The sequence below is a fragment of the Marmota marmota genome, unplaced genomic scaffold (assembly GCF_001458135.2).
Source record: "Marmota marmota marmota unplaced genomic scaffold, marMar, whole genome shotgun sequence".
Taxonomy (NCBI): Eukaryota; Metazoa; Chordata; class Mammalia; order Rodentia; family Sciuridae; genus Marmota; species Marmota marmota.
This window is the reverse complement of record NW_026000081.1, coordinates 2,488,851-2,559,665: the sequence shown is the minus strand read 5'-3', so window position 1 is coordinate 2,559,665 and position 70,815 is coordinate 2,488,851. Positions and strand designations below refer to the sequence as shown.

The window sequence follows — 70,815 nt, the reverse complement described above, 5'->3', positions numbered from 1 at the left end:
GAGTGAGGCCCAGACCACATTCCCTAGCACCCAGCTAGCACCAGGGGCATCTCCTAGTCTGGTGCTTGACATTCCCTGCATGACTTGGTCCCAGCATGGGGTCATCTTTACAGTCCTACTCTCCAGATATAGCATTAGATACAAAGGAGAATGCCCAGAGAATAAGAGTTAAAGTGAGAGTGTGGCACCATTTAAAATAGAACATGCGAGATAATGAAGAGGAAGAAATGATGAAAAGGAGGGCATAGAATACCCACATGGAACAACTGAGGAAAAAACCCCCAAAGTCCCCCACATGTACTCACCCAGCACTGGTGCTTCCCCGGGTGGCATCTGATGGAGCCAAGCCCATTGCAGAGCAGCTCTCAACACTGTCTGGGCCTTGCTCTGCCAGTCCCCCAGCCTCACCTCAGCCTCCCACCTCCAGCTGCACACACCCTGCCTCGCTCTCCCCCTGCACAGTATCCTGGGCTGTGAAACCCAGGCTGCATGAGGGCCTGAGGTTGCTCCTTCTGACAGAAGGCAGGACAGACACCCACCAGGGCCTTAGGAGCCAAGGCTGACAGAGAGCCCAGCACAGCCTCCACTGGAACTGGGACCTTGAGCAAAAGACTTCCCCTCTACAGTCCCAGTTTCCATCTCTGTCCAATGTGCCTGGTAATTCTATCTAAAGCCTTGCAGGTTGCTGTGTCAATAAATTAGTCAAGGTAGACGTAACTTTTGAGCACAGGTCCTGGAAAAAATCCAGGCCTCAAAACGTGCTAGTTGTTCCTTTTGTAACCTCTGAGATATGGAAAGTCTCGTGGAAAACAGGAAGGAAAAGAGGCATTGAAGGGTGAGGAAGAACAGGGCATCACCTCAAAGCGGGACATGAAGTCCTTCAGGTTTGGGAATGCCTCCAGGCACTTGGGTTCAAATAGAAGGTGCTGGTCCAGGACATCATAAGTGATGAAATCCACGTAGGTGATCTGCAGAAAGCTGAGGATGAGTGGGCATGAAAATCTCTACCCTGGAAAGAGTGACACCTCCAGACTCCTCCCCTTTTACCTTGTCCCCTGCAAACCAGGGCCGCTTCCCCAGGAACTGTGAGTAGAGCTTCATCTTCTCAGGCAGGGTCTCCAAGAACTCAGGCTTCTTTTTCTCCTGAGGCAGAAATCAGCTGTCACCACCCTCAGACAGGAGCTCCCTGCCTGAGGGGCTGGCATCAGCAGTGGTGTGCATGGCCCACCTGCCAGGGCTGAGCACCTGCCATGCACCTGAGCCTGTGTCAGGGTGAGGTTTTCATTCCTGCAACACCACTGCTTAGACTCCTATCTGGTAGCATTCCGATCTCTCAGAGTGATATAAAGTCAGACAGGAACACAACATGGTCCCTGAAACTGTCACTACTCGTGGGTCTAGTACATATCCCGTGAGTCAGACTCAGGAGTATATGGCAGGCTATGGACTTGAAGAAGCAAAGTACTAAAAGAGCTCTGAAGATATAACAAAGTTCTACCCAATAGGAGGTTAAAGGATGAAATGCATATCTGAGTAACATGCATAACGTTAAGGAGTGTTTGATGTTGCAAGAAAGAAGGAAAGTTCGATGGATGACTCTGAGCTGCTTATTGGGAAAGGTTCTGACACCTGCTGGTGTCAAGGACAAAACATGGGGGAAACATGTCTGAAGAGAAGAGTGCATTACATTCCCTCGTCTATTACTTCTTGAGTTTTCAATCTCTGTATTCCAGGAGCAGGGAGGTAGTATGAAGCTGTGGAAGACAGTGGCCATGGCAGAGGTCAAGGTGGAGAGAATCTGAATGCCTGACTCTACTGTATAGAAACTGGATGTCATATTGGAGTCTGGACTGTACCCCAAGAGTGGTAAGAACTGATCCACCAGTGTTTCTATGACAAGATTTCATAGGTTATGAGAGTCAGTCTGTTGGCAAGATAAGAAAGCTTGGAGAAGGAGTACCACTAAGGAATCCAAATGTTGAACTGGACCAATAGAGATGTGAAAGCACGGGTTTAAATCCCCTAAATCCTGTCTGCTCCAGAACTGTGACTCACAAAGTCAGGGCTGTAGCAGATCACAGCAAGTTGTACACGAGTGTCCATAGCCTGGTTCTCCAAAATGTCCACACGAATCATCTCCTCTTCTGTCTCCCCACCTATGGCCCACACAAGAGGGACACACCTTCAGCCTCCCACCCAGCCAAGCCAGGGACATGGCCACCATCCCCCACACCCTGCAGCCAGCCCCACTCACACAGGTTGTGCTTGCGGGCAAGGTAGCGCAGGATGGCGTTGCTCTGGGTGATCCTGTGAGACCCGTCAATCAAGTAGGGCAGCTGGATGGACAACCAGGGAAGGTCAGGTGAGCCACCTAATCCCAGTCCCCCTTCCCTGATTTAGGGCACATGTGAGACCTGGCATTAGTGTGTCTGGCTCATGGTAATCACTACACAAACACACTGTGGAATAAGTGTATGATCTGGGACACAGACCATCACTCAAAGACAGTGTAGACACCCATCCATCAGAGGTGATGTTGGGGCAAAGAGTAACACACACAGCAATGAGGTCAGTTGAGGAGAAGCTCTGGCCCTAGAAACTCTACCCTGGACCAAGGAGATGAGACAAAGATGGCTTCACTTTCCCCAACCACCCCATCCTCCCCACCTACATTGGGAAAGTCCAGGCCCAGCTTGAATTTCTCATCCAGCCACTGGCTTCTGTCGTAATTGGGAGCTGTGGGGGAGAAGATGATGTGAAAGCAAACCTCCCCTGAGTCCAACCCCCCTTCCCCAGCATCCTCCCAAGGGATCAGGGATAAGACCCCTGAGAAGGTGAATGTGAAATCTGAGTCACTCAGCCTCACATTCCTAGATTTGGGTGGGTATAGAGAGGACAATGCTCATAATTACTGTTGGATCCTAAACTACTAAGGCTTACGAAAGGTTCAGGCAAGCCTTAAGGGGAATCCAACCCAGTTGCTCTTGGAGAGGGATCTGGGACTCTGCTGCCAACATCATGCCTTTTCAGACCAAGATGTATCCTCAAATTCAGGAAGCATCAGGCCCTAGGTCCAGCAGGAGGAGGGTTGTAGGCCTGAGCACAGAGTGGCCAGGCATGGTCTCATTGCACCAATCAGCAGGAGGAGCTGGGCAGGGGTCTGAACAGGAGGGTGCCATTACCGTCCCCCATGGTGTATCTCTTCTCCTCATAGTTTGAGTCTGTGTATTCCAGGAGCAGGCGGATGGGGTTAGTAAGCTGGGAGAGATGGTCATGGCAGAGGTTAGAGACAGAAGAACTCATTAATTGCAGGTGAGCCCTCTCCCTACCACCCTACACCTATCACCAGCACTCATGCCAGTGGGGACACACACACACACAAACACACACACACACAGAGTCTGGCACAGGCCTCCTGTCAGGGACAGGCCGGGGACTCCAGAAAATCCTAAAGAGGATCAATGTTCTAGAACCCACTACCCCAAGCTGATCTGCACAGCCTAGTCCCTCATCCCCATCCCACCTGCCAAAGGACCTTTGCTTACCCCACGGACGTCCCAATAACCCAGTATCATAGGCATGGTGCTGTGTACTTAGCAGACAGGCCTCTGTCAGGATGGCCTTCAGTTCTGAGAGCCTCTGGCGAGCAGAAAAGTGGGGACTTGTTGTGATCAGTGTTTATCTGTTGGTCCGGCCCTACCCCACCTCCTGAATCCTCCAATCACAGACCCCTGAGAGTAAACTGTGGCCCAGCGGAGGGACAAGTAGGATCTAATACCGCCCCAGCTATGAAGGTCCGGGGACCGGTCTGGATGTGCAGAAATCAAAAGCAGTGTTCTGCTGGCCTGCTGCCCATCCCCACCAGCGGCTCCCTCCTACCCCCTCTGCTGGGTGCACAGGGAGTGGCAGTGTGCTTGGAGACAGACCCGTCAGTGGATGAACGGTGCACTCACAATAGTCACAAGTGCAGTGGTCACAAGTGCTGTGGTGAGAGCCGGGTGGAAGGTCACGTTCTCCAAGGAGCAGACATCTCTCCTGCTTCCTAATGGAAACAGGAGGGGTCCATAGGAGACCCTGGAGGACTCCACACAAGACACAGGTAGGCCAGGGCCAGACCTCAGCTGTCCGGGTCCCTATATTCTGGCCCTGGCCCTGGCTCCTGACTCATGTGTGCTCTTGGTATAAGAGGTGTCTCAAATGGCCTTTGATGTAACTCTGGGATCTGGGACCTGTGGAGCAACTCTCACCAGGACAAGGTCCTATACAAGAACACTGTTCTTCCTCCCAACTTTTCTTCCTTGAAGGCAAAAGACTGTTTCTAAATGAAGAAAGGTGGGACAAATTGCTCTGTGGTCAGTTTTGCCCTGTGTAAAGGATTGCATAAGACACAACAAGAGGATGAAAACAGGAAAGTGCAGCTACAAATGAAATGGGTTTGCATGTTCAAGGGTAAGATTGTCGCTCTGCCGGAAATAAAATTTGTAAATTAGCTAACACTTTGCTGGGATGGCAGGGAGTAACCCCAGCATGTCAGGAAAGGCTTCCCTGACCAAGACAAAGTATTCAGTAGGGGTGGAGAAGCTCAGACAGAGGTCGTCTGGATGTCACATGCTTCGCAGGTCTCTGTGAAGAGGGGAGCTCTGAGGCTACCTTACTGGGCTGGCAGAGAGCAAAGCCTGTTGCAAGTGCTGCCTTCACATTCAGGCAGGTTTAGTTCTCCCCTCTCAATCATCAGACTGTGTTCAGGCTCAGGATGCAGTGGCGGGCCCCAAAATGAATTGCCCTTAGGCAGGCCCAGAGTAGGACCATCCCACCAAGTGCAAGTGGACACGTGCATATGCCTGTGCCTACACGTGCCTGTGCCTGTATGTGCATGCATGTAGGCGCACGCACACACACACACACACACACAGTGACTGACACACACACACACAGTGACTGGCGTTGGGATCTGCTGTATCTCATGACGCTTTAAAGGTTTTTACTTTCTCAGTGTTCTATCTACATCTTGACCTAACACTTATCTTGAGATAAAATTCTACAAAAATCCCTGAGAAAATAACTTTTAAATGCTAACATTGATTAGAACCATAATTCTGAAAGACGTGGGATAGACACTGTACATTAGTGTTCATCCATTTGGTCCCTCCTTTTTGAAAATGCACTCGTGGAGATGCCAACACAGAGACGCCGCAGCACTAAGGCCATCTATAAAGTCGACTGCAGTTTGGCTCTTAAGGACTGAAAAGCAGGAGGAAACTGCAGGGGGCAGATTTTGGAAATATAAGACACATTCTAGCATTTTTAAACACTGAGCATAGTAGAGAGGGAGAGAGGTCAAGTGCAGGAGAAGGAGGCCAGGCTGCGGAGGACAAGGATTCTGAGGAGCTAAGAAGGTGGAGTCAGAGCACCGAGGCCCTTCAGAGCAGGTCAGCTCTGCAGAAGGAGAAGAAGGAGATCAGCAGGCTCCCCAAGGCGGGCCCCAGGGGCCAGGAAGATCACCCCAAGAGGTGGCATGGGTCTCTGAATGGCACTAGGGAGCAGTGGGGATTAGGGACCCTAGAAAGTCATCGGAAGCAAGGATTGTTAGTGGATATGACCTTACAGAAATTCACCCCAATGTTGCCTGGTCCCCTATATGTCCACGTGCTCTGACTGTACAGTGTAGAACAGTTCTAATTGATTAGAGGAACACTGTGGGATAATCAAAGTACATGGGATGAGGCTGGGCATGTTTGTGCATGCCTCTAGTCCAAGTAGCTTAGGAGGCTGAGGCAGAAGTATCACAAGTTTAACACTAGCCTCAGCAACTTGGCGAATCCCTAGCAACTTACCAAATCCCTAGCAACTTAGCAAAACCCCTTCTCAAATTTAAAAAAATAAAAAGGGCTAGGGATATGTCTCAGTGGTTGAGGGCTTTAGGGCTCAATCCTTGGTATTAAAAATATAAACTTATAAACAAATTAATTATGACATTATTAATGAAAAAATTTTTAAGACTTTTTTCTAATGTCTACGTAAACTTACATAATACAGAAAATACATCATATTTTCTTATCTCAGAAATATAAATAAATATCACCATTCTCAAGATGCTGCCAAATTAGAATTGAGGAGAATTTCCATTTCTAAGATAACAATAATTAGTTTAAACACACTCAGATATTAAGAAGGAATTAAAACATGATTTAACATAAAAACAAGAAACAATACCAAAGAGAAAAATACTGAACTTCGTCAATATGCTTAGAAAATCAATAGTTTGACATTCAAAACGATTAGAATCATTGATAGAGCATTCTTCTAACAAAAACAAAAAGAAAATTTCTAGTTAGTAAATATCAGGGCTAAGAAAATATTTAAAGATTAATACAAATGACTTCTAAAATTGGCGAAGCATGCTTTCTCTTCTACTCATGAATATTACAAATAAGTAAAACCAACAAAAACATAACCAAGTATGGGCTAAAAGCAAAAAGATCTCAATGAAATGATGGTGCATAAGGAAGAAAAATAAGCAGGCAAAATCACATAATATCCAGGAACTCCAATATGAATGCGCAATCTTCCTAAAAGGAAACGTGATCCATGAATTGTCACAAACTCTACCCTTGTATGGCATGAGAGACCTGCCCTGGGGTAGTTGCAAAGCCCTGTCCCTCAGTGGTCTGGGTCCACTATCAGGCACTGGCATCTTAGAGAAAGAACATGGTGTTGTGGTCAAGAGCGCCCTGTGCCCCTCCCAGCATGCTGGGGAGGGTCACACAGAAAGAAGAAGGTGGGGAGGAGGGAGAGAGGACACATTGAACAGCTGGGGTACAGAGTTCTTTGTGTTCTTTTGCAAATTTTCTCAAGTCTGAGACTATATCAAAATTAAAGTTTTAAAAAATTCACCAGGGGATCCATGACACACATACTAATTGAAATAAAAGTTATGTCAAAAAAGGCTCATGTTAGCCAGAAATGGTGGCACATGCCTTTAATCCCAGTGACTCAGGAGACTCCTGCAGAAGGACCAAAGTTCAAGCCAGCCTCAGCAACGTTGCAAGGCCTTAGCAACTTAGCAAGAGCCTAGAGCCTGTATCCCAAAAAAAGAAAAAAAAAAAAAAAAGAGTGAAAGATTTGGCTCAGTACAGAAGCACCTCTGGCCTCAATTCACAGTACAATTTAAAAAAAGAGAAAAGGCTCCTCTTGCCTGCAAAAGTAGAATACTGAATTTTTTTAAAAAATTCTATTTAATTCTTTATTAAAAGTGCATTCTCCATCCACCACATCACTGCTCTGTAACAAGAGGTGACTATCCCCCCACGGAATTCATGGAGGCTCAAAGATTTCTTCAATTGTCCCAACTAAGAAGCCCTAATAGCCTCTCAAGGTCAGATGTGTAGTTAACACCCTGCAATGCACAGCACAGCACAGAGCCCACGACAAAGAATTATGTGGTCCACACTGGCAGTTGTGCCCAGCTCGAGAAACCCTGGATCAAAAGCCACAACTGGAACAGGGCCCTAGAAATGCTGGCGAGCAGGAAGGAGGCCTGAGTGGCCCTCCTTGGACACCAGCTACAGGGTGCTGCCTGCAGGGAGGAAGTAGGAACAATCTGACCCAGGGGCAGCCCTGTGGCCTCAGGCTGCACATCAGGCAAGAGCAGCTGGAGAGACTGGGCAGCTGCACTTCCAGGGTTCAGGGTAGAGAGGGGGTGTCTGGTGATCACCCAGCACCCTTTCCCAGAGCCAGGCAGCCTGAACCCAGCTCCACAGTGGTCATTCCTCCAGAGCTGCTGGCCCAGGGCCAGACAGGAAGAACTCAGCTCTTTTCAAGACATGTCCACCATGTCTGAGAAGAGTGTGCAGAAAGCTCCTGCCAGTCACTTCCAACTTACAATGGCATAACTGAGACCCTCCCTGAAATTAATATCAGAGCAGGGGACACTAAATCTTGAATATATAAGCTTCTCATGACATTCACAGCCATAGAAATCCAGGTTTGCAGTCACCTAGCCAGCAGGTCCTTTCCCATGTTCACCCTCCCTTAAGAACCGACAAAGACCTGGGTTCTTGTCCCCAACGCAATCATCTGACCAGAGACAGATGATTTTCCTCTTAATGCCCTTGAAATTCCGGTGATGAATGGGAACATTTATTGTAACAGGGGCCACTTTGTGCTATGAACGTGACCCTGATGTGGACTTTCTGGGTTTTTTTCCTTTCTTATCTCCTTCTCCCCCTTCCTAACCTTGAGAAGCCATATTACCCTTCTTCCACACCTAGGCCAAGTTACTTGTCTGTAACACACACACACCACAAGGATGAAGTATGTCCATCATAGAGGAGTGGCACCACAAGAACTAAGAAACAGCCATCTTTCAAGGCTACAGCTGAATCACGACCCCTGATGGGGCACCCCTGGAAGGTAGCCTTTGGATCACCTTTAAAGTCCTCTGTTCCCCTGATGCACCTGGAACAAGGGTCCCTGGAGTTTCTCCTGGGCCAGCAAAGCAAGGAAATCAATTTTTCCTTTCTCTCAAAACCTTGTCCTCACTTTCGGGTTGGTGTTTGGGACAAGAACCCAGCTGTCTGTAGCATTACCAGGAGAAAGATAAGTACCTTACCTCCAAAAGGAGATATCTTCCCTCCAAGCCCCCTGAGTGCTGAGCTTTCAGACACCTCTGCGAGTCCATGACAAATAGGAAAAGCCCCCAAATAAATGAGCATGCTCTAGTATTTGGGACAATGTGTGACTATACCAAACTGGTCACTGATGTTTGTGACCAATGTGTGTATTTGTTTGTTGTGTGTACGACTCACAGTTATTTGAGAAACGGAATCAATAAAAGGTATAGACATATTGTTTTATGTGGTATGCATGCATGCCTTATTTATTATGGGAATTGGCTCATGCAGTCATGGAGGTGTATGGATCCCATGATCTCCCCTCTACCAGTGGACAAAGACAGGAAGCCTGTGGTGTATTCGGTCCCAGGCTACAGACCTCAGTGCAGGGCTGATTGGAGGCAGGTGCTGGGGTACATCCCAGGTCAAGTCTAAAATTCCAAGAACAAGGAGCACAGATGGCCCAGAGCAGATGAGGGATGTCACAGGCATGACGATGGCATATTCACATGTCCTCTCACTATTTCTTCCATCCAGGGTCTTCCCTGTTTGGTGATGGCCTCCTCCAATAGTGAGAAGTGTCTTCTCTACTCAACCTACTGACTCAAGATGCCCATTTCTTCTGGAAACATGGCGGCAGACACCCCAAACAAAATGTTTTACTAGCTCTCAGGGCAGCCCTCAGTACAGTTCCTTGGACATCAAGAAACCAGCACCACGTGAGGTGATGGAAGTAGAGCACAATCACAGCTCGTTACATTATCCTGAGGCAAACAAAGGCTGGGTCTGCCACAAGCTCAGCCTTGACCTGTTTCCCAGGAATTGCCTGAGTCACAGGCTGAGATGGTCAACTGAGCTTAACACAGGGAGATTCACTGACAGGGAGAGTCATCCACAGTGATTCTTCCCATGGAGGAAACACAGACAGTAACAAGTAACAAAGAGTGAGCACAGAGATCGATATACCAAGCTTGTAGGCTAAGAGGGACTAACCAAGAAAGATGGTCCCCGTGCCAGGTGTGGAGGAAGCCCAGAAGGACACCTTGAAGGCATCTAGAAAATTGAGTAGAGCCAGGATGATGGACACTTAAGAGATGGGCACCAACCATTTCATAGCGGCAAGAAGGGTCCTGGTCTCCCTGCTGGGGACCCGCTACCCTGGTCCCTGCTCACTGTGAGCCACAGCCCTATTGTCCTGTGGAAGGATTCCATGACCACAGGAGGAAGCAAGATTGCATGCATAAAGGGGTCCTTTATTCTCTAGACGCCCTCCTAGGCTGCCTGCTCTGAGGGTGTCAGAAATGGGACCAGGAAGTCTCAGACCCCTTCAGACCCCACAAGCATCCTGGTAACCTATCCTATACCAGGGACATGAGTCAGTCCCTCAGGAGTAGCAGGGAAAGGTGGCGAGTACAGGGAGCCAAAGGCAATTAAACAAATGCTGAGCAAGTGGGGTCGAGTCTTCACTGAGGACCAGGCAAGGCTGTTTGGCAGGGAGCTCAAAGGGAAACAGAGGTGAGCACCAGGCAAGAGGGGTCTTTTATAGGGACATAGAACAATGAACTGAGATCCAAGGAGGACAGTCACACCTCAAATCCTCTAAAGAGCCTCCCGGGGCCACCAGCTTTGAGGGTATTAGAAACAGAAACCAGGACTATCAAACCCCCTCCATCCTGCCAGAATCCTTGTGAACCCTCCAGCCATTTCTAGTATCAAATCCCATGGGAATGGCAGTGACACTTGGCAAATCCAGGGAGGAAAACTTGGAATGAAACAAAATGCCAGCAGGTGTGTTTCAGGCTTTATTGGGATCAGCTGCCGCTCTGGGGTCTGAGCTGCACACAAGGGAATACTGGATTTTCAGACAGTTCTCAGGAGCAGGGGTGAAGTCAGCTCTGCAAATCAGAGCCAAGGATTCATGGTTGAATTTAGGGCACAGAGAAGCAAGAGGGAAGGGACAGTGCTGAAGAAGAATGCGAAATGAAGCAGGCAGAGGTTCCAAAGGAGGAGGGATTGAGTAGAAGAAAGGGAGCCAAGGAGGCCTTGCAGAGGAGGAGGGAGTGGAAAGAGGAGCAAGGACTGAGAAGACTGGTGCCTGGGTGCAGAGAGCCAGCTGTGTGAGGAACCCGGGGCCAGCAGGGGCAAGGATGGCTTCTTCCTCTCAGTCTGGGTGTTAACAGCCTCTTACTTGTTGCCCCATGTGGCCATCTTGGAATACATAGGTGTTGGGAGGAAGCGGCTGGACTTCATGTAGTCAGAGATCTTCTTCAGGCCCTGTGAGTGGCAAGAGGAAGCAGGAGCTCAGGGCTGCTGTCCCACTGGGCTGGAGCAGCCCCAGTGCAGGAGCAGCCCTGCCAGGAGAGCTCCAGTGCTGAGCAGCGCACAGTCACCACAGTTTCTGGGGTCTGGAAGGACACCCTTCAGGGACATTCTTCAGTTTGCAGTGACTGAAGAGAGTATGCACCCTATGCAAAATGCATTAGATGCACTAGAAATTGCAAGCAGCTTAGAAAACCCACTCAACAACCCAGCAAGATTGATCATGTCTCACCATCTATCAGGAGGGAACCTGAGGTGCAGGGAGAGGGTTTAGGGAACTTCCTCATGCTCACACAGCTAGAAAGTGGGAGGGGCTGGAGAGAGCCTGGCTCTTGCCTTTCCAGTTCTGTACTCTCTGCTCCACTCCCTTCCTGTGCCCCGACAGGAGGCCCTGTCACTCCCCTTTGCACAAACATTGTCCTTTAGGCATTAAGAATTATTCATGCCTGTATTTCACACAGAGACGGGATCTACCAGGACAAAGGAGCAGAGAACAATCCGTTGCCTGTTGGAAGAGAGTAAAGACCTCACCGAGTGACTCACAACATAATTTCACGAGAATTTTTTGGATGATCAGAGACATAGGGAAGAGCCACAAAGAACTGCTGGGCAGCAATCTAATCTGTTTCCTGAGAATAGAAAGTCCAAATGTCTCCACCTAGTACCAGATCCCAAGCTACTAAGCCCAAACTAACTCATTTCCAACTCTTCCACTACCCAGGCCATCTCGCTCTTAGTTATATCGTGCCTTCCTATCAGGAGAGTGACTGTGGAGATCACGTTCAAGGAGATGCAGGGCTGCCTCTAGCCAACAAGTCAGGCTCAGGAGGTCTCAGGCTGAAGCTCTCCAGTCCCCGCCCCCTCCAGTGCTTCCTTCCCACAGTCCTGCCAGCTCTTGGATAAACCCAAAGGCCACTCAGCAGGCACCAGGGCCAGAGCTGATGAGAAGTAGCTGAGGAAGCGCATCGTGACATGAGGATTGGGAAGAGAAGGGAGCTCGCTGGCCCTCTTCAGATCAGCACCAAAGTAGGTTTTGTTGGTGACAAAAAGTGGACCTAGGGAGATCTTTTTTTTTTTTTTTTTCTGAGGTGATATGCAGGTTGTCCTCCTCAGCAACGATGTGGCACCACTGGCAACTCAACAGGTGCCTGCTGTTCCCTGCTGCACTCGGTCCCAGGATGGGGCCTCCATACATGTCCACTGGGCCTGACACCAAAGCTCATGTGGAAGAGACACTGAATAGGAGTGAAAATCAGTGTACGACCCCAGCTCACACACAGAACACTTGAGATATTCATGAGGAGAGAGGATGACGGCTGAAAGCAAGATCCCAACCATCCAAAGAGCCATAATAAAGTCCCCAAGGGTCCCCACATGTGTACTCATAAGCACCAGTCACCACCCTGGGGTCCCAGTGCTTCCCTGGGTGGCATCTGATGGAGCCAAGCCTATTGCAGAGCAGCTCTCAACACTGTCTGGGCCTTGCTCTGCCAGTCCCCCAGCCTCACCTCAGCCTCCCACCTCCAGCTGCACACACCCTGCCTCGCTCTCCCCCTGCACAGTATCCTGGGCTGTGAAACCCAGGCTGCATGAGGGCCTGAGGTTGCTCCTTCTGACAGAAGGCAGGACAGACACCCACCAGGGCCTTAGAAGCCAAGGCTGACAGAGAGCCCAGCACAGTGTCCACTGGCCCTGGGACCTTGAACAAATGACTTCCTCTCTACAGACCCAGTTTCCATCTCTGTCCAACGTGCCTGGTAATTCTATCTAAAGCCTTGCAGGTTGTTGTGTCAATAAATTTGTCACAGTGGAGATAACATGTGGCCACGGGTCCTAACAGAAATCCAGAATTCAAAATGTACTCCTTGTTCTTTTTGTAACCGATGGGATTCAAAAATACTTCCCGGAAAGCAGAAAGGAAAAAGGGCATTGAAGAGTGAAAAAGAGCAGGAGCATCACCTCAAAGCGGGACATGAAGTCCTTCAGGTTTGGGAATGCCTCCAGGCACTTGGGTTCAAATACACGGTGCTGGTCCAGGACATCATAAGTGATGAAATCCACGTAGGTGATCTGCAGAAAGCTGAGGATGAGTGGGCATGAAAATCTCTACCCTGGAAAGAGTGACACCTCCAGACTCCTCCCCTTTTACCTTGTCCCCTGCAAACCAGGGCCGCTTCCCCAGGAACTGTGAGAACAGCTTTATCATCTCAGGCATGGCCTCCAAGTACTCAGGCTTCTTTTTCTCCTGAGGCAGAAATCAGCTGTCACCACCCTCTGACAGGAGCTCCCTGCCTGAGGGGCTGGCATCAGCAGTGGTGTGCATGGCCCACCTGCCAGGGCTTGGCCGCCAACTTCCCTCAGCCTGTGTCAGGGTGAGGTTTTCATTCCTGCAACACCACTGCTTAGACTCCTATCTGGTAGCATCTCCCATCTCTCAGAGTGATGCGAAGTCAGACAGGAACACAACATGATCCCTAAAACTGTCTTTCATCATTCATGGGTCCAAACCACCTCCTGGGAGTCAGACTCAGGAGTGTCTCAGTATCTGGCAGGTACCCAGGAAAATAGACAACGTTCTACCTAGTGGGGTGGCAGAAGTTCCAAATAGACATTTGAATAGTGTGCATAAAGCTGAGATGTGTTTGATATTGAAAGGAGGAAGGGAAAGGACAGAGCTTTTCTGGAGGACTCTGAGCTGCCCCTTAGGAAAAGTCCTCATTCATGCTGGAGTCAGGGACGCCACTGTGCAAACATCTGAAGACCAGGCCACATTCCACTCCCCTAACCTGTACTTCCCTTTGTCATGGGTTGAGTCTCTGTGCTCCAGCAGGAGGCAAATGATGTGAAGGGCCGTGGAAGAGGTCAGGGACAGGAATGCAAGGGGTTTTAAAGTACACATGAATGTCTATGAAGAGACTGTTTAAGCTGGGGAGTCTGAACCCTATCTTAAGAATGGTGGGGATTGTTTCAAGTCTGTTTGTCAAGATGCTGTTTTATGAATGTCACTCTGTTGGTAGAACAGGAAAGCATGGAGAATCCCTACTACTACTTAATGCAAATAGCATATAGGTCCACTGAAGATGCGAAGGGAAAACTTCAACTCTCTAACCATGTCTGGTCCACACAGTGGGAGACTCACAAAGTCAGGGTTGTAGCAGAGCATGATGAAATGCATGCGGACGTCCATAATCTGGTTCTCCAAAATGTCCACACGAATCTTCTCCTCTTCTGTCTCCCCACCTGTAGTCCATGCAACAGAGGTGCACCCTCAGCCTCCCACCCCAGCCAAGTCAGGGACACAGCAACCATCCCCCACACCCTGCAGCCAGCCCCACTCACACAGGTTGTGCTTGCGGGCAAGGTAGCGCAGGATGGCGTTGCTCTGGGTGATCTTGTGAGGCCCATCGATCAAGTAGGGCAGCTGGATGGACAATCAAGGAAAATCAAGAGAGACACCAGGTCTCAGTCCCCTCTCCCTAATTTAGGGATATAAGATATTTGGCACTCACTGTAACTGTCCTTAGGAATCCCTATGTAAATATACTGTTCAATGAATGAATGATCTGGGACACAGATCATCCCAGAAACACAGTATGGAGCCAGGAATGAGAGTAGCAGATGCACTGAGCCCAGAAACTCTAAGCAGGGCATGTAGATAAGGAAGGGATTCAATCACTTGCCCCAACCATCCCGTCCCCCACACCTACATTGGGAAAGTCCAGGCCCAGCTTGAATTTCTCATTCAGCCACTGGCTTCTGTCATAGTCGGGAGCTGTGAAGAAAAGATGATGTGAAAACAAACCTCTCCTGAGTCCAACCTCCCTTTCCCAGGATGCTCCCAACGGGTCAGGGACAAGACCCTGGAGATGGTGGATCTGGAATCTGAGCCACTATCTTAGATCCCAAGGTTTGGGAGGAGGAGGGTGGAGGAGAAATCTGTAGTAGGGGTCCTGGACCTACATGACTAAGGCTTTCACATGGTTTTGGCAAGCCTTAATAGGGAACCCAAACCAAACATAAACAGAGGGATAACCAGAAACTCCACTCCCCAAATCCTGTGTTACAAGATCACGTTGCACCCTCCCCAGTCGTTTTGGGAAAGAGTCCAGCAGGAGGAGTTCCGGAGAACTCAACACCAGTTCTGTGTAGTCAGAATAGCCGAGCTCGAGTTGCTGGGCACCAATCAACAGAAGCCCGGAAGGGACCTGAACCCGAGGGGTGCCATTACCGTCCCCCATGGTGTATTTCTTCTCCTCATAGCTTGAGTCTGTGTATTCCAGGAGCAGGCGGATGGGGTGAGCCAGCTGGGAGAGAGAGCCCAAGGTGCAGGTCAGAGATTTAGAGACCCCTGCTGTATGACTTCATCTCCTCCGGGTGACCACCCCCCGCCCCTGTGACCACCAATTCCCAAGCACGCACACTCACGTGCAAGCAAGCTAATGCGTAAACACGTACACGTTCTCAGAAGTTTGAGAGCTGAGCGCTGAGACTCCCTGCCGGCTAATCCAGCAAATCCAGAACTGGATCCACCCCGTGCAACTGCACCCCATCTGCTCCACTGGTCCCCGCCTCGCCTCCCCTTCCAGCCGCCAGGAAAAACCCTCGCTCACCCCGCGGATGTTCCAGTAACCCAGTATCATAGGCATGGTGCTGGCGCTCGTGAACAGAGCCGACTCGCCTCGGTGGGACTGCGCCGGGGCTTTATCACAGCGAACAGAGAAAGCAGGGGCGGGACCGGGTGGTCAGTCCCGCCCTGCCCCTCTTATGCACCGCCCTCCCCTGAGAGACTTCCCGGAAACCTGAAGCCTAGGACCATCCGTCCCTAAGGGGAGACAGGATTAAGATCCTATCCAGCCTCAGCCCCATAGGGCAAGGAGAAAATCTGTGGGCCCTGAAGCCGAAGGCAAGGCTCTGTCTTCCAGCAGCTTTCCACCCCCCAATAAACCCCCACGGGGTCCACCAGGAGCTGGCAGTGCACTTGGAGACCAGACATATGGTGACAGGAGCAAGGGTTTTCTCTCTTCCCAACATCCTCCCATCGCTCAGCCCAGTTCCCTGGGGTTCAGACGGCTCATGCTGCCATTGGCACCTCCCCTGTTAGAAGGGAGACAGGAGGAGGTTCAGGGAGGACCCTAGAGGACATCAAAAAGGACCGAGCTGGGCCAGGGCCAATCCTCAACTGTCCAGGTCCCTGTATTTTAGCCTGACCCTGACTCCTGACCCATGTGTACTCTTGGTATCAGAGGGTGACTCAAATGGCTTTTGAGGCCACTCTGGGATCTGCATCCTGCATCCCTCATCAGGATAACATCCTACCCAAATATATTGCCAACTTTTTTCCTGAGAAGCAGGGGACCATTTCAAAACAAAGAGAGGTGAGATAAATTGTATCGTTGTTGATTGTACCTGTATAAAGGATCTTAAAAGACATGATGGAAATATGAAAATAAAATGAAATGGGTTTACATGTTAAAGGGCAAGATTGTTGCTCTGCAGGAAGTAAAGTTTGGAAATTAGCTAAGACTTTGTTGGGACTGCAGGGTGTGAACCCAGCATGTCCATAAAGGTTTCCCACCACTGGGACAAGATATGGGTGGGGGTGGAGCAGCACAGGCAGAGGTCACCTCATCCCTATCAAGTCAGAGAAGTCACATATTCTGCAAGTCACTATGAATATGGGGAGCTCTGAGGCCACACCACTTGGGCTTGCAGAATGCATTCCCTGTTGCAAATGCTGCCTCCAAGTTCAGATAGGGTTCAGATAGGGTTCATGCACACAGCTCAGGTTCCTGGACCTTGTTCAGACTTAGGTTACAGCCTTAGGCCTCCATGTGAATTGCCCTACAGGTTTGTCCAGAGCAAGACCATCTCACCAGGCACACGTGCACACAAACAAACATGTGGGTGCAAAATACCTCCCCTGAGATCTGCTATTGTTCTCATGTCACTTTAAAGATTTGTCATTCTCAGTTTTTTACATCTTGAGCTAAAATTTTATCTTCAGATAAAATTCTACAGAAATTACAGGAAAAAATCATTTTTATATGCTAACATTAAATAGAATCATAATTCTGAAAGGCATAGGATGGATATTGTATGTTGGTGTTCATCTATCTGGTCCCTTCCTTTTTTATTATTATTATTTTTTTTAGTTGTAGATGAATACAGTATCTTTGTTGTATTTATTTATTTTTTGTATGTGGTGCCGAGGATCGAACCCAGTGCCTCACGCACATGAGGCAAGTGCTCAACCACTGAGCCACAGCCCCAGCCCTATGATCCCTTCCTTTTTGAAAATACACTTGTGCATATGCTAACACAGATACCCCATGACTAAGACTGTCTATAAACTTGACTACAGTTTGACTATTAAGAACTGGAAGTCAGGTGGGAGCTACAAGGGAGAGATTTTGGAAATATGAGACGTATGTAGTGTTTTTATTTTTTATTTATTTCTTACATACATGACAATAGTGGAATGCTTTACATTCATAATTATCCACTCACAGCACAATTTTTCGTAACTCTGTATATAAAGTATGTTCATGCCAAATTATGCCATTATACATGAGCTCTCTTATTTTTTTTTTTTTTGCATTACAATTCTTAATACACCTTTATTCCACAATTTATCGTATCTCTGTTTGTATATAAGGTATGTTGACACCAAATTCACATCTTCATACAGGTATTTTGTATAATGAAAAAAAAAAAAACACTGAGTGGAGAGGAAGAGAGGTTGAACATACAAGGAGGCCTTGCTGCCCAGGACAAAGACTCTGAGCCGGGAAGACGGAGCCAGAGCACAGGAACCCTTCGGAGTAGGACCTCTCTGCAGAAGGAGGGGAAGAAAGAGTCCAGCAGGCTCTGCAAGGTGGGTCCCAGGGGCTAGGAGGAGCATACCAAGGGATAACACGGTAAATATAGAGTTTGAGACAAAACTCAATTCTCTGCTTTTGCTGATGGGTCGGGTCTGCGTAAGTTGCAAGCTACCACAGCCAAGAAACCCCATTTTAGCTTTAGCAGCTAATCACAGCAAGGTATGCCTGCTGGCCTTAGCTCCAAGGGTCTCAGCAGGCAAAGCTAGATTCTCCACTACTATGGAGGGGGATGCTCCAGCATGGCAGACCCAGGAAGCTCACCACCAATTTCTTTCTGTGTTCTTATCTTGCAACTTCAAAGAATGAATCCGTGGGCAACAACAGAGGGCAAGAGTGAAAGAAATAGGATTCATTTAAATAGAAGAGACAGATCTCTGGCAAGGTGACAGGGGGCCTGACAGCAGTTTTTCCACTTAGATATATTAGCCCAGGGGTTTATATGGCAATTTGGGGGGTCAGAATAAACACTCAGAGACTAATCAGCTCTGTGGATAGGGTAAGAATTTTACTTCCATGGGCAGAAGGGGTGCACAGCCACCAAAGCCAAAAGCAGTCGCACTGAGCAGGCAATCTGTTCAGCATTTATCACTGACACAGGCACTGGGTTGTTGCCCACTGCTGGAGCTGACCTCACAATCTTTGGCATGAATAGCTATTGAGGAAAGAGGGTACTTAATCATTACTCATTGGTAGGGCCCACTGTACTATTTCCTATTGGGTTATTTAAAGAAATACCTTTTAGTTGTCCCCACCTCCCTTTGTTCCCTTGTGGTGGGAAATTTCCCCTGGGGCGAGTGCCTCTGGGCATGTGCACAGGGAGGGGAGTGAAGATGTTTTATAGACAGTTATTGTAAGAAGATGGCCTTCAGGAAGTGAGGGGATTTAGAACAGAGCTTCTTTGGGTTGACAGAAAAGACAGATTGGCTTGTTTTTTAAATTGGTAGGAGCACTTATAAAAAAAAAAATCATGGTGCACTGGTATTGGGAAAATATGAATTCTCTTGGTTGCCCTTGAGTCTGTTGCTTTTACTCAGGTCTGTCCTGCCTCCCTATTTCATCGTCCTGGGACAAATGAGTTGGCTGGAATGTTTAGAGTGTTTCTACAGGTTAACCTCATAGAGTAGACTTTACATTAAAAAAAAAATCCTTCAATCGGGACACATTATCCTATCTTATGCATTCCCCCCTAGCTGCCCTTAGGAAAAAAGGGCAATGACCACTCTGGTACTTTAGACTGAAAAGGGATGTTCAAAGTAGAACAGCAGTCAGGTCCTGCTACAGAGGCCTATATATGAATGCTCAGTAGAAGGGGAGCTTGTTTTTGGATTTTATCTATAAGGTCATTTATAGCTTGGGCACCTCACACATCAGGGCAGTCCAGAGGTCTCTGGTGGCAGTTGGATGAGGCCTACATAGGGCAGGGATCATGATAAGACAAATAATATACAAGACAGCAAAGCATGATTTTTTTGTAAACAATCAGCAGAAAAGCAATCAGTACTATCAGCCATTCCCTGAAAACTGCAAAGACAGAGACTCATTAAACTTGAGAGTAGGGTCTAACATGCCACTGATTTGTGAGTGGCAGACCATTCAGAATTGTTAGAAACATATACAGGACTTTAAGTTTTTATAATGGCTTAGGCATCTTCTTGAGCTGTAGTTAAGGTAGCTAATGCCATCTGAGTTCTCAGCTTTTTCATTAGTGTTACCTCCATTTGGCAGAAGGATCCCCTTTAGCTATATCATGCAGAACTCTCACATAAAAGTTATTTAGGGCTTCCATGTGTCACATATCTTTTAGAAGTATAAATATTGGGGCTAAATAATCGTACCAGTGAAAAATGATCAAGCTTAGCTATATATTTATAGGAGGTTAGGAAGATGTATAGGTCTCAAATTGACTTGGAACAAACTGTGGACTCTGGCGGAGCCTTTTGGGATAGTTATCAGGCACTCCTGTATAAGAACTCTCCCTTTATTTACTTTTGAGAGAATGGACACAAGTGTGCATCTCAAATTATATATATATATATATATATATATCATTGTCTCTTCTTATATATGTCCACATATGACTGTGTTTTGGTTGTACTCTCCTGCCAGGTGTTCAGCACCAAGTTGGTAAAAAAAAAAAAAAAAAATGACCTGTTCCTATCTACTGTTAATAATCAGCTGACATTTGTCAAGGGTCTCTTGGGACCTTGTGAGAAGCCTCTTGTCTCCCTTCCTTTATCAGTCATACCATCTGCCAGGATAGGTGAGATTCTTGCTGACCTGACCACCTGTGGTTTCTTTGGAAGCATCAGGGACATTTCCCTCTTCAAGGACCCTTCCCTTTTCACAATGTGCACTGGTTGGCTTCCTGTCCTCTAGTATCCTATCAATCCCCCAATCAGGAGATCAGGTGACTCACTGGCATGGCAAAGCCCTTAGTGGGGACCCATTTTTCCATGTGTTTTGGCTAACCTAAGAGGCAAGGACCAAAATATTGGCCATTTTTTTCCTGAGCCTTTTAAACTTTCTTGCATTTGGGCTTCAAATTTTGGTTTTAAAACATCCAGGAAGCCAGTCTCCTCAGTCTTTAAGTGGGAGTAATGGGTCTTAACTTTAATGTCTGTAATTTTACAGTTACCCCTTTTGTTTAATTAGCATCAATATAAGTATTAGAAATTAGCATTGTACTATATCTATGCTGCTCAAGATGGTGGCAGACCTTGGCTTCAACCACATGGGCTGGTTCTGCAGACTGCAGGATGCTGGAGTTAGGGGTTCATAGAGGCTTCCACCAAGATTTCAAAGGAAGGTCTGGGAGGCCAGGCAAAGTGCAACAGGGTTGTAATACCTGTGGGCTCCCCCTGAGAAGGCAAAGTGTGGAGATGTGAGGAGGAAGTCAAAGTTGCAGTGGAGACCCCCAAGAGTAAGAAATGCCAGTAATGTGGGACATCATCCTAGGAAAGCTGCAGGTATTGAGTAGAGGCAAGTCAACAGAAAGGCTGCTCGGGATGCAACCAACAATGTAAACAAAAATAATCAAAATGGTTTTGGCACCATAATGAAAGCACAAATAACCAGGACAGGAGCAGACTTCATGGACCAGCTATGCCTTTTATTTAGCACCAGAGTCAGCCATCAGAGGGGCTCATTTTCTGGGTAGAAAATGGCCCCCAGTTACAGAAAGTCTATGGGTTTTTATAGGTTACATTGGGAAGTGACTCAGCCCTTGAAGACTTTAACAGGCCGTGAGTAAAAGGTTGCAAACATTTGGAACTTGTTTTTTTACTGGATACTGTTTTTACTAGGCTGGGTTTTTACAGTGCAAGGTGGAGGGTTCAGAGCTCAGTGTTCAATTTTTAATCTTGTCCTCCAAAGTTCATTGTATTGTCACAGAGATAGGATTAAGGTGTCATTTCACTGTTATTAAAATTTACTTTGGAAAGGATCAGTACTTGTCCTCTTCCCAGCAACTGATGGTTATCTCCTTCTCAGGGGAAGGATCAATGTTTTGGCTTCTCCCTCCCACTCTCCTCCCAGGCCACACACTGTCTTGGGGAGTTGTCATTTCAGGCTGTCATTTCCATATCCTTCAACCAAGGCCACAGATATGGAGCTACACAAGCCCTTTGGAAAAAACATCAAGATGCCATGTACCCCAGATGCCAGACATGGAGCTATAGCACTTGTTTGCACAGATGGATTTCAGTCTTGCTTTGGTCCTATCTCTTCTTTCTGCATCCCTTATTTGTGAATGGAAATGTTTACTCTGTACCTTTATATACTGGATACTTGTAAATTGCTTTTAATTTTATAGGAGCTCACCATGCAAGATTGCCTTGAGCCTCAGAGAAGACTTAGGACTTGAACTTTGAGCAATCTCAGAACTATTGAGACTATCGGGGACTCTTGGGAATGAACTAACTGTATTTTGCATTGTCAGATGAGTGTGGGATTTTGGGGGCCAGGATGGAATGTTATGGTTTACATGTGGTGTCCCCCAAAAGCTCACATGTAAGACAATGAGAGAAGGTTCAGAGGAGAAATGATTGGGTTGTGAGAGTCTTAACACAATGAATGAATTAATCCCCTGATAGAGATTAACTGAGTAGTAAGTGAAGTGGTGGGGTGTGGCTGGAGGAGGTGGGAATTGGGGGCGTGGCTTTGGGTTTCATATTTGTATCTGGCAAATGGAGACCTCTCTCTCTGCTTCCTGATCACCATGTGAGCTGAATCCCACTGACACACTCTTCCACCATGATGTTCTGCTCACCTGGAGCCCTGAGGAATGGAGCTGGCCTTTTATGGACTAAGACCTCTGAAACCATGAGTCCTCAAATAAACTTTTCCTCCTAAAATTGTTCTGGTCAGATTTTTTTAGTCACAGCAGTGAAAAATCTGACTAAAACAGGGAGAAAAAAAAAACACCTTCAGTTAGACAACACAAGACACAAGACTTATCTATATATATATATATATATATATATATATATATATATATATATCACAGAATTAAAGGTGAATTCACCAGAAAAACTGAGCTAAAAAAATACAGATGATTCTCCAAAAATGTAATGGCCATAATTAATCTAGAAAAGGACCATATGGAACATGTTGGGTTTATTGATTGTTTATTTTTTTATACCAGGTATTGAACCTAGGTATACTCAACCACTGAGCCACATTACCAGCCCTTTTAATTTCTTTATTTCAAGACAGGATCTCACTAAATTACTTAGGGCATTGCTAGTTTGCTGAGGATGGCTTCGAAATGCAATCCTCCTGCCTCAGACTATCACATTCTGGGATTACAGGTGTGTACCACTGTCCCCAGCTCCTTCATGTGGAACATCTTTGTCAGACCAGAGTGTACTTTTGTATCAAAGTAGTCAACCAGATATTTAAAGAATGTCGGAGGTGCTGGGGTTATAGCTCAGTGGTAGAGCACTTGCCTAGCATGTGTGAGGCACTGGGCTCAATTCTCAGCACCACATATAAATAAGTAATAAAAAAAATAAAGGCCCATCAACAACTAATAAAAAAGTTTTTTAAAAAAAGAATGTGGGGACCCATGAAGTTCTCAGGAAAATGTTTTTAAAGAAAAATACACTTGTACATATAGCATCATATCCTTTTATTTTTTCCTCCAACAGGATTTATTTTATTTTATTTTTAATTGTAGGTGGACACAATACCTTTATTTTATTTGTTCATTTTTATGTGGGGCTGGGGATTGAACTTAGTGCTTCGTGCGTACTAGGCAAGCACCCTACCACTAAGCTACAACTCCAGCCCAGGATTTTTTTTTTTTTAATCTCCTATGCCTGAAGATAAAACCCTGTAGGGATTCGGATGTTTTCAGACATTCCTGGGCCAATCATGTGAGTTTCCTGAAGCTGAGTCCCTTAAATTTGGGGTAACACCTGCTACATTATTTTCAAAGCCAAAAGTAGACATTTTAAGCATTCTCAAAAGGCCTAGACCTGGAGCAACTGGCCTTCCCAGATCTCCTTCCCCTTGGTCTCCCCCTTTCTGTAGTATTTAGGAAGGAACTTCCTGAAAGAGTAGAATCCCAGAGTTCAAGAAAAGTCCTCCATCAATTTGGATTTAAAAGTGACATCTTTTTCCCACCTCTGGTTTCAAACTGGTTTGGGCAATTGGTCATGCAACTCCAATCGTAAGATGGTGTTATTGTTCCTGTTTCCCTCAGGAGCCCTCTCTCCCCATCCTCCTGCTGGTATTTGGGTCAGGCTTGAGTACAGAAAGGCACTAGGCATTTCTTCCCCTGGGTCTGAGGGTCAAAAGAATCCCAGTGTATAAGTACTACTTGTATCAGATGGAGTTTCCCCCCTCTGAAAGACAAGGAGGAAGAAGACATTCCACATGGCATTCCTTCATTGTTCCTCCACCAGGTTGAAGTGTCGCTCAATCCCCTGTGGACCTCAAAGCTTCTGGGATTACCTCTTGAGACCTATCTAGGACTTTTGAGCCATTCAGATTAGTCACCCCTTACCGATGCACCACTCAATGTCCCTTCCCTCAAAGTCTTTTTTATCTACTATGATGCTCAAAATGTGAGCAACCATGTAGTGAGGCTTGACTCAGACTTAGGCTGGTTGGATTAGTTGCTCTTATCAATGCATTATTTAAAATTCCTTTTCTTCGTGTAATTTCCCTATTAAAATGAGAAACTCTGATTCTTCTATACTGTGTTTACCCCTAATTATGGAGGCACTATAGACAGTGTTGAGCATCCAGAGGAAACAGGCCAATAGCTCTCTCTCTCTCTCTCTCAGCTATTGTTCTGAGAGACACGTTCCTGAGGGTCTGAACCAGTTTTCAGCCTTTCCTGATGTTTGCATTTGTCATTATACTCATAATTAGGGCCCTTAAAGTCCTGTTATATCTGTTGTAAAAAGTAATCTATTTTATAGAGTCAAAGATGATGTCCCCACTGTAACAGGTCCAACATTGGAGCCCTGGAGGGGAGAAGGAGTAGATGACAATAGACTGTGTTATCCTTATTTAACCAAATAGGTAGAGAGGCTATCTATTGATGAATGAATAATGAAAATGTGGTACATATATACCAAGGAATACTATTCAGCCATAAAAATTGTGATCCTGTCATTTGTCAAAACATGGATGGCACTGGAGATCACTTCATTCAGTCAAATAAGCCACATACAGAAAGACAAACGCTTCATGAACTCACTAATTTGCGAAATCTCAAATGTTGATCTCATAGGTTTTGAGAGGAAAATGGTGGTCACCAGGGGCAGGGAGAGGAGAAGAGAAGAGAAAGGAGTCAAACTTAATCAATGAGTACTAAGTTGCAATTAGATGGAAGCAGGAAAGTTGGGTGTGCCATTGCACAGTAGGATTTTCTACAGATAACGATAATGTGCTGCATATTTCCAAACTCCAGAAGTAAGGATTTTTAATTATTTCACTACAAAGAAACAATATGTACTTAAGGAGATAAATATGTTGAACACAATTGAAACATTACATGGTACACAAGAAATGTGGATGATTTCTTGTTTTTGTGCATGAGTTTTAAATTTTTATTTGATTTAAACTTTTAGAAAAAGGAAACAATTATCACCATTTATAAGATGCTGCCAAATTTGAATTGAGAAAAAAAAATGTTCTCTGTATCCAACATTTAAGAATGATACAAAACAAAATAACAATTCAAAAAAGTAGAATAGCACCAAAGTTCAAGGTAGAAATTTGTGGAAACAAAGAAAAATCTGCTGATATCTTCTTCCTGTTGCTGTGTCCTGAGCTGTTTTCCTCTGCCTTGACCTTCTGTCATGATATTCTGTCTCACGTTGGACCCAGAGCAATGGTGTCAGCCATCTATAAACTGAGACCTCTGAAATCCTGTCTTGACATAGCTGTAAATTAAAGCTAAAGAAATGCGCTGATGTGGAGAAATACCATTTCATGCTATATTCCACAGTACTTTTAGAAGTGATGTCTCCTGTTCCGCTAAGCTGTGACAATTCTTCAGATTTCTTTGATTTTGACCAGGACATCTATAAGGATAGGAATACTATTTCCCACTTCTTCATGTGTTGGAGCTGAAATGGGAAGTCTGAATGATATTTTCAACTTCTCACTGGCTAATACCTTTACTATCATTCTTCAGTATGTGCTTGAAAATCTTCATGGCTTTCCACATTGCCTTACCAGTCATTTTTAATTAAATATTTATAAGGAAGGCCTAAAATTTCAGAAAGTGTAGTGGCGCCCCCTTTCCCCACAGAAGAGTCTTAACTGGGCTTCTCCAGAAATCCTCACCATGGCTGATTTGGGGACTGTCAGCAAAAGAGTGTCTGCAAAAGAGTTCAATGTACATAAACTTCCTATTTTCGTGTCGCCCTGTTTTACTTGGCCACTGGCCAGGACGATATCAGCACTCCAGGTGCTGGACACCCCCTTACTAGTTTTTCACATAGTATCCAGTACAGTGTTTGTAGTAATGTACAAACAAGGCCTCTGGCCTTGAACTGGGCTTCACAGAGATGTGTACATTCCTAAGATAAGAGAAGTTTACCAATTGGGCTCCATGGTAACAGCTGGCAGGGGGAGGAAAGAAAGGAGAGAAGAAGCTCCCCCCTTCTCAGGTGTTGTCCTTGAAGGGTTAACTTTCCCAAAAGCGGTGAAAGAAAGAGCTGTTTTTATGTAAACTTCTGCAGACTGTGAATTTCTGCACCCCTCCCTTTACATAAAACTCTGAAACTACCTGAACTTGGGGTTCAGGGGGTTAATTGATTACAGCAAAAGCTGTGCCCTCTGAATCTAGCTGCAGCTAAATAAAACTGTTTCCTCCTGTCTTTGGTGCCTTGCCTCATCTGTCCCTACAACATTTTGGTGACCCAGATGGAACAGAGGAGGTAAGGAAGGCTATTCTGCCTCTCTTGTCTCCGGGGACCAGCTTCCCTGGGGCGATGGGGGGACAGTGTTCCCCTTGGCATGCACAGGTCACTCTTGGCCTGAAGGAGGATCAATTCACTGGGCACCCTGGGGCTGCCATCCCCGAGTACAATGGAACCCACAGGGAGCAGGAACCAGAATTAGGGTTTTGGAGCACCACCCAAATGAACAAGTAGGATCCGGGTCCTTTTGTTTTGGCAGCCCACCTGACTTCCCCTTCGAGGCCTAAGCAGGTGGAAGAGAGGCTTGATCAACCTCAGTTGGGTCCTGAGTACCCTCCAAAGTGGCTGGAGCTGAAACAGACCTGGGGAGTCGCCTGAGTAGTCTCTGTTCAGGGTCAGCGAACAGAGGGGAAACCGTGACGCCCTTTTTATTTGGTTTGGAATTGTTGGAATTTGGGCGGTATAGAAATTTTGTTCTGGCCATGTCTGTGTGAAAGTGTGTGACTGAGACAGACAAAGGGAAGGGTTCCGACCCAACCAGAGGGCCAAAGCGAGTGCGTAGTTGTGATCCGCGGTTCTATGGCACCTCATATGGTCTATGGTGGAATTTCACCAACCAACGTCTAGGTGAAAGCTCCAGGTCGGGGGTTGATGCCGACCCGCAAGGCTAAGAGGGCCCTAAGTCCTCGCGAAGGGGAAGCGAGCCTTGTCCTAAGTGTACCACACTGACGTAGGGTGGAACATGAGAGTCACACAAAGGAAACAGAGTTCCTTGAACCCCTTGGAGTGTAAATTGAAAAATTTTAAGATGGGTTTTAAGGGAAATTATGGGGTGAAACTCACTCCACAAAAGTTACGTAATCTCTGTTAAGCAGAATGGCCCACCCTAGGTGTGGGCTGATCACCAGAAGGATCTTTAGATGAGAGTGTCATTGCTGAGGTCCTTTTAATAGCTGTTGGAACTCCTGGTCACCCAGACCAGTTCCCTTATGCTGAGAGCCACAGCCGAGTCGGAATGGCCCCTGGCATTTTGCCAATAGTATTGGTTGAGAGGCAAGCCATTAAGATGATGCTGGATTGATTCAATTGTATATTAGACCTTTACTGTCCTCGGCCTGCTACTTTGGAGTTCTCCCGGGGATTCCTAGAGAGTTCGCATTGGTTGGGGAAGTGCCTGAGGAGGGATTTTCTGGTTGGTGGTTCCTGGAGGAGCCGCTTGGCATTCGGGAGAGTTCCCGGGGAGCGTGTGTGGAGTGTGCTGGTGGAATTCAGAAATAAAGTTTGTTCCCGCTTGAGTGGCTCGTGATTTGTGCCCAGCCAGACTGCGGCACCCTTATATTGATTTCTGGCAAGAAATAGTACAGAAACAGCCCCCTTGGTTGAGAGCCTGTCTAGATGGACAGTCCAAGCTGATGTTAGCACGAAGTGTAGCAGCCTCTAAAACCCAGCAGAAGGCAACTAAACAGAAGGAACCTGACCAAAAAGAGCCAGAAGAAAATCCAGCGAGCCAGAAGAGACTCCACCACCTTTTGCACCACTCTACCCAACCTTACCAAGACCACTGGAACAATAGCCTGCCCCCACAGCCCCCGGATCCTCAGAGATAACAGATGATAGTTCTCCAGCGTCTGTTACTCTTTCCTCCAATTCATCCTCAGAGTCAGAAACGTCCCCTGAACAAAGTCTTCTCTTCCACCTCCTGAGACCAGAGTGGGAACCCATCCTAAGACCAGAGCCATTACCCAAAGGAGAGCCCACCAGATGCCTTTAAGAGAGGTTAGAGGACCAGCCTATTTTGATCAGGAGGGAAATGTTCAACGGGTACATGCATTTGTATGTCTCAGCCTTTCACCTCCACTGATCTTTTAAATTGGAAAAATCATACTCCCTCCTGTACAGAAAAGCCTCAGGCCATGATTGATTTCATACAATCCATTGTCCAGATTCACCAGCCTACCTGGGTGGACTGCTGCCAGCTTCTTCTGACTCTGTTTAATACAGAGAAGCATAGATGGGTAACCTGAGCAGCTTTAAAATGGCTAGAGGAACATGCTCCAGATGCACAAGGCAACATCCAAGCCTATGCCCAGGCCCAGTTTCCTGACACTGACCCCCAGTGGGACCCCAACAATGAGGAGGACCTCCAAAAGATAAAGAGATATCAAGAAGCCTTCACAGGAGGCCTAAAGGAAGAGGGAAAGAAAGCCCTAAATATAAACAAGATATCAGAATTGCTCCAGAAACCTGATGAAAGCCCCAGCCAATTCTGTGAACAACTGTGTGAGGCCTTCCAACTCTTTACTCCCTTTGATCCTGAGGCACTCAACGCAGCCTTTGTGGGACAAGCTCAGAATGACATTCACCGAAAATTACAAAAACTAGAGGGGTTTTGCTGGAAAGTGTGCCAATGAGCTGATTGAGGTCGCCACTACAGTGTTTTTATCAATTGAGACCAAGAGGCTCAATGAGAAGCAGATCAAAAGATGAAAAAGAAAATGGATTTCCTTGTGGCTGCCTTTATTGCGAACTCAGGAATTACTCAAGGCTGGGGGGGGCAGGGTGTCCTGCCAGAACAAAACCAAAACAATATTCAAAATCGGGGTCAAATGCAAAGCCAAAGAAAATTCTGGCTGGAGGGACCATCCCATCCCGGGATTAAGCTGAGACCAAACCAGTGCAGCTACTGCCATCTGGAGGGCCATTGGAAGATTGGATGCCCCCAGCTGAAGAAAGACGACTGGGCTGCTGCTACTCCTTACCAGGACAAGAGAGGTGAAGTCATTCGAGGGCGATACCAGCCCTACAAACAGGTCACCCATGATGCCCAATGCCTCAAACACCCGTCTTATACCCCTGAGAAAGATTCTGTGGGACTGGCAGCCATGGAAAGTTATGATGAGAACTAGGACCGACCAAGCTCCATCCCTTTGGTCCCCAGGAGCCTATGGTCCGAATGTTTATAGGGGGCTAACCCATGGACTTTATGGTGGACACTGGAGCTCACCACTCAGTGGTGACCAGACCTGTGGGCCCACTTTCAAAGAAACAGACCACAATTATCGGGGCCACAGGCAACAAAGCTCGTCATCCTTTCCTGTTACCCCAGCGACGCAATTTAGCAGCCAAGAAGTGACTCATGAGTTCCTGTATATGCCAGATTGCCCAGTACGGTTGATGGGTCGAGACCTGCAAGGAAAACTCCGAGCCCAAATAACTTTTGAGGCAAGAGGTCAGGCAGCCTTATCATTGGGAAACTCTGAGGCAAACATTTTAACCCTCACCATTCCCCAAGAAGAGGAATGGCGTCTCTTCAGCCAAGTAGAGACACCATAGCAGGAGCCAGAGCTTCCTTTCCAAGTGCCAGGAGTATGGGCAGAGGACAGTCCACGAGGACTAGCCCAAAATATTGCTCCAGTAACAGTGGAATTAAAACCAGGAGCCACACCAATACACCTGAGACAATATCTATTCCTCATAAGGCACAACTCAGAATTCAAAAACATTTGGACAGACTTTTGCAACATGGGATTCTCAGGCCATGCCAGTCACCCTGGAATACATCTCTTTGCCTATCCAAAGACCAGGGACTGATGATTACAGGCCAGTCCAAGATTTATGTGTAGTAAATCAAGCCACAGTCACCTTACATCCTGTGGTCCCCAATCCATATACTCTCTTAAGTCTGCTCCCAGCTGAAGCAGCCTATTTCACATGCCTGGACCTTAAAGATGCCTTCTTTTGCATTCGACTGGTACCACAGAGTCAGCCGCTCTTTGCCTTCCAGTGGTGAGATTCTAATGGGAACAAAGGCCAATTGACCTGGACTAGATTACCACAAGGTTTTAAAAACTCACCCACTATCCTTGGGACAGCACTGGCCTCTGACTTAGAAGCCTTTCCTGCAAGACAGTGTGGGTGCACACTGCTCCAATATGTAGATGATCTGCTGCTGGCCAGATCAACCAAAGAGGACTGCATGAAGGGGACACAACTGCTTCTCACTCTCTCTTATACAAGGCTGGTTACAAAGTATCAAAGAAAAAAAAGCCCAGATCTGTCAGGAAAAGGTCAAATACCTTGGTTTCTATCTGACTCAGGGGCTTCTATCTGACTCAGCTAGGCTCTGAAAGGAAACAGGCCATCTGCTCAATTCCAGTCCCTTTAAAATCTAATTCCGTCAAATTAGAGAATTCTTGGGAGCTGCTGGATTCTGCCGTATATGGATCTCCAACTTTTTAGTCATGGCAAAATCCCTCTATGAAGCCACAAAGGAGGGAGAACAAGATCCTCTGATGTGGGAGCCAATACAACAAAAGGCCTTTGAGGACATTAAACAAGCACTCACCAGTGCACCTGGATTAGGGCTCCCTGATGTCACAAAGACTTTCTTTCTGTATGTCCATGATCAGTCTGGAGTAGCTGTAGGAGTTTTGATTCAGATGCTGGGGACATGGCACCATCCAGTGGCCTACTTGTCTAAACAGCTGGACTCTGTAGCCCAAGGCCCTTACAGCCACAGCTCTGCTGGTATTGGAAGCTGATAAACTGACTATGGGACAAGAATTCGTTGTCAGGGTTCCTCATTCGATTTTGACATTGTTAGAGTACAAGGGACAATATTGGTTGACTAATGAAAAAATGGTCAAATATCACGGCATGTTATGTGAAAACCCACGTATCCACATTGAGGTTGTCCAAACTCTAAACCCAGCAACTTTGCTGCCCATTGGACCTGGACAAACTGATCACAACTGTGTTGAGATCATGGATGAAGTGTTCTCCAGCAGACCAGACCTAACAGACCAGCCTCTCAAGGACCCTGATGCAGAGAACTTCACAGAGGGAAGCAGTTTTATAAAAGATGGGATATGTTTTGCTGGATATGCCGTGGTCACTTTGGACTCTACTGTTGAGGCAGAACCTCTGCCTCAGGGAACTTCAGCACAAAAGGCAGAGCTTATTGCTCTGACTCGAGCACTTAAGTTGGCAGCAGGAGTCTGTGCAAATATTTACAGAGACTCGAAATATGCATTCACTACCCTTCACATTCATGGGGACTTATATAAAGAAAAGGGGATAATTAACTCGGGAGGAAAAAACATAAAATATGGGCAGGAAATTCTTAAACTTTTAGATGCAGTGTGGACTCCCAAAAAGGTTGCCATTATGCATTGCCAGGGTCATCAAAAAGGAAATACTATGATTGCTCAGGGAAACCCGAGAGCTGACAAAGAGGCCAGATTAGCTACCTAAAAAAAAAAAAAAAAAAGGGAAGGAAATCCAGTCCCAGATTTAAATGCTGCTCTCCTGCCTGACCCTCTAACACAATGGGAGCCAAAATATTCCCTATATGAAAGTAATTTGTTTAAGACTGAAGAAGAAAACTATCCCCCAGGTGGACAGTGAAGATTTTCTAATGGCCGCATAGCCATACCGGAGATTCTAGGCCCAGCCTTTATCAGACAGTCCACAGGAGAACACATATTGGATGTACAGCACTTGAGACAATTCTGAGCCAACATTTCTATATCCTCCAGCTCACAAGCATTACCCGGGTGATAAGTGAACAATGTGGGGCTTATGCATGTAACAATCCCAGCCAGGGGCCAAGACTTCCACCAGGAATCTGAACTATAGGAGGAGCACCTTTTGAGGAATTGGAAGTAGACTTCACTGAACTACCACGATCACAGGTCTATAAATATCTTTTGGTCTTTGTGTGCTTATACTCTGGCTGGATAGAAGCCTTTCCAGCCCACACTGAAAAGGCTAGAGAGATAGCCAGAATGCTCCTCCAGGAAATTTTTCCCAGATTTGGTATCCCAATGACTATTGGCTCAGATAATGGGCCTGCTTTTGTGGCTGAGGTGATACAATTACTGGCCAAAAATTTAAACATCAGATGGAAGTTACATACCACCTATAGGTCGCAGAGTTCTGGTAAAGTTGAAAGGATGAACAGGACTTTAAAGACTCAATTGGGGGCTAAGGTTGTGGCTCAGTGGTAGAGCACTCACCTAGCATGTGCAAGGCTCTGGGTTCGATCCTTAGCACCACATAAAAAATAAATAAAATAAAGGTATTTTTAAAAAATAAATAAATAAATAAAGACTCAATTGGGTAAGCTATGTCAGGAGGCTCACTTACATTGGGATGAACTTTTCCCTATTACACTGTTAAGGATTAGATCCACTCCCACTAGGACTGGATTCTCTTCTTATGAGATAATGTTCAGGAGGCCCCACCCCCCTCTTATTAGGGGACTACAGTGAGACTTAGCATACAGTGAGACTTACAGTGGTCTATGCATGGTTGAAGCTTGAAGAGACTACGGCCCTGTTTCAGCCACAGGGGGGACTGGCTGATCAATGCACGGTGAAAGATAAACTTCCGACCAGGACTATCAGACTCTTTCAACCTCTAAGGTAGTTCTTATAGTGTAATGCATTGCCACCCCTTGTTTCTAGGTATATACACAGTTCTCTGTTTGGTTTTTGCTGCTGGTTTGATAATAGTAACTCCTACTGACTGAACTCTGGATAACAAATTTTCCTTTATATTTTTTTAATCTTGCTTATATAAGTTTTCTAGGATTTGTTTGGTGTTATTAGTTTGGCTTCACTAACTTATGTTGTTCAACCTATGCTAATCAAAATGTTAGTCTATCATTTAGTGTGGTTTCTTTTGATAATCTCAAGGGGCTCTGCCCTACTCCTATCCCAACAGTGGAGATCACGTGAACCATGTGTCAAGCCAATCTATTATTAAACATATACTTAGGACCTGTCCCACCAGAGGAATTCTATAGGTGGATGACTGTTTGTCTCTGAAAAGGAAAAAGAGTCTACATGGCTTATATTAATCCCAATTTAAGGGAAATATAACTTGCCCGGGAAATTTTCCCTTTACCAGTGGAATTTGGTATTATTGGCCTCTAGACTCCCAGCCGCTGACATGGAAAAGTTTTATAAAAAGTGATTCAAAACCAACTGCCTTGAGACCCACCATAAGTCCTAAACCTAAAGCTAAACTATATGAGGGGTCAAGCCCAAATCTCAACCTTCCTCCCTTAGGAAAAAAATCTCTTTCTGGACTTAACAGAAGAATTGCTAAAAACCTTGGGGTTAAAAATTGTTGGGTCTGGGGGGGTGGGGGCTGATGAGCGAAGAATGGCCATGGACAGGAATAAATCTAGATGCTTGTTCCCTACTACTGTGGAATAAGACCTAAGTGGAACCAAAAAATGAAAGCCCCAAGGCTGGGTTCTCACTTCAGAAGTATGTGGTGAAGAATGTATTGGCAGATTTGGACCCCACCACACCCAATGGGTCAGTGAAACTCCATGTAATAAAATATTGTTTTGGAACTCCACCTGGTGGCCAGAGAAACCTGCTTGGTTTGGGGCAGATAACCCAGGCTGGCTGGGGATTAGAGGTCTAAGATGCAAAAAGCCCATAAGAAAAGAGTGCTTTTTAACTGTACATGCCCAGACACTAACCAGATCAGTTCTTTTCGGGGCATCCTGAAATCCATAAATTCTGGAGCAATCCAGCTCCCTCTAACTGGAAAGCACCTGATGGGCTATTTTGGATTTGTGGGGAAAAGGCCTATACCCACTCCCAACAAATTGGAAAGGAACTTGTACTATTGGTACTATTAAACCTGGGTTTTTCTTACTGCCCAATGCAACTGGAAAAGACCTAGGGATCCCCTTGTACGAGGATCTAGGGCTAAGAAAAAAGAGATCCGTTGGACAAGAGATTGGTCTGAGAGATCACCAATCTTGGGGTGAAGATAAATGGACACCTAGGAGGATTATTGCCACTTATGGTCCTGCCACCTGGGTACAAGATGGCAGTTGGGGTTATAGGACTCCTATTTACATGCTGAACAGAATTATCCGCTTACAAGCTGTACTAGAAATCATTACTAATCAGACTGCCACAGGTTTTGACCTCATAGCCACACAACAGACCCAGATGCAAGTGGCCATCTATCAAAACTGCTTGGCATTGGATTACCTACTGGCTGAGGAAGGAGGAATATGCGAAAAGTTCAACAGCTCAGATTTGTTGCGTCCAAATAGACGACAATGGACAAGCAGTTAAGGATATAACCAACAACATAAGAAAACTGGCACATGTGCCAGTTCAGACCTGGAAAGGCATTAAAGTTTGGGATCCAGGGCTGGGGATGTGGCTCAAGCGGTAACACGCTCACCTGGCAGGCGCGGGGCACTGGGTTCGATCCTCAGCACCACATAAAAATAAAATAAAGATGTGTGTCCACCGAAAACTGAAAAATAAATATTAAAAAGTTCTCTCTCTCTCTCTCTCTCTCTCTCTCTAAAAAAGAAAAAGAAAAAAAATTTGGGGCCCAAACACACTTTTGGGGGGATGGTTTTCAACTCTTGGGGGATTTAGAAGCTTAATTGGTATAGTGGGTATTCTGCTGTTAACCTGTTTATTCCTCCTATGTTTGGCTCCACTGTGCATTAAAACAATTAGATCCACTATAGAAACCCTATTGAAAGGAGGACAACAACTAAATTTCTGGCATTATATAAGGCTTTAAGCCAAGATGATGATAATGATGCCCTTTAATTGAAAGAATTAAATTATGGGGAGCATCATTAAAGGGGGGAATTGTAGTGGTACCCCCTTTCTCCACAGAAAAGTCTTAACTGGGCTTCTCCAGAAATCTTCACCCATGGCTGATTTGGGGACTGTCAGCAAAAGAGTGTCTGCAAAAGAGTTCAATGTACATAAACTTCCTATTTTCGTGTCGCCCTATTTTACTTGGCCACTGGCTGGGAAGATACCAGCACTCCAGGTGCTGGACATCCCCTTACTAGTTTTTCACAAACGTATCCAGTATAGTAGTTTGTAGAAATGTGCAAACAAGGCCTCTGGCCTTGAGCTGGGGCTTCACAGAGATGTGTACATTCCTAAGATAAGAGAAGTTTACCAATTGGTCTCCATGGTAACAGCTGGCAGGAGGAGGAAAGAAAGGGGAGAATAAACTCTCCCCTTCTCAGGTGTTGTCCTTGAAGGGTTAACTTGCCCAAAAACAGTGAAAGAAAGGGCTGTTTTTATGTAAACTTCTGCAGACTGTGAACTTCTGAGCCCCTCCCTTTACATGCTGGGTATGAAACTCTGAAACTACCCGAACTTGGGGTTCAGGGATTGATTGATTACAGCAAAAACTGTGCCCTCTGAACCTGGTTGCAGCCAAATATCTTCGGTGCCCTGCCTCGTCTGTCCCTACAACAAAAGTACTTTCAAAACATCTAATACCATGTGATTTGGTTCTAAATCCATTTTCAACATGAGGTTGAGATGACTGTGATGGATCTTATGTGCTTGTGTAGGAACATGATTTGTCATTTTACTGATTAGAAATGGGTTGTGAGACAATAGGGGGGTGGGAGATTCACCAGATAGGGCAGAGTGAAGGGAAAAGAGGGGTGATGGGAATGAGAAAGACAGCAGAATTAATGGGACATAACTTACCCATGTTCATATATGAATACACAACCAGTGTAAGTCCTCATCAGGTACAACCACAAAAATGGGAAATTATACTCCACGTATATGTGATATGTCAAAATACATTCCACTGTCATGTAAAACTAAAAAGAGCAAATTTTTTTTAAAAAAATGTAAAGAAATATTTTGTGAGAAATATGAAATTGAAGGTTTCTGGTTGCTGGTATCAACCATCCTCTAGTCCTCAAGAAATGGAAATTAACTCCAATAATGAAAATTTAGTTTGGGGAAAAAAATAAACAGCAGCCTCCTAAAATAGAGAATGAAACCTTGCTAAAGTAAAATTTCTTTTTTTAAGTGAGTAAAAGCTACTAAATCTGAGAAAAAAAAAGTTATCAGAAAAATAAAAATATATTTTCTGGATTAAAATGGCCCAGAATCCAACAAAAACAAGTTGAAGGAATATGGTTTTAAAATATTCTAGAAAGAAATAATTTCTGTAGTGTCCGTCATGATATTTCCTTTTTCATCATGGATGTTAGTAATTTGAGTTTTCTCTCTCCTCTCTTTGTTAGCATGGCCAATGGTTTATCAATTTTATTTATTTTTTCAAAGAACCAACTTTTTGTTTTGTCAATTTTTTTCATTGTTTCTTTTGTTTCAATTTCATTGATTTCAGCTCTGATTTTAATTATTTCCTGTCTCCTACTGTTTTGGGGGTTGATTTATTTATCTTTTTCTTGGGCTTTGAGAGGTAATTTTAGGTCATTTATTTGTTGACTTTTTCTTCTTTGAAGAAATGAACTCCATGCAATGAATTTTCCTCTTAGAACTGCCTTCATAGTGTCCCAGAGATTTCAATATGTTGTATTAGTGTTCTCTTTTTTTTAATATTTGTTTTTCAGTTTTCGGTGGACACAACATCTTTATTATATTTTTATGTGGTGCTGAGGATCAAACCCGGCGCCCCACACATGCCAGGCGAGCACGCTTCCACTTGAGCCACATCCCCAGCCCCTGTATTAGTGTTCTCATTTACCTCTAAGAATTTTTTAATATCCTCCTTGATATCTTTTGCAACCCACTGTTCATTCAATAGCATATTACTTAGTCCCCAGGTGTTGGAGAAGCTTTTATTCTTTTATCATTGATTTCTAATTTCATTCCATTGTGGTCTGATAGAATGCAGAGTAGTATTTCCATTTTTTTGTATTTATTAAGATTTGCTTTGTGGCATAACAAATGGTCTATTTTAGAGAAGGATCCATGAGAAGAAAGTGTAATGGATAATATACTTAATATGTTAGTTAAGTCTAAGTTATTGATTGTATTATTGAGTTCTATTGTTTCTTTGTTTAGCTTTTGAAAGATCTATCTAGTGGTGAAAGAGGTGTGTTAAGGCCACCCAGAATTATTGTGTTGTGATCTATTTGACTCTTGAACTTGAGAAGAGAACAATTGATGAATGTAGATGCTCCATTGTTTGGGGCACATATATTTATAACTGTTATGTCTTGTTGATGTATATTTCCCTTAAGCAGTATGAATGTTCTTTTTTATTCCTTTTGATTAACTTTGGCTTGAAGTCTACTTTATTTGATATGAGGATGGAAACCCCTGCTTACTTACATAGACCATGTGAATGGTATATTTTATTCCAACTTTTCACCTTCAGTCTGTGGGCATCTTTTCCTATAAGATGAGTCTCTTAAAGGTAGCATATTGTTGGGTCTTTTTTTTAAATCCAATCTACCAGCCAATGTCTTTTGATTGGTGAGTTTAAGCCATTAACATTTAGGATTATTATTGAGATATGATTTGTATTACCGTGTGGGAAGCCATTCTCGCATGTGATTGGGCACCTCCCGAATTGGGTGTGAGGCGTTCTGGCCAAACTGTGTCGGGGCTATCCCCACCCTCTCCAGGTGCGAGAGCCTGTCCGTGTGGGGGTGTGACTGACCACTGACCCTGAGGCCAATCACTGACCCTGACCTTGGAATGCTGCCCCCCTCGACCTTCATTGGATGGAATTTTCCCCTGAATTTCTTGTTCCCCAATAAAAGGCCACTCCCTGGCGTGCTCTCTCTCTCTCTCTCCTGCTAGCCCTGAGTAAGCCTTGCTGCCCCACCGGGTGTTCGGGGTGAGAGCCAGAGAGGTGAGAGCCATCTCGGACCTGGTCATAGAAAAAGGTAACTGAGTTTGTGTGTTTTATTTTGATCTCACTAGTTAACTTCTATGCCAGGAACCTCTTTAATGAAACCAGCGTGCTGGTCGCCTGGTGGATTACTGGACATTTTTCTTTATTTTTGGCATTTAGCTTGACTTGGTTTCTCCTTTCATTGTAGTTCTTCCCTTTGCAGATTTTCAATGTTGTTTTACATTTCCTCCATGTGGAATATTTTGCCAAGAGTGTTCTGTAGTGCAGGCTTTCTTGCTACAAATTCTTTTACCTTTTGTTTATCATGGAAGGTTTTTATTTCATCGTCAAATTTGAAGCTTAATTTTGCTGGATATAAGATTCTTGGTTGGCATCCATTATCTTTTAGAGCTTGGTATATGTTGTTCCAGGATCTCCTGGCTTTGAGAGTCATACAACATGGTACTGCAAACCAGTACAGAATTCACCTAAGTAAATAGAAGCATCAAAGAAATAATAAAACTATGCAACTTGAAAGAAAAATCTACTAAAACTTTCGCTGACAAAGTGGTTAACCTGACAGCTGCTTCTCTAAACTCACCACCTTCATTGATTGAGCATTAGTCCAAACAAAAAGGAAATTACAGGTTAATACAAATCAGAACTAAGAAAGAAGACTTATAAATCAATACAAATGATATCTAAAATACAGGGTCATTTTTTCTTGCCTATGTGTGACTGTTATGATCAAGTGGATCAAGTGGGTCAAAAATAATAAAATGTGTTTAATAAATAAAGATCTGATGAAGTAATAACACATATTAAAGAAGAATCAAAATAAAGGTATACTTGGCCTTAGGAAAATCACACCAAGAATTTTCAAAGCTTTCCAAAAAGGAAGGTGTGACATGAATTGTCATAAATTCCATCCTTGTATAACATGAGAGACCTACCTGGGGAGACAGCGCAATGGGGGTGGTTGCAAAGCCCTGTCCCTCACTGGTCTCGGTCCACTATCAGGCGCTAGCATCTTAGAGAAAGAACATGGTGTAGTGAAGAGTGTCCTGTGCTCCTGCCCAGCATTCTGGGGAGGGTCAGAGAGAAGAGGGTGGAGAGGAGGGAGAGGGGACACAGTGAACAGCTGGGGTACATAGAGTTCTTTGTGCTCTTTTTACACATTTTCTCAAAGTCTGAAACTACATCAAAATAAATTTTTTTTAAAAGAAATACATTTACCACCTGATCCAAGACACACAAACATATATTACTAATTGAAATAAAAGTAAGGTCAAAAATAGCCCATATTGACTGCATACGTGAAATTCTGAATTTTAAAAAGTCTTTTTTCCTTCAATAAAAAAAGGCATTCTCCATCCACCACATCACTGCTCTATAACAGGAGGTGATTATCCCCTCAGGGAATTCAGCAATGCTCACAGACTTCTTGAATTGTCCCAACTGAGAAGTGCCACTGGCCTCTCAAGTTCAGGTGTGCTGCTTAATACTCTGAAATACACAGCATGGAGCCCATGACCAAGATTTTTGTGGTCCACACTGGCAGTTGTGCCCAGCTTGAGAAACCCTGGATTAAAAGTCACAACTGGAACAGGGCCCTAGATATGCTGGCTAGCAGGAAGGAAGCCTGAGTGGCCCTCCCTGGACACCAGCTACAGGGCTGTGCTGCAGGGAGGAACTGGGAACACTCTGACCCAGGGGCAGCCCTGTGGCCTCAGGCTGCACATCAGGCAAGAGACAAAGAGGGTGGGGCAGAGAACTGGGACTAGCAGCTGGAGAGACTGGGCAGCTGCACTTCCAGGGTTCAGGGTAGAGAGGGGGTGTCTGTGATCACCCAGCACCCTGTCCCAGAGCCAGGCAGCCTGAACCCAGCTCCACAGTGGTCATTCCTCCAGAGCTGCTGGCCCAGGGCCAGACAGAAAGAACTCTGCCCTTTTCAAGATATGTCCACCATGTCTGAGAAGGATGTGCAGAAAGCTCCTGCCAGTCACTTCCAATTCTCAATGGCATAACTGAGACCCTCCCTGAAATTAATACCAGAGCAGGGGACACTAAATCTTGAATATATAAGCTTCTCATGACATTCACAGCCATGGAAATCGAGGTTTGAAGTCACATAAGCAGTAGCTCCTTTCCCATGTTCACCCTCCCTCGAAAGCTGCACAGAGAGTGTTGTGCACAGTGACCACAAACAGATGATTTTCTTCTTAATACCCTTGAAATTCCGGTGATGAATGGGAACCTTTACTGTAACAGGGGCCACTTTGTGCTATGAACATGACCCTGAAGTGGATTTGGGGGGTTTTATTCCCTTTCTTCTCTCCCTCCCCACTTTCTAGTCTTGGGGAAGCAATATTTCATGTCTTCTCCTCCTAAGCCAAGTAAGATGTCCCTANCTTTATTGGGATCAGCTGCCGCTCTGGGGTCTGAGCTGCACACAAGGGAATACTGGATTTTCAGACAGTTCTCAGGAGCAGGGGTGAAGTCAGCTCTGCAAATCAGAGCCAAGGATTCATGGTTGAATTTAGGGCACAGAGAAGCAAGAGGGAAGGGACAGTGCTGAAGAAGAATGCGAAATGAAGCAGGCAGAGGTTCCAAAGGAGGAGGGATTGAGTAGAAGAAAGGGAGCCAAGGAGGCCTTGCAGAGGAGGAGGGAGTGGAAAGAGGAGCAAGGACTGAGAAGACTGGTGCCTGGGTGCAGAGAGCCAGCTGTGTGAGGAACCCGGGGCCAGCAGGGGCAAGGATGGCTTCTTCCTCTCAGTCTGGGTGTTAACAGCCTCTTACTTGTTGCCCCATGTGGCCATCTTGGAATACATAGGTGTTGGGAGGAAGCGGCTGGACTTCATGTAGTCAGAGATCTTCTTCAGGCCCTGTGAGTGGCAAGAGGAAGCAGGAGCTCAGGGCTGCTGTCCCACTGGGCTGGAGCAGCCCCAGTGCAGGAGCAGCCCTGCCAGGAGAGCTCCAGTGCTGAGCAGCGCACAGTCACCACAGTTTCTGGGGTCTGGAAGGACACCCTTCAGGGACATTCTTCAGTTTGCAGTGACTGAAGAGAGTATGCACCCTATGCAAAATGCATTAGATGCACTAGAAATTGCAAGCAGCTTAGAAAACCCACTCAACAACCCAGCAAGATTGATCATGTCTCACCATCTATCAGGAGGGAACCTGAGGTGCAGGGAGAGGGTTTAGGGAACTTCCTCATGCTCACACAGCTAGAAAGTGGGAGGGGCTGGAGAGAGCCTGGCTCTTGCCTTTCCAGTTCTGTACTCTCTGCTCCACTCCCTTCCTGTGCCCCGACAGGAGGCCCTGTCACTCCCCGTTTGCACAAACTTTGTCCTTTAGGCACTAAAAACTGCCCATACCTGAATTTCATACAGAGAAAAATTCTACCAGGACAAAGGGGCAGAGAACAGTTCACTGTCTGTTGGAAAAGACTGAAGACCACACTGAGTTATTCACAAGAAAATTCTGGATGAACTGAGACCCAGGGAAGAGCCACAAAAAATTGCTGGGCAAGGATCTAATCTATCTCCTGAGAATAGAAAGTCCAAATGTCTCTACCAGGTACCTGATCCCAAGTCTACTAAGCCCCAAACTAGCTCATCTCCAACCCTTCCATGACCCAGGCCATCTCTTCCCTGTTTATATCATGTGCCTTCCTTCCCACAGTCCTGCCACCTCCTGGACAATTCCCAAGGCCTCTCAGCAGAGACCAGAAAACCAGAATTGTTGAGAAGTAGCTGAGAAAGTGCTTTACTACATGAGGAGTGGGAAAACGAGAGCTCACTGGCTGAGAAACCTGCTATACTAATGTCTCAAATTCCCAGACCAGCACCAAAGAAGGTTTTGTTGGTGACAAAAAGTGAACCTGGGGAAACCCTTGAGTTTCTCTGAAGTGGTGTGCAGGCTGTGATCCTCAGCACCCAAGTGGCACCACTGGCAACTCTTAGTCAGGTGCCTGCTGTTCCCTGCTGCACTTGGTCCCAGGATGGGGCCTCCATACATGTCCACTGGGCCTGACACCAAAGCTCATGTGGAGGAGACACTGAATAAGAGTGAAAATCAGTGTACGACCCCAGCTCACACACAGAATGCTTGAGATACTCGAGAGAGGATGCTGGCTGAAAGCAAGATCCCAACCATCCAAAGAGCCATAATAAAGTCCCCAAGGGTCCCCACATGTACTCACCCAGCACCAGCCACCACCCTGGGGTGCTGATGCTTTCCTAGTTTCAAGTCAATAGGAATAGTGTCATGTGGGGGGAACCATGCAAGGACAGGGGCGACAGAATATATGGTCTTCGGATTTTCCTTTAGGGAATTTGAGGGACCCAGGACTGTGGTCACCTGACTAAGGATATACCCATTAGCCAATTTGTATTTTGGCCCTATTTGTGCAAGAAAATCCAAGAACTAGAAATGGGGACACTGAGGTGCCACCAGTAGTACCAGTCTGCAGGCTCTCACACTGAGCAGACACAAATGCATTGGTCATCACTGGGGTATGAGCTTGGGTGGAAGATTATGTTTTCCAAGGAGCAGACACTTCTCCTTTTTCCAAAGGGAGACAGGAACGGATCCATAGGGGACCCTAGAGGACTCCACACAGGACACAGCTAGGCCAGGGCCAGACCTCAGCTGTCCAGGTCCCTGCATTCCCATCCTAGCCTTGCTCCTGATGATTCAGTAAAAATGTGTTTAAGTTAGATGAGAAACTGTAACATTGGACTGCAAATCAGTACAGAATTCAGCAAAGTAAATCAAAGCATAAAAGAAATAATAGACCATGCAACTTGAAAAACAAAGAAAGAACGATCTACTGAAACATCTACCAACATAGTGGTTAAGCTGATAGTTGCTTCTCTAAACTCATCACCTTCATTGACTGAGAATAAGTCCAAACACAAAAACAAAAAGAAAGTTAAATATTTACACAAATCAGAACTAAGAAATAAGACTTATAAATCAGTACAAATGATTCCTAAAATAGGGGGTCATTTTTTTCTTGCCTACATGTGACTATTGCAACCAAGTGGGTCAAACACAACAAAATGTGTTTAAGAAATAAAGATCTGATGGAGTAATAGGAAGTAATAATGAAAAAGCAAAACAAAGGCACCCTTGGCCTTAGGGATTTGTACTAAGAATTTTCAAAGCTTTCCAGAAAGGAAGGTGTGACATGAATTGTCATAAATTCCACCCCTGTATGGCATGAGAAATGTCCCCTGGGGAGACAGTGCAATGGGGATGGTTGCAAAGCCCTGTCCTTTATAGGTCTGGGTCTACTATAAGGTGCTGGCATCTTAGAGAAAGAACATGGTCAAAAGTGCCCTGTGCTCCTGCCCAGCATTCTGGGGAGGGTCAGAGAGAAAAGGGTGGGGAGGAGGGAGAGGGGACACAATGAATAGCTAGGGTACATAGGGTTCTTTGTGCTTTTTTTTTNCCTGGAACAAGGGTCCCTGGAGTTTCTCCTGGGCCAGCAAAGCAAGGAAATCAATTTTTCCTTTCTCTCAAAACCTTGTCCTCACTTTTGGGTTGGTGTTGGGGACAAGAACCCAGCTGTCTGTAGCACTGCCAGGAGAAATGTATGTGGCTTACCTCCAAAAGAAGATACCTTCCTTCCAAGGCCCCCAAGCGCTGAGCTTTTAGACACCTCTGTGAGTCCATTACAAATAGGAAGCCCCCAAATAAATGAGCATGCTCTAGTGTTTGGGGCAATGTGTGATTAAACTGGTCACTGATGTTTGTGACCAATGTGTGTATTTGTTTGCTGTGTGTACGACTCACAGTTAGAAACGGAATCAATAAAAGGTATAGACATGTTGTCTTGTGTGGTATGCATGCATGCCTTATTTATTATGGGAATTGGCTCATGCAGTCATGGAGGTGTATGGATCCCATGATCTCCCCTCTACCAGCGGACGAAGACAGGAAGCTGTGGTGTATTCAGTCCCAGGCTACAGACCTGAGTGCAGGGGTGACTGGAGGCAGGTGCTGGGGTACATCCCAGGTCAAGTCTAAAATCCAAAGAACAAGGAGCACAGATGGCCCAGAGCAGATGAGGGATGTCACAGGCATGACGATGGCATATTCACATGTCCTCTCACTATTTCTTCCATCCAGGGTCTTCCCTGTTTGGTGATGGCCTCCTCCAATAGTGAGAAGTGTCTTCTCTACTCAACCTACTGACTCAAGATGCCCATTTCTTCTGGAAACATGGCGGCAGACACCCCAAACAAAATGTTTTACTAGCTCTCAGGGCAGCCCTCAGTACAGTTCCTTGGACATCAAGAAACCAGCACCACGTGAGGTGATGGAAGTAGAGCACAATCACAGCTCGTTACATTATCCTGAGGCAAACAAAGGCTGGGTCTGCCACAAGCTCAGCCTTGACCTGTTTCCCAGGAATTGCCTGAGTCACAGGCTGAGATGGTCAACTGAGCTTAACACAGGGAGATTCACTGACAGGGAGAGTCATCCACAGTGATTCTTCCCATGGAGGAAACACAGACAGTAACAAGTAACAAAGAGTGAGCACAGAGATCGATATACCAAGCTTGTAGGCTAAGAGGGACTAACCAAGAAAGATGGTCCCCATGCCAGGTGTGGAGGAAGCCCAGAAGGACACCTTGAAGGCATCTAGAAAATTGAGTAGAGCCAGGATGATGGACACTTAAGAGATGGGCACCAACCATTTCATAGCGGCAAGAAGGGTCCTGGTCTCCCTGCTGGGGACCCGCTACCCTGGTCCCTGCTCACTGTGAGCCACAGCCCTATTGTCCTGTGGAAGGATTCCATGACCACAGGAGGAAGCAAGATTGCATGCATAAAGGGGTCCTTTATTCTCTAGACGCCCTCCTAGGCTGCCTGCTCTGAGGGTGTCAGAAATGGGACCAGGAAGTCTCAGACCCCACCAGAATCTCAGAAACCCAGCAAATGCCAGGGACATCAGGCATTCCCTTGGAAGTAGCAAGGAAAGGTGGCGAGTGCAGGGAGCCAATGCAATTAGACAAATGCTGAGCAAGTGGGGTCGAGTCTTCACTGGGCACCAGGCAAGGCTGGGAGGCAGGGCGCTCAAGGAACAGGGATAAGCACTAAGCAAGTGTCGTCTTTTTGGCAGGGCCAGAGAACAGGAGACGGAACTCTAAGAAAAGGGACAATCAGTGTCCACAAATTCACTAAAAAGCCTCCTGGAGCACCTGCTCTAAGGATATCAAAAACGGGAACCAGGTTGTCAAATCCTGTCCATCCTGTCAGAATCCTTGTGAAGCCTCCTGCCATTTCCAGTGTCAAATGCCATGGAAGTGTGTAAGTAGACAGGGAGCGTTCCCCGGTGAGCAAACTCACAGGGGAAACTGGTGCCCTGATTGCCACAATTGGAATGCCCAGCCGTTTCCCCCTGAGGTAATGAGACAACTATGCGGGCACTATCTGTTTCCCTTGGATATGCCCTTGGTAGGTAGGAGCCCCATGTTACTTCTAACCTGGACCTGATCTCTGTTAGCTAGGACTTAGGGTAAAGTAATACGAATTAGAATATCATCAAGGAGTGGACACTTTACTTCTGAACTTCTTCTTCACCATTCACTTCACTCCTCTCGGCTCCTCCTGTCTGTCTGCTTGCACTTTCTGTGTCTGTGTCTGTTCTTTTGTGCACCTCCTCACAGGTATTCCTCCACAGGTGTTCCTTTATAGGAGTGGTAGTGACACTTGGCAAGTCCAGGGAGGAAAACTTAGAATGAGGTAACGCCAGCAGGTGTGTTTCAGCCTTTATTGGGATCAGCTGCCGCTCTGGGGTCTGAGCTGCACACAAGGGAATACTGGATTTTCAGACAGTTCTCAGGAGCAGGGGTGAAGTCAGCTCTGCAAATCAGAGCCAAGGATTCATGGTTGAATTTAGGGCACAGAGAAGCNTTTTTTTTTTTTTTTTTTTTTTGCAAATCTTTCCAAAGTCTGAGACTATATCAAATAAAAATTTTTTAAGGAAATACATTTACCACCTGACCCAGGACACACAAACATATATTACTAATTAAAATACAAGTAAAGTCAAAAACAGCCCAGATTGACTGCATAAGTGGAATTCCAAATTTTAAAATTATTTTTCTTTATTAAAAAAGGCATTCTCCATCCACATCACTGCTCCGTAACAGGAGGTGATTATCCCCTCAGGGGACTCGGCAATGCTCACAGATTTCTCTGAATTGCCACAACTGAGAAGTGCTACTGGCCTCTCAAGATCAGGTGTGCTGCTAAACACACACCCCCCCCCGCCCCACCCACTCCCAGCAATGCACAGCACGGTGCCCAGAACAAAGACTTAATGTGGTTCCCAGTGGCAGTTGTGCCCTGGTTGAGAAACCCTGGACTACAGACCATGAGTAGATCAAATGCCACAACTGGGGCTGTGGTTGTAGCTCAGTGGTAGAGCACTTGCCTAGCATGTGTGAGGCACGGGGTTCAATGCTCAGCACCACATATAAGTAAATAAATAAAATAAAGATCCATCAACAACCTAAAAAAAAAAAAAAAAAAAAGCCACAACTGGACCACTGTCCTAGAAATGCTGGCGAGCAGGAAGGAGGCCTGAGCAGCCCTCCCTGGACACCAGTGACAGGGTGCAGCCTGCAGGGAGGAACTAGGAACACTCTGACCCAGGGGGCGGCCCTGTGGCCTCAGGCTGCACATGGGGAAGAGACAAAGAGGGTGGGGCAGAAAACTGGGACTAGCAGCTGGGGAGGCTGGGCAGCCTGCACTTCCAGGGTTCAGGGTAGAGAGGGGGTGTCTGTGATCACCCAGCACCCTGTCCCAGAGCCGGGCAGCCTTAACCCAGCTCTAGCGTGGTCATTCCTCCAGAGCTGCTGGCCCAGGGCCAGACAGGAAGAACTGAGCTTTTTTAAAGAGGTGTACACCATGTCTGAGAAGGATGTGCAGAAAACGTCTACAGGTCACTTCCAACTTACAAAGACTTGACTAGGACCCTTCCTGCACTTAATATCCCCCAGGGGAGGCGACACGATGAATACATGAGCACCAACAGACCACCACGCCAACAGTGATGGGCATCCCCACAGCAGCACTGTCTCCCACTCTTCACACAGCTTTAAAAGCCTCCCAGACACGTTCCAGTACATGACCTGGGCAAAACACACAGGCAAACAGATGGTTTTCCCTGTGGAGGCCCTTAAAATACCCATGATGAACAGGGACATTTACCCGGAGAGAAGGTAGCTTACCTCCAAACCTGCATCCAGTTCATTCCAAATTGAAAAAATACTCAGGTAAATGGATATGTCCTAATATTTTTGTATTGTATCTCATTTAATAAACGGATTCGTTCACTAGAGCCATCATTTGAGTTCATTTATTTGCTATATATAATAGGGTTCTCCACAGAAACAGAATATACATGTATACAGAGAATGTGTGTGTGTGTGTGTGTGTGTGTAGTATATGTACACAGACAAACATTTTTTAAGACAGAAATTGCCTCACATATTTATGGAGAAGGAAAAGCCCATGATCTCTGCAATCTAGACAAGCAAGGAAATCAGTAGTGTAATTCTGTCAAGTCTGAAGGTCTGGGTAGGTGGAGGGGCTACAGCTTAAGTCCCAGAGAAATTGTATGGTATAGAACCAGGAGCCTAGAAATCCCAGGTAAGATGGATGTCCCAAACAGAGAGAAAAAAATTCACCCTTCCTTTGGATAATGACTGCCCACTTTGGTAAGGATTATCCTCTTTACTAATCCAAATGCTAATCTTTTCTGAAAACACCATTGCAGGTATACCCAGAAATAATGTCTTATCACCTATGTGGGCATCTCTCAGCCTAGTCAAGTTGATACGTGAAATTGACCTTCACATTATGTGACAGGACCTAGAATAGAACCACAGTTAATTACTTATCCCTACAGGAAACAAAGGTTTTGACTGCAGCAGGCTCATCTTTCAACCTTCCACAGGAATTGACTAATCAACACAGAATGAGTAAACAGAGAAATTTATGCAGGGAGATTCATGGACAGTGATTCCTCTGTGGACACATGCACAACGAATAATTTACAAAGAGTAAAGTGGAAAACTACAAAGCATTATAAAGCTATAAAAGTATCATGAGATGGCAGTGTTGGCCCCCACATGCCTACATAATGTAGAAAGAGGTCCTTGTGACTTACAGTGCCACCAAAAATTAAAGTATTCTATCTAGAGATCATCAAATAGTCTATTAATAATAATCATTACAACATTTTCCCCATTACCTTATAGTATCTGCTTGGTGACCTACCCAAATAAAATAACCAAGCACTGGGAGCGAGTAGTTTAAAGATGATCATCATGCTAGAAAACAAGTTTTAAAGTTAGTTAAATGCACAGATCTAACGGCATGATGTTGCATTCCTGGTGACAAAAACACTCAGGGTCACTCCAGGGGAAATGGGCTGCATGATATAACCACAAAGAGACAGAGATACCTTTTTCTTTTTGGGGGTCTTGTGATGGATCCTCTGACCTTAAGGGTCCACAGAAAGAGAGAGCAAGCGCCAGCGCATGTTGACCCCTTTTATTGAGGAGAAGTCATTCAAGTGAGGCAAGGGGTCAGGTTTCAAGGGGCTGAGTCTAGCTTCATGATGTCTGCTGGCAGGAGGCTGACATCTAGGAAGGCCACACCCAAAGGGAGAGCAAGAGAAAGGGACATACAAAGGGCGTTTCCATGGAACATTCTGTCCCAAACATGGCAAAGGGGTAATATCACAAAGGAACAGGTGAGCGTAGCTCGACCCATGGGGCTGCAGGAAGGCACACCTAAGCATGAAGATACATTTAGCGACATTTTTACGACTCACAAGACTGGGCCACCATCTATGGCCACTTTGATGTGGTCAGATCACAGGAAGTGACCAGCAGAGCCTCAACCGATCAGGAAAGGTCACAAGGCTTGGTGGCCTCCCACAGCATGAGAATGACTAGACAAACTATATTGAGAGTATATGTACACATTAATCTCACCTATCCAAAGAAATGAGCGTCAATCAAAGGAGAATTTGAAGTGGTGCCACTAAAGATAGAATGAACACCTGCTATATTCCAAAGCTATTCTGGGTATTATTCAAATATTGATGTACCAGTGAACAAGGAGAAAAACACATGGCCTCCTGCCATTGACTTCTTCCCTCCATGAGGGAGAAGATGGTGAACACAAACACAAATAATGTATGTTGGATATGTGTACTGTTCACTGAAGCACAACTGAGATGCACAGATCACCAGTGTATACCTCTATAGATTCTGACATATGTCTACTTTATGTAATCACCACCCATTTTGAGATATGGAACATTCCAGCACTCTACAAGTTCCCTTCAATAGGAAGCTTCCACCCCATCAAGGTCAGCATTTACCTGACACCTATCACCATGCAGTCATTTTCCTTGTTCTCCATTTTTATATAAATAGAATGATACCATTGGTACTTTTGAGTCTGGATCCTTTTACTCAAGATTACAGGCTCATCCATGTTGTCATGCACAGCCTTAGCGCATTTATTTTTAACGTAGCGTACCATGTCATAACAAGAATAGTAGAACTATACTAATAAAATGGTTTATTTGTCCATTCTTCAGTTGAGGTCAGTTGTGGGCTATTTAAAATCAAGCTGCTTTCAAATCTTGTTGCACATGTCTTAACATGTCTTTTGGGAGACCAAAAACATTCATTCTTGTTGGGAGGGATCCTGGGTCATAGGTACTTGCATGTTTAGGTTTAGATGTCGTTGCCACCATTACAAAGTGGTTGTCCCGCCAGCAATGCATCAGAGTTACAGTTAATCCATAAATTCAAACTACTGTCCGTCCACGGAATGTCAGCCATCTGAGTGAGTATACACCTGGATGTATATGGTATTTATAACTACTCTGCTATGTAATGGTGTTTACCATGTTTTCATATGTTTCTTGGCCATTAGAATATTCATTTTTGAGAAACATCTATTCAAGTCTTGACCCATTTTTGGATATAATTTTCTAGAAATACAGCTGTTGTTGTAAGAGAACTTCCTTGATGAGCAACAGTATCTCTCACCTGAGTCTTCCCTAAATGCCTCTGCTTTAGTTTGGATCCTGAATGTCCCTCAAAGGCTCATGTGTTCATGGCTTGGTCATCAGGGTGGCACTATCGGGAGGTAGTGGAACCTTAGGAGATAGGGCCTAATAAGAGGTACTCAGGTCATTGGGGACTGGCCCTCAAAAGGGATCATGGGACTCTATCTCCGGAAGGACAGACAGCAACTCCCTGGTGTAGGGTGCTATAATTTAGAACAGGACAGCACCTAGGGGCTGGACGACAGGTAGAGCCAGGACAGGTTTACACAAGTTCACGCCAGTTTTTCTACCAATTGTATACTGCCCTCATGTAACTATTTGAGGGCAAGGGCATGGGTCACTGACATGGGCTAAGGACATATGCTAAGGATACAGGATAGGTTGCTCAGGAGGGCTTGTTTTGCCTTTCAAAGGCTCGTGGGTGTTTTGGAGTTTCTTTTGAGACTCGTTCAGTCTTTCTTTTTCTGTATCTCCAATTCCCATCTGAGGATTAGAGGGAGAAAGGAGGGCCAATAAGGCTGTGGGTATGATAGGGGGATGGACAGAAGAGAAAAAAATGAGAAGATAATGCCAGAGCTGCATGGAGTCTGGCCCTTTCCCAGGGCCCTGGCAGCAGAAGAGAACAGGCTCCTCACTCCCTGATCCTATCCTTTCAAGGCCCTACTTGTTGCCCCATGTAGCCACCTTTGTGTACAGAGGTTTGGGGAGGAAGCGGCTGGACTTCATGTAGGCAGAGATCTTCTTCAAGCCCTGCAAGTGGGAGAGAGAAAGCAGAACTCAGGACTGCTGAGGTTCAGAGAGTTTAAGTTGACTTCCCCATGCTCACACAGCTACTAAGTGGGACAGACTGGATGCAGCCTGGCTGTGTATCTCTGATTCTGTGCTCTCTCGGCTGCACTCCTCACCTCCCCTTCCCACCAGAGGCCCTGTCCCCACTATCTGCACAAACAATCTCCTTTTTCACAGGAGGCTCATTCTTGCCTCTTGAACACAGAAGAAGGACTGAGCATGACACAGGGCAGCTTGGGAGAGATCCAAGATTATTCACCCAGTGACTCAGCAAAACCCGGATGATAGTATGTAACTGGAAATGGACCCACAAAGAAAGGACAACTCTAATCACTGCCCTGAAGCAGAAAGTCCAAACTTCTCCACCCTGTACCTGAGTCCAATCTCACTGTGTTCCAAACTACCTCTTCTCTAGCCCCACTACACGGGACCAGGCAGTATAAAAGCCTGGTGTGTTTGTGGGCCTCCTTTAGAGGACAGGGACTGCACAGACGCTTTCTAAGGGGTTCAGTGCAAATCAGGGCTGCTGTGCCCAAAGGATCAAGCCCACACTGGGCTCAGGCCACAGCCCTCAGCTTCCCACACTCCTCACTCCCAGGCTTAATCCAGCCCTTACACAATCCCCAAAGCCACTCAGCCTGGACCAAAACCAGAGCTGGTAATAACTAGCTGAGACAGCGCATTTCTAGACAAGGAGGGGGAAAGGCTAAAATACTGAATCTGCTAAAGAGGTTGTGTTGGTGACAAACAAGGGAACCTGGGGTGACCCATGATTGGCTCTAAGGTGAGGTACAGGCTGTGCTTCCTAGAACACAAGTGGTACCACGGACACCTCATAGTCTGATACCTGCCATTCCCTGCTCCACTCAGTCTGGGCATGGGGAATCTTTGCATGCCCCACGGGACCTGACAGCAGACCTCACATGGAGGAAACCATCACGGAAAATAAGTGTATGAGTGAAAAATAAGGGTATGGCCCCATTTCGCAGATGAAACACTTAGAACACTGAAAAGAAGAAAGAGGTCAAGGGAGAGGAAAGGAAAGTCCCACACCATAGAACACTTCAGGATAAAGTCCTCTAACACAGACACCCATGTATGTACCCAATTCAGCACCAACTTCAGCTCTGGCGTTCAGTGTGTCCTCAGATGGGGGTCCAACTGGTGCAAAAAATTCTGCCTCTGGCACAAAATATATCCACTGACTGGTGTCCTTAGGAGCCACAAGCTGACATGGAGCCCAGCACAGCCTCTACTGGCACTGGGACCCTGAGCAAATGGCTAACCCTCTACACTGTTTCCTTATCTGTCCAGAGGGACTGATAATTTTATGTACCCTGCAGGAATGTTGTAATGATATATTTGAACAATAGATGCAAGGTGATAAACATGGGTCCTGGCACAAAGCCAGTGCTCAATAAATGCTATCTCTTCTTCAATTAGCTTCATGACTAAGAAAACATAGTGGGAGGAGAGAAGGAAAAGTTGATAGCCAAGAGGAAAGAGGGTGAGAGGAATCACCTCAAAGCGGGATACGAAGTCCTTCAGGTTCGAAAATTCATCCAGGCACTTAGGGTGAAATATTCGGTGCAGGTCAAGTAAATCATAAGCAAGGAAATCCACAAAGGTGATCTGCAGAAAGCCAAGGATGAGTGGGCATGAAATTTTGTACCCTGGAAAGGGTGAAAAGTCCCAATTCTTTTGTTTTTACCTTATCACCAACAAACCATGGCTTCTTCCCCAGGAACTGTGAAAAGAGCTTCAGTGCCTCTGGGATGCGCTCCAAGTACTCTGGCTTCAGTTTCTCCTGAGGCAGAAAATAGTTATCATTATCCTAAGAAATAAGTTCCCTGGTAGAGTGATGAGGCTCAACATTGCTATTCATGGCCCCAGCTAGCCCCGAGTGAGAAGCCATCTTACCTAAAATGGGGATAAAATCACTATCCAGTTTTTTTTAATTTAATGAATTGGCATTTATTGATTCCTATAGGATACCTGACCCCATCCTTTAGAAATGATAGAACATCAAAGAAGAATAGAACATTATCTCCAACGAGACATTATTACCAACCACCACCTGTGGTTTTTGACCCATGAGTGCCCTGAGCACCTGGCAGGCTCTGGACTCAGATGTTAGGCAGTATCAAAGAAGCATGAACCGAAAGAGCCCAGGAAAGATGATGAAAGTTCTACCTAGAAGGTTCCAGAAGAATGAAATACACATTTGAGTTTTTCCCATAAAGTAAGGAGTATTTGAGGCTGATAAGAAGGAAGGAGAGGAACCTCTGGCTGACGCTTAGTTGCCTAATAGAAAAATTGATTTATATGGGTATGAAGGAGACAGCGCCCGAAAACACTTGGTTGAAGGTCAAAACTCAAGAGTTCTGTAACAATCCATCTTTTTGTACTTCCTTTTCTCATAGACTTAAGTATGTGCATTTCATGAGAAGACACATGATGTAAACCAGCTGGGAGAGGGCCTAGGGCAGAGATGAAAAGTGGAAAGAATTCCAAAATTTGACTTTATGCTCTAGGAAGTAAATGTCCACCTTGAGGAGTCTGGACTATACCTTATAATGGTGGGGATTGAATAAAAGTGTTCATTTGACACAATCTGATGTTACAAGGGACACTCACAGAAGCATGCAGAATATACTGGAGGATAAGAGGCACTAAGGAGTTCAAAAGTGAAACAAGACTCATCTAGAGGGGATTCCAGGAGTCCAGAATCCTAATCCAAATCCTGCCAGGTCCAGCCCAGTGGGGGTAGGGGTGGTCAGCAGATGACTCACAAAGTCTGGGCTATAGCAGACTCTAGCCAGCTCATTGGCAATGTCCATAGCCTGGTTCTCCAAAATGTCCACACGAATCATCTCCTCTTCTGTCTCCCCACCTGCCTCACACACAACAGAGACACACCTTCAGCCTCCCACCCAGCCAAGCCAGGGATACAGCCACCATCCCCCACACCCTGCAGCCAGCCCCACTCACACAGGTTGTGCTTGCGGGCAATGTAGTGCAGGATGGCGTTGCTCTGGGTGATCCTGTGAGGCCCGTCAATCAAGTAGGGCAGCTGGATGGACAACCAGGGATGGTCAGGTGAGATGCAAGGACCCACTTCCCCTTCCCTGAGTTAGGGACATGGAGACCTGGTACTTGGTAGGCCTGGCCCATGGTTATCACACTGTAGAATAAATGATCTGGGACACACACCATCACACAAAGACAGTGTAGACACACAGAATTGAGAGTAGTTGAACAGAAATACTGATCTCGAAACTCTAAACTGGGGCATAAAGATGAGGAAGGGATGCCTTCAGTTTCCCAAACTACCCCGTCCTCCGACCTACATTGGGAAAGTCCAGGCCCAGCTTGAATTTCTCATCCAGCCACTGGCTTCTGTCATAGTCTGGAGCTGTGGAGGAGAAGATGATGTGAAAGTAAACCTCCCCTGAGTCTAACACTCCTTCCCCGCACCCTTCCAAGGAGGCAGATGCAAGACCCCTAAGAGGGTAGATCTGGAATCTCAGACACTCCACTTCACATTCCAAGATTACAGGGAGTAATGAATGCTTTCAAGGGCCATGAATCCAACATGATTGAGGCTTACAAAATGTTCCCACAAGGGCTAAGGGGAACCCAACAAGATCACAGAGGAGGAGCCAGCACTCCAGTCCCAGAGTCCTGCCTTGTAAGACCAAACTGCACCCTCAAGGAGGTTTCTGGGAAGGCGCAGGCTCTAAGTGCACCAGGAGGAGTTCTGCAGAGCTGAACAACAGGTGGCCAGGCCATGGGCCACAGAGCACCGATCAGCAGGAGCTGGGGACCAAACAGGAGGGTGACATTACCGTCCCCCATGGTGTATCTCTTCTCCTCATAGTTTGAGTCTGTGTATTCCAGGAGCAGGCGGATGGCATGAGCCAGCTGGGAGAGATGGCGATGGCAGAGGTCAGAGATGGAGGGACCCTGATTTCACCTCCCCCACAAGAACCTCCCACCCACACCTAACACCACCCGCCTCCCGCGAGCTTGCGCACTCTGGAGCTCACAGTGTGTGAGGAGAGCGCCTCAGAGAGACAGGCAGAAGACTCCAGCAAATTCTGAAGAGGATTCGTCTCCTAGAAACCGCCCCCCTCTGCTCCACACGTCTCGGGCCCACGCAGCCCCGCCCCCTCTCACCCGCCAACTCACCCCGCGGATGTCCCAGTAACCCAGTATCATGGGCATGGTGCGGGTGTTGTGGGGGAGCCGACTGGCCTCGGTGGGGCTGAGCCGTGACTTTGTGTTGGCGCCGGGCAAGGGAGGGGGCGGGCCCTGGTGGCCGGTCCCGCCCCGCCCCTCTTACGCACAGTCCTCCCCCCGCCCCTCACACCCGAGGGGCCTCTTTGCTCAAATCCGGAAAGAATAAGATCCAATTCCGCCTCCAGCCCCGCCCAGCGGCTCCTGGCCCTACCCTCTGCTGGGTTCCTGGGGAGTAGGCCTTGCGCTGGGAGCGCGGTACTTGGCGAATAGCTGACTACCCCTTCTCCCTTCCTTGCCCTCCTCGCAAAGCTCAGCCCCTGGATTGTCGATTTCCCGCAGGTTGTGGGAGGATCAGGCCATAAGTGCTACTCCCACCCGAAAGTTTTAATTTGGCACTTCGCCCCCATTAAGTCATACAAGCCTTGGTCTGCAACGTTTTGCTGATTTGGGTTGTTGAGACATGAATCCCTATTGCAAATGCATTCCACCATTCAGACAAGACCGATCTCGCAGACTCCGTCTGGGTCCTGCCTCAGTAGCGGCCTCTAGCTTCAAAGTGAATTCTTTTCTAGGTTTGCACACTGTGAGACGATGGTACTAGGGCTTAGTCCTACCAATAACCACGTGTCACCTAACGGAGTTGGATAATGTCTTTATTGTGTGAACATCATAGCGTACTTGTGCAGACCTAGATAGTGTAAGTCAGTTACTTGAGGTGGCCTTTTTGATTCAATCAAGAGGAGAGAACATGAGATGAATGAGGCTGCTGCTAGTATAACATCGTGTTATACAGTTAACATTTTTTATGTAAGCTGGAAGAATATAATCTACACTGACCATAGTAAATTCATAAACCAGTAACATTTAATATAATTATTAAGTATTATGTACTGTGTACATTGTATGTGCTCTTTTTTTTTTGGGGGGGGGGTGTTGTTTTGAGACATTCTCACTATGTTGACCAAGCTGGTCTTAAACTGATAGACTCAAGCATTTCACCTGCCTTAGCCTGGGGAATAGCTGGGACTACAGGCCAAGGCTATCACCGTGGGTGTGTATGTGCTAGTCTTTCATATAGTTGACAGCACAATAGGTTGGTTATACTTGCTAAATCTAGTTTGCTTAACATTTTTATTTTAACATCAGCATGACCTACACTCAACTTCTCTCCTTCTTGGTTTATAAAAACATTAAAGAATGTCCTGTATTTTCAAAACACCTGCTCCTGTCGTTCTTACCTGACTTCCAGTCTTCAATACCCAAACTACAGTCAACTGGAGGGACTGTTAATTAATGAGTAATGCATTGTGCCATGATGTTAAGAGAGCTACAGCATCACTAATCAATAAAAATTTTAAAATTCCATTATAGTCCTATGGAATCACCTTCATACATGGGGTCTTTGACCAAAATGTGGTTAAGTGACAGTGTGACTATACTTATAGTTCTTATCATATATTAAGTGTATCGTTTCAAAAGTTTTATACATCTTGACCTTTGAAAGACAAAATTTCCAGATTCAACTGAGAAAATGATTTTTAAAGCCAACATTAATTAGAATAATTATGAAACAACAGACATTTGTTACATTAGTATTCATTTATTTGGTCACTCCTTTTTTAAAAAAAGGTCAGCCACATGCCTATAATCTCAGTTGCTTGTGAGGCTGAGGCAGAAAGATCACAAGTTCAAGATCACCCTCAGCAATTTAGTGAGACACTGACTCAAAATGAAATTTTTAAAAGGCTGTGGATTTAACTCAGAGGTAGAGCATTCCTTGCACCCCTCAGTACCCACCACCACATACACACACACACACACACACACACACACACACACACATATATATATATATACACACACACACACACACACACACACACATAGTTGTTGAGTTCCTACAACAGATAGGCCCCATAGATAAGATAGTCCCTCAAGTTGCCTGTAGTTTGGCTATTTGAGACTGGAAGTCACACAAGAACTACAGGGAGGATGTTTTGAAAATATGAGACATGTCTTGGTGTTTTTATAAACTGAGGAAAGAGGCTGAGTGCAGGCCATGCTGGTGTTAAAAGAAAAATGTTAGACATATTAGTAGAGTTTTAGCACAGAATGATTTATGAACAGGCAACACTTGGAATCAGGAGAGGTTGAGAGCACCCCCACCCCAGCAATGTGGGCAGGCAGTATTTATCATGAGAAAATGGAAGTGAAATATAAAACAGTTTGATTGGTCACAGTTCAGCATTTGCTTTTTAAGGACATGGTCTTATGAGTTGACCACCTGTAGTTGACAATCTCAGGCTGTTACGATTAGCTGAAATTCAACTACCTATCAAAAGAATACACTCTCAGTTAGGTTGCAGTTTGTTTACAAACAAGTTAGGTTGCAATTCATTATGCTTGGAGGTAGCTTAACACAAATTAAACTTAACATTGGCCAGAGCAAGGACTCTGAGGAGCAGGTAAGATGGATCTCAGAGCACAAAGGCCCCTTCACAGAAGGAGGACAGCTGTATATAAGAAAGGGAAGTACTAGACCAGCAGGCTCTCAAAGGTGGGTCCCAGGAGCCAGGAGGATCATCCCAAGGGTTGCTAAGAGTTTCTGAAAGCCAATTGGGAGCATTGAGATTAGGGACACTGGAAAGTGGTTCCCTGTGGTGAGCCGTTCTAATTAGACCGTGGCCGCCATTAGAAGATGGCGCCGGCTTCCACTGTGGCCTGTGATAAACAACTCCTAATATGGAGAATTGGCACATAATCCCTTACCACCCTATGAGAAAGGTCCACGTGGCAGCTTAAGATTGGTATGCTGGAGGCTTTATTAGGCTGTGCTTGGGCGCTCGGCAACGGGTCACTAGAAGATGATACATGAATCAAGGCCTGAATAAACTGCTGAAAGAAGAATCCTGTGTCGTGTTTTCCCTTGCCGGCGAGGGGTCGCGGCAGTTCCCTTCATCATAAAATGTGTTCTGTGATTGTTGAGAAGAGTATTCTTCATGTCTGTTGATTTTTAGGTGGCTTATTGTTATTCAAGTCCTCTCCTTGCTTATTTTCTTTCTGCCTGTCCCACACATCATTAGAGTGGATAATTAATGCCTCCCACTGTTATTGTCTATTTCTCCACTCAAGGCTGCCAATTTTTGCTGTTGTGTCTTGTTTTTCTGTTCCCACTGTGAGAGATGTAGCCTGTAGTTTGTATGAAAAGGAATCACCTAATCCCCTACTCCAGAAGTTCTCCCAAATATCTGCTTGCTTCATTTTGCAGGGAGCGGGCTTCTAGATACCCTTTTTATGTAAACTTGATTATCAGTGAAATGGTAGTTTTGAATGACTGGAAATCTCTAACAAGGAGTTGGAACCATGGGGTAAATTAGTGTGCAGGAGAAGGTGTAAGCCTGATGTCACACACAATGTTGTATCTTAGTGGAACACAGATTGCACTGGGAGTATCAGTTGTTATCAGAAGGAGTGGATCATTTTTCTATCCCTTGAGATGGACAAAGTCCCTAAGTGGAATTAAGCAGTTCCTGCAAAACAAGTGAGATGTCTTTGAAGAAAGCAAACAACTGTAGCAACCAGAATAGCCTCAATATGAGTCCTTATCAATTCGTCTAGCCAATAGGACTGTAATGACCTCAGCAGGAGCGTTGTTGAGTTCTGCAAGAGTGCAGGTTGGAGTTAATGATATGGGAGAAACATAATTCACCACATGGAACCTGTGAGAGGAAAGTTTCTTTTTGAAATTTTTAAAAGAACAGCTATTAAATTTTTGTCAGCAGTCTCAGGAGAAAGTGACAGGTCTAGCAATTGTTAAAATGGCAGCAATACTCTGGGAGAAACATACAAGAAAGTTTTGTGTTCTCTTAAGTGGTAGATGCAGAATACAAGGGGTCAGAAAGAGAAGGATGAAGATATGTGAGATAAGGTTTTAGAGGGCTTCAAAGTGGGATGAAAAGATGAAATAATAAAAGGGAGTTGAATAGGAATGTTAATCTTGATTGAAAATCTGGGGCAGAAGCTGTCACCTCTGAACTAAGCATCTTAGGAAGATTCTAAGAATCTCAGTCAAAGATTTCCAATGGAATGAGTGCATTAGTAGTCTGTATATATATAGTAGTCTGTATGTATACGAGAACCATTAACCTAAGAATCAGTACTTTGGAGTCTCGCTGCTATCAGTTGTTAATAGTACCTGATAAAATCCTTTTCAATGAGACTCAAGGGCAGTTCTTGTCAGGTATTTCCTGAACACTGAATCTCCTGTTGTAGATCATAGGCAGGCAGTTTGGCAGTGCAGTTTGGATCTATTGATGATAGAGGTATCATCCTTTGCAATTTCTTTATTTTCCTTGCAATTTCACTGCAATCACATAGAATCCAAGATTGGGGGTGAAATTTTCAAATACATAGACCAGCCTGTTATTAATTCATAAGGAGAAGGTCAATCTTGTACTCATTAAAGCTAATGGTAATATTTTAGGCCCCAGGAGTTTAAGGCTGTTTTGTTGATTTTAGTTTTACAATTCTATCAGTTCTATTTTTCCTGAAGACTGTCAAAGATAAGGACAGTAAAGTTTGGGGGTAAAAGACAAACTTTACAGAGTTCCTTAATAACAATACCAGTAAACTGAGTGTCTCTGTCTTATTGGAGAGATAAATGGAAATTTCCAGGATTGAAAACAAAAAACAAAAAACTTTGGAGATTGAACTCAGGGGCATTTGGCCACTGGGTCACATCCCCAGCCCCATTTTGTATTTTATTTAGAGACAGGGTCTCACTGAGTTGCTTAGCGCCTTGCTTTTGCTGAGGCTGGCTTTGAACTCCAGATCCTCCTGCCTCAGCCTCTCTGAACTGCTGGGATTACAGGCATGTGCCACTGCACCCAGCAAAAAAATCAAAAAACTTTTAACCACACTTAGAGCTATAGCTGTACATCAAGGAAAAACTTTAAGGCATGGCGAGGGCAATAAATACCAAAACAGAAACTAATCAGAAACATGTTTAAAATTCATTGCAGAAGGTATAAAGTGCATTTAGAGGTTAGAAGGGCCTTCAAAATCTTGGTTCTTGGGGCTGGGGCTGTAGCTCTGTGGTAGAGCACTTGCCTAGCATGCGTGAGGCACTGGGTTTGATCCCCGGCAACGTGGGAGACCCTGGGTTCGATCCTCAGCACCACATACAAAAATAAATAAGTGAAATAAAAGTGTTGTGTCCAAATACAACTAATAAATAAATAAACAAATAAAGGTATTGTGTTCATCTACAACTAAAAAAAAAAATTAATAAAAAAATCTTGGTTCTTGTCCTTATCCCACACTTAGATTTATTAGGATCACATTGTTGACAGTAAGATGTGTTTTGGTAATAGCAATAAATTATCCCCACCTATGCTGATTTATCTTGTTGCCAGTTTATCCCTGCTATAATGAGTAACCTTATAAAGCATTTTTGCTAAGATCCATTTTAAATTACTTGACATTATAAGTCAGTCATTCTGAGCACACAATCAGGATCCAAAACTTTTGGCTTCTATAATTTTCCTCTTTCCCCCTTTTTTGAATCAGGGATTTGTTATGATAGTTAAAAATAGCCTCTTTGAATTCCTCCAAGACCTCCCTTTTCTATGAGATTGTAAGAGCAACTATCTTGGTTAATGATGCTGTGTTTAGCCTAATGGTCAGCTAAAGCATTGCTCTGAGGTTCTAGGTCTCTGTGCTTGAATAATGTTCTTTACAATTTTATTAAAGCTATTTCATTAGTAACAGCAAAGCAGCTGGAGGTTTTTATTTTAACCAATGTCATAGGGTTTTGCCAAGGGTTTTGTCAAGGTTAGAAAACTCTTCATTTCCAAAGCATTCCAAATTCACAGACTTCCCCAAAAGTACATCTGCCCTAAGTTCACATGCTTATTTGTATCTTACCAGATGAGGACAATTACATTAGCGTTCAGATTTCAGTTCTGGAGTAGTATGTATTTTATGGGTGAATATAGGTCTGTGATACCATTTTTAAATATGAATAAATAAATTAGGTTAGGACTACCCAAGGGAATTGCTAACAAAATGGCTTAAGAATATGTGAAAAAGCACTTCACATTCACAGTGGTTTTAAAAAAAAAGAACTTGGGCTGGGGCTATAGCTCAGTGGTAGAGCACATGCCTAGCACACGTGAGGCACAGGTTCAATCCTCAACACCACATAAAAATTAGTAAATAAAAAAAAGAACTGTACTACCTGGATGTAAAACAACTGAGTCTTTCACATGCAAGACCCAAATTCTAATTTTGCTCCTTTAGTACCCTATTTTTGTAACCGATAATAATAAAGGATCTGCTAATATTTCCTATCTGTATATATTCAGGCATGCACAGTTATATAAACATACAAATAGGTAACACTTTAAAGCTTGTATTTTTTTTAATCATGTAATAACATGTGACATGAGGTCTTTGCTCTTAACAAAATTTTCAGTGCCCAGGCCAGCGTTGCTAACTGCAATCACGATGTTGTACAGCAGCTTTATCCTGGATGACAGCAAGTTTCTGCATCAAAGAGCAGCTGTCCATATCCCACTCCCTCAGGCCCTGGCAGTCACCATTCTACTTTCCATTTCTATGAGTTTGCCTATTTTAGATATCTCATATAAGTGGAAGCATGCAATATTTGTTCTCTGACTAGCTAATTTCACTTAGCATTAGGTCCTCCAGGCTCATCCAGGTTGTTGTATATTGAAAAATTTCTTTCTTTGTTAAGACTAAATAATATTCCCTTGTATGTACATACTACATTTTCTTTATCCATTCATCCATTGATTAACATTTAGGTTGCTTCCATGTCTTGGCTATCGTGAATAATGCTGCAATAAACAATGGAGTGTTAATATCTCTTTAAGAGGCTGATTTTGATTCTTTAGGATTTCTATAATAAGAATTGGAAGTTTGGGGTTCTGTGATAGTTGCACTTTTAAGTTTTTGAGGAATCACCACACTGTTCCCCATGGTGGCTGGACCATTTTATATTTCCACCAACAGTATACAAGAGTTCCAATGTCTCCTCCCCACTTATCTCCTTTTAGGGGTTTTTGTGTTTTTGTTTTTGTTTTTGACAAGTCTTCTAACACGTGTGAGATGATATTTCATTATGGTTTTGATTTGCATTTCCCTTATGATTAGTGATATTGAGAGTTTCTTAAAATACTTGTAAGCCAATTGCCTGTCTTCTTTGAAGAAATCTTTTTTTTAATATTTATTTATTTATTTTAGTTATTGGCGGACACAACATCTTTGTTTGTATGTGGTGCTGAGGATCGAACCCAGGCCGCACGCATGCCAGGCGAGCATGCTACCACTTGAGCCACATCCCCAGCCCCTTGAAGAAATCTTTATTCAAGTCCCTTGCCAGGATGGTTTAACATATGCAAATCAATTCATTTGAAATACCACATTAATGGAGTGAGGTATAAAAATCACATGATCATCTCAACAGACGCAAAAAAAAGCATTTCAGAAAATTCAACAACTTTCATGATAAAAACTCAACATACTAGTCATAGAATAAATGTACATTAATATAATAAAGGCTATATATGAAAAGCCCACATCATAGTTGGCTGTAAAAAACTGAAAATTTTTCCTCTAAGATAGGCAATGGATGCTGAATCTAATCGTTTCTATTCAATACAGCACTGGAAGTCTTCCCAGAGCAATTAAACAGGAAAAGAAATAAAGGCAAAAAAAGTAAATCTGCCTCTGCATGCATATGGCATAATCTTACATGTAGAAAAGCCTAACATTTCTACAAAACAAACAAACAAACAAAAACCCAAAGTAAAAGAAAAACTGTTAAAACTAATAAATGAATTCAGTAAAGATGCAGGATAAGCCACATCAATGTTTATAGCAGCACAATTCAGAATAGCTAAATGTGGAACCAACCTAGATGCCCTTCAGTAGATGAGTGGCATATATACACAATGGAATATTACTCAGCAATAAAAGAGAATAAAATCAGGGCAACTGCAGGTAAATGGATGGCACTGGAGAAGATAATGCTAAGTGAAGTTAGCCAATCCCAAAAAACAAATGCCGAATGTTTTCTCTGATATGAAGAGGCTGATTCATAGTGGGGTAGGGAGGGGGACCGTGGGAGGAATAGACCAACTCTAGATAGGGCAGAGGGGTGGGAGGGGAAAGGGAGGTGGCAGGGGGTTAGCAAGGATGGTGGAATGTGATGGACATCATTATCCAAAGAGCATGTATGAAGACACGAATTGATGTGAACATACTTTATATACAACCAGAGATATGAAAAATTGTGCTGTATATGTGTAATAAGAATTGTAATGCATTCTGCTGTTATTTATTTTTTTAAAATCAATTTAAAATTTTTTTTAAATGGAAAAAAAGGTGCAGGATGTAAAATCAACATACAAAAAATTAACACTAACAACAAAATGTCTAAAAGGAAAATTTTTAAAGATCTCATTTATAATAATTCCAAAAGAAAAAATCCTGGGCTGGGGATGTGGCTCAAGCGGTAGCGCACTCCCCTGGCATGCGTGCGGCCCGGGTTCGATCCTCAGCACCACATACAAATAACGATGTTGTGTCCGCCAAAAACTGAAAAATAAATATTAAAAAATTCTCTCTTCTCTCTCTCTCTCTCTCTCTCTCTCTCTCTTTAAAAAAAAGATTAAAAAAAGAAAAAATACTTATGAATAAATTTTACCAAGATCTCTACATTAAAAGCCACATAACACTGATGAAGGAAATTAAAGAAGACAAATAAATGGGAAGACATCCCATGTTTATAGATTAGAAGACCGACTTATTGTTCAAATGTTCATTCTACCCAAAATGATGTACAGATTCAATGTAATCCCTATCAAAATCCCAATGGTATTTTTTACAGATATAGAAAAAAATCCTGAAATTCATATGGAACCACAACATAATGCCAAGTAGTCAAAGTTATCTTGAAAAAGAATAAAATTGGAGGCATAATGCTTTCAGATTTCCAGATCTTACAGTGGCATAAAAACAGACACATCAATGAATGGAATGGAACTGAAAGCCCAGAAATAAACTCACTCATATAGATAGGGTCAACTGATTTTCTGCAAAGGTGCTGAGAATACACAATGGCGAAAGGACAATCTCTTCAAAAATTGTGCTCAGAAATCACACGCAAATGAATGAAATTGGATCCTTATATTATCCACAGAAATCAACTTACAATGGACTGAAGATTTCAATACAAGAGCTGAATCTATAAAACTTCTAAAAGAAATCAAGGAGAAACCTTTATGACATTTAGTCAAAGCGATGATTTCTTGAATATGACATCAAAAGCACAGGCAGCAAAAGCAAAAATAGGCAAAGGGAAACACATCCAAACCAAAAAGCTTATGCACAACACAAGAAGCAATCAACAGACTAAAAGGCAGTCTATCCAACTGTGGAGCACCCTGCAACCACCATCCCAGACGCCATAATCCTCAATGTTGACATCCCTAAAGATCGACATTCTTACACCCTAAAGTCCCAAAATCACAATTCCAAAAGATTAAAATCCTCAGTGTTGAACTCCTGAAAGCTGAAATCCTGAAAACCACAATTCCATTGAAAAAACAGGCTCTATAAATGAGGGTAGGCTGCCAATTCTGAGAAAAGGATAAGCGCATTTTCAGTTATATGTGGGCTAGTTGCATCTTGTTAGTAGGAAGGGAAACCTGGTAACCTGGTGTCTGAGGGTGTTTCCAGAGATCAGTGTTTGGGTCTCATCCCTTCTGCCATGTGAGGACACAGTGAAAAGACAATCCCCTCACCAGAGGCCACATCTATCAAGGCCTTGATCTTGGACGTCCCAGTTTCCAGGAACACAAGAAACACCTGTTTGGTGGTCAAGAGCTACCTGGTCTAGGGTATTGTGCCAAAGCAATCCAAACAGACCAACACAAACCTTAAGAAATGTAATGGCAAATGGTTCCACTTGTCAAATATGAGTCTTTGGGGTCAAACTGCACCTTGAGTGGGAAGAGGGACAGGATTTCCCTGAAAGGGGATATTTGTTCTCACCAACAAAGAGGCTTGCCTTTGAAGGGGGTGGGGCAGAGATTGAAGGAGGAAAGAATTGATTAGCCTGGAACTGACATGCCAGGACCTCCCCTCCACGATCCAGCTTGATGAAGACTGAATTGGAATCTTCCATTTGGGAACTTCTGGGAGCTATGTGGGACTAACACAATGTGTGGCTGCTCTAAGGACAGACACGACCATCTTCTTAGCTGCCTCATGTTGGGGGAACTGGTTTCCTCGTCTGTCAACCAGGAATCATAACAGTACCTACTTCATGGGGTCACTGTGAAGATGAGATACAGTGAAGCAGTTGGAGCCACTGACACAGTGTTGGCTATGAAGATGAGGAAGATGAGGAGTCTTTCCATTTCCCTCCTGCCCAGAAGACGGTCGAGTTAACTGCTTTCCACCTAAGTTCTAGGCTCTGAGGTAGAAAGTGGACAAGAATGTCCCTACAAGAGCCTGCTGTGACTGGCTGGTGACCATCACCCTGGGATCAAAACAGGGGAGCTTGAGGAGACAGAGGACATAGGATGTGGCACTTGGGTTGAAGTAGGACAGACGAGGACAGACACCCAGGGAATAGCAGGAAAAGATATATTTGTTTATTGGTTGCAACCAGGTCCAGAGGGAAAAGCTCTTGCTGTAATCAATCCCTCTGGATCCTGAGTTTAGGAAGTTTTAGAACTTTATACCCCGTGTTTAGGCGGAGGGGCTCAGGGGTTCATAATCTACAGAAGTTCACATGGCAACAGTTTTAGTTTTTCTTCTTCTTCTTCTTTCTCCTTCTCCTTCTCCTTCTCCTTCTCCTTCTCCTTCTCCTTCTTCTTCTCTCCCAGATCAGGCCTGGTTTTACAAAAATAACCCCGAGGATAGTCTCTCTACTTTCTCTCTGAAAATCAGTGCCTGGGAAAGAGAAAGTTTTCCTTTTCTTTTTTCTTTTCCTCTCACCAGTTGCCCTTTAAGGACCTAACTCTGAAATGCAGGTGCCTCTGTGAAGGCCTTGGGTCAGTTTTTCTTATCACCCTGTGTTTCTGCAGGAATATCCCCTCCTGACAATTCTTTTACAGAGAGTCTAAGAACCATTTTGGGGGATTCCATCTCTTGGGTCCCCTTCTTCCTCCAGGAGAAGTCTTTTCTGCTGTCCTTTAATAAACTTCTAATTTCTACTCTGAAAAAAAAAAAGAACCATTTTGGTGGGGATCTCTAAAGAAGCTTAATTAAGATTGTTCTGTGGAGGAGGAGGTGCCGCTATAGAGTCACAGGGGGCTCCTGACATTCAAAAATCAGGATGAAAATGAAGCTCCATCTCAGGATAGTCAGAATGGGAATCTATTAGCCTCTGGACTCATTTCTTCACAAATGGGTACAGTAATGCTAAACCTTTATTTTATTTTTTTCATATGACGCCAAGTTAAGAAAGGCTGGCAAGACTGGACCAGTTGTGTGTCAATCGAAGGCTGCACTTAAGAATCCCCCGTGAAGACAAGGTACTGGGGCTTTCACCCAGATCTACTGACTTGGAATCTTGGGAAGCAAGATGGTGGGACAGGGCACTTGTGTGTACGTGTCAGTATACATACTTTAACATTCATTTTTATAGAATTACCTAGATTTTTATATATTTTGCTTGCTTTCAGTCCTACCAGTGTTTGACAGCCCCCAGGCTGAAAATGACAATGCCCAAAGTCCTTCAAGCTCAAGAACCACAGAATGAGCCTCTGTGGTGAGTGAAAATGGGAATCGGTGGAGGGAAGTGGAGGAAGAGAACAGAAGAGCTCCTGAGACCCAGCCTCACTGATGGCTGTCACTTCTTGGCTTGTCCCTCATTATTTGTCACTAAATAATTATTTTAGGCAGCTCGTTACAGGCTGCCTAAAAGGAGGAGAATGTTCAAACACTGTCACTATTGTGTCTCACACCCTCGCTAGACAAGTAGAACAAATCAGGAAGGTTCTGGACTTCCAACTGGGTGCCAATCCTTGTACCTGCAACCCTGGAAATGCCATCCCACCTTCGACCTCTCAAAAAACTTTGGAAACTTATAAATCAGACATATTTATATGTCATATTTTGCCTTTGTATTTGAATATGACTTATTCAAGTAAATGAATGTTAAACTCACCACAGAAAATTCTTCATGAAATGGGGAAGCCAACAGTGGGTATGGCTAAGTGTCCAAAGGTAATTCATCTAAGTTACATAAATATCTACAGACAGCCATGACAGGAGAAGTTCCAAATAAGTGGATCTCAGAAAAGAAAAGAAACTGGTTAGATGGAATATTAAACTAGGCAGTGAGGAGACTGGGACTCTGGAGGCTCACAGGCAACCTCTCACAGGGACCTGGGTGCAAACGCTGATTGCCCTTGACCAGCTCGGGGAACTTGAGCAAGTTGCTTAATCCCTTTGTTGTTGAATTTCCTCTTCTTTTTTCCCCTCTCTCTCTTTTTTTTAAAAAAATTTATTTCTTCTAATTTGTTATACATGACAGCAGAATGCATTTCAGTTCATAGTACACAATGGAGCACAATTCTTCATTTCTCTAGTTGTACACAAAGTAGAGTCACACCATTGGTGTCTTCATACATGTACCTAGGGTAATGATGTCCATCTCATTCCACCATCTCCTACCCCTATGCCCTCTCCTTTCCCCTTCCTCCCTTTTACCCTATCCAAAGTTCCTCCATTCCTCCCATGCTCCCCCTTGAATTTCCTTGATTACAGTAGCACAGGCCTCACAGGGTTCTTTCATTCACCATGTCTTGACCAGATATCTAACACTCTATCACATACGCCAATCACTCTTGGGAAATTCAGCAGTGAACAAAATAGACAAAGTTCACACTTCACAGAAATTTCATTCAGTGGGGACTGTATCAGAGATTCAGTCCGTTTGTATGTGACAAGACCTTTGACCATAAATGTGCAACGTTTGATAAAAGTACACCATCCTCCGTCTGTGCCAGGCTCTGCCCTCCCTAGCTGTGAGACTTCTGGCAGTCGCCATGATATTTCAGCTATGAGTTCTCATCTAAGGTCCCTCACAGCTTTATTATTTGGAGATTTGATTGCACACCTGGCTGCAGGCCTTTTATCTGTTCCCCTTAAGAATAATTCTGCCTCTGCTACTCTGGCCCAGACACTAGAACGGGCAGCCTGCCCTCTGCAGGATCTCACTCTGCTTGGATAAAGGGCCCAGCTCCACCACCAGCTAGCAGAGGTAGAAAAGAGTCTTTTAACCACTTTTGACCTGTGAATGCAAATTTCCCACACCCTGGAATATTCCTCCTTTGGTCTCTGCTCCTGGGTGTCTTCAGGAACAATAATTTCTTTCTTCCTTTTTTTTTTTTTTGGTACCAGGTATTGGACCCAGAGGCACTTAACCACTGAGACATGTCCCCAGCCCTTTTTATTTATTTATTTTTTATTTTGAGTCAGAGTCTTACTAAATTACCTAGGGCCCTACTAAGTTGCCGAGACTGGCTTTGAACTCGTGATCTTCCTGCCTCGGCCTCCCAAGCGGCTGAGATTATAGGCATGCACCACCATTTCCAAATGAGGAATGGTAATTCTTTTCTTTCTTTCTTTTTCTTTTCTATTTTTTTTTTCTTTGTAAAGGAAAGAGGTTGATTTAGCAAACAGTTTGGAAGTTTTAAGAACACAGGGCTGGCACTTCACCTCTGAAGAGGGGTTCCCTGGCTCACAATTTGGCAGAGAAGGAAATGACAACCCACTCTCATGAGAAGTCACTAATTACATTGTTCTTTGAACAGTTCATTTTTACTGTCACCTTATCTTTTTTTTTCTATTTTTTTTTATTAGAGCTTTATGGTTATACATAGTAGTTGTGGTGATCCAGACAAAAATCATACACGCATGGAAATTGATTTCATTTTATGATCCCTCCTTTCCTCTCCCTTTCCCTTCCCATCCTCCCCCAACTCCCCTTATCCTTCCTCTAGTCTACTAGACTTCCTTTCATTTATCTATTAATTTGTATTTGATTGAAGGAACGATCATTTCTTGACAGCCAACGTAAGTATGACAATGGTGCTTAGGAAAGAGCTATGTCCCTCCTTAAAGAAGGGGTGTATTTGCTTTTACTAATAATCCCAGTCAATATTTATTGAATGCCTATTACATGTCCACCAAATATGTTTGTTCCCAAATTCTCCAAGTATCTATCTCTGTGACTTCTTCTTCTCCCATTTGACATATAAGGACAATGAGGCCAGGAGAAACAAAGTAACTTTTCCAAGGACATGGAGCTGTCAAGTCACCAAATTGTATTTGACCCAGCCCAGTCAATCCCAAGGCCTGACTCCACCCAGAACACCACACTGCCTGCAGGAGGCTGCAGGGCAAAATCAAAGGGCCCCAAGATTCAGCCACCATCCAAGACTGTTTCCAAATACCAGGAGAGCTGAAAATAGACAAACTGGGCACATGTCAGGCAGAGTGGACATTTCCTAGAATTCTTTTGTGTTCTTGTGTTCATTATCAGCAAGAAACCTAACTTCATAGAGCCCTAATATTTCAGTGTAACATAGATATAAACACACGCTGTCTGGGGTAAGTGAGGCAACAGGTACACCAGAGAGAGTCTAGAAGTCAGAAAGAATGTGTCAGAAAGCTTAAGAGCTGTATGCCAGGGCTACAGAACCATCACCGTGTGCAACAACCTCCCTGTGTAAGACCGTTTGGATTTTTCTTTCCCTAAATAAAAAGTGTACAGAGAGAATGGGGTCAAGCAAGGGAGGCAATGAGTTGGATCTGGCAGGAATTGAAAGCAGGTTATAAGGATGTCCCAAGAGACTGGAGATGGGCCATTTATGCATTCTGGTGGTCTGACCTGGGTGGGGGCAAGGAGGAACCTTCAGGTACAAAAATGGTGATGGTGAGGTCCTGGCTGCTCTGCCCCTGGTGGAGCATTAGGGTTGGGGATGCCCCCTGCCACTGCCCTCAACTCAGCAGAAGGGACGATGGAAACTAGGGATTCAGGCAACAATCTGACTCCAGGCCGACTCAGCCCGGCTGAGAACTGACCAATTAAAGGGAAGCAGAGGTGATGCGGAGCATGCAGACGTGGCACAGAGGGATCGCGACATGCCTCAGATCCCCAGTCCCTGGAAGCTTCAGCAGGGAGAAGTTTCAACCCACCTGCCGCTTTGAGCCTTCTCGCAGTCGCCCTGACTCCGGTGGCCCGGCCCTGAAGGCAGAGGCACGGCCATTGGTGCAGTATTTGGGGGTGGCAGGACCCCAGCAGAAGGTACAGCTTCCTCTATTCCAGAAGGATGCAGGCTAGAGAATGGCGGGGAAACCTGAAGGACGACCCTGCCCACGGGACCCACGCCTGCCCCTGAGCAACGTGGGGAGAGGGGTGAACCCCGACATCTCCCACGTTGACTGGGCTCCATGGTTACCAGTAGGCTGGGTTACAGATTTGAGGAGCAGGGTCCTGGTAGAAGCCTCAGTTCCCGCCCCATTTCTCGCAATAACTCCTACGGCTCCCCCTGGTGCCCGAACTTGCAGGTCGCCGGCAGGGACTGGACCCACCGGTTCCCTCCGCGTCCCGCTTGATCTCAGCGCTATCCATCCGCTCCATTGCACAGCAAGGGACACTCCTCTGTCCTCATGGAAGGGACAGCCCCTTAGGCACCGCCTCGCAGTTACAGTTCTTTGTGCTTTTCCCTTTTTTTGCCCAGGAACTTGAGCCACATCCTAGGATCAGGAAGACTGGATCCCCACCCCCACCCCCCGGCCCCCGT

At 45.0% G+C, this 70,815-nt stretch overlaps 3 protein-coding genes and 1 long non-coding RNA gene across 7 annotated transcripts in view; 1 reads left to right on the top strand and 3 right to left on the bottom strand.

The window, feature by feature from the left end:
• The window catches only part of LOC107158576 (glutathione S-transferase Mu 1), a 32,941-nt gene extending 29,151 nt beyond the window's left edge, over window positions 1-3,790 (bottom strand). For both annotated transcript variants that reach the window (XM_048815128.1, XM_015505032.2), the window contains exons 1-7: window positions 3,546-3,790; window positions 3,183-3,258; window positions 2,672-2,736; window positions 2,255-2,336; window positions 2,056-2,156; window positions 1,048-1,143; window positions 858-968 (exon numbers count right to left, since the gene is read on the bottom strand). In XM_048815128.1, coding sequence (XP_048671085.1) covers window positions 858-968; window positions 1,048-1,143; window positions 2,056-2,156; window positions 2,255-2,336; window positions 2,672-2,736; window positions 3,183-3,258; window positions 3,546-3,581 — 567 coding nt within the window. In that variant the 5' untranslated portion in view covers window positions 3,582-3,790. The remainder of the gene's footprint in view (window positions 1-857; window positions 969-1,047; window positions 1,144-2,055; window positions 2,157-2,254; window positions 2,337-2,671; window positions 2,737-3,182; window positions 3,259-3,545) is intronic.
• A 6,611-nt stretch (window positions 3,791-10,401) lies between these two features.
• LOC107158579 (glutathione S-transferase Mu 2) lies at window positions 10,402-15,684 on the bottom strand. Its single transcript, XM_015505033.2, has 8 exons — window positions 15,542-15,684; window positions 15,160-15,235; window positions 14,639-14,703; window positions 14,271-14,352; window positions 14,071-14,171; window positions 13,081-13,176; window positions 12,891-13,001; window positions 10,402-10,886 (listed from the first exon to the last, which is right to left on the bottom strand). The coding sequence occupies exons 1-8, from the start codon at window positions 15,575-15,577 to the stop codon at window positions 10,797-10,799; spliced, it is 657 nt and encodes a 218-aa protein (XP_015360519.1). The 5' UTR covers window positions 15,578-15,684; the 3' UTR covers window positions 10,402-10,796.
• A 115-nt stretch (window positions 15,685-15,799) lies between these two features.
• Window positions 15,800-21,900, top strand: LOC125620338. The gene is made up of 3 exons (XR_007351938.1): window positions 15,800-16,306; window positions 17,620-17,805; window positions 21,302-21,900. It is a non-coding gene; the product is annotated as an uncharacterized LOC125620338 (long non-coding RNA).
• Window positions 21,901-40,300: 18,400 nt separating this feature from the next.
• On the bottom strand, window positions 40,301-55,074 carry Gstm4 (glutathione S-transferase mu 4). Of its 3 annotated transcripts, none has more exons than XM_048815131.1 (9): window positions 54,914-55,074; window positions 54,571-54,646; window positions 54,073-54,137; window positions 53,714-53,795; window positions 53,515-53,615; window positions 52,434-52,529; window positions 52,244-52,354; window positions 50,618-50,683; window positions 40,301-40,703 (listed from the first exon to the last, which is right to left on the bottom strand). In XM_048815131.1, the coding sequence occupies exons 1-9, from the start codon at window positions 54,947-54,949 to the stop codon at window positions 40,614-40,616; spliced, it is 723 nt and encodes a 240-aa protein (XP_048671088.1). In that variant the 5' UTR covers window positions 54,950-55,074; the 3' UTR covers window positions 40,301-40,613. The 3 variants fall into 3 exon arrangements, with proteins under 3 accessions (XP_048671088.1, XP_015360521.1, XP_048671090.1); XM_048815133.1 differs by lacking the exon at window positions 40,301-40,703 and adding an exon at window positions 47,182-48,173; XM_015505035.2 differs by lacking the exon at window positions 50,618-50,683.
• Window positions 55,075-70,815: the final 15,741 nt, after the last annotated feature.

Excerpts from the sequence above, each read along its gene's own strand:
- LOC107158579 (XM_015505033.2), bottom strand. The coding sequence starts at position 15,577 with ATGCCTATGATACTGGGTTACTGGAACATCCGCGGG. Across the intron at positions 15,236-15,541 it reads GTTACTGGAACATCCGCGGG|CTGGCTCACCCCATCCGCCT; the intron begins GTGAGCGAGGGT and ends TCTCTCTCCCAG. Across the intron at positions 14,353-14,638 it reads TGGGCCTGGACTTTCCCAAT|CTGCCCTACTTGATCGATGG; the intron begins GTAGGTGTGGGG and ends TTGTCCATCCAG.
- Gstm4 (XM_048815131.1), bottom strand. The coding sequence starts at position 54,949 with ATGCCCATGATACTGGGTTACTGGGACATCCGCGGG. Across the intron at positions 52,530-53,514 it reads TCTGCTATAGCCCAGACTTT|GAGAAACTGAAGCCAGAGTA; the intron begins GTGAGTCATCTG and ends TTTCTGCCTCAG. Across the intron at positions 40,704-50,617 it reads CCAAACCTCTGTACACAAAG|GGCCTGAAGAAGATCTCTGA; the intron begins GTGGCTACATGG and ends TGCCACTCACAG.